Below are 72,089 nucleotides of genomic sequence, written 5' to 3'. Positions count from 1 at the left end.
TTTTTTTTGCCTGCGAGAAGTGTAAGCAGGGCTGCTGATAGAATTTCTGGGGCCCCATACAGACTACCTGACTAGTGATGTCGCGAACATAAAATTTGCCGTTCGCGAACGACGAACATTGCGAACCGCCATAGACTTTAATAGGCAGGCGAATTTTAAAACCCACAGGGACTCTTTCTGGCCACAATAGTGATGGAAAAGTTGTTTCAAGGGGACAAACACCTGGACTGTGGCATGCCAGAGGGGGATCCATGGCAAAACTCCCATGGAAAATTACGTAGTTGACACAGAGTCGGGTTTTATTCCATAAAGGGCATAAATCACCTAATAAGGGGGATAAGAGTTGGAAATGGCGCTCTGGGTAGCGCCATTTCCAACTCTTATCCCCCTTATTATACTCTAACCCCTGCTATTGTAGGGGTTGGTTGGTGGCTGCAACCCAAATTATTCTCAGAGGCTCAGGAGTTCATATCCATAGCGCTGGTTTCTCTCTCTTTGCTTAATAAATCACCTAACATTCCTAAATAGTTTGGAATAACGTGCTTTAAAACATCCAGTGTGTGTATACGATCAGGTATGATGTTGTATCGATCAGGTAGTGTAAGGGTTACGCCCGCTTCACAGAGACAGACCAAACTCCCCGTTTAACGCACCGCAAACAACCGCAAACAGACCAGAACCGACCAAAATGGGACAGGAACTGGGCTTTAAGGGTTAGGTAGGGTTAGGTTTAGTGTTAGGGGCTAGGGTTAGGGTTACGGTGAGATACTTAGGGTTAGAGTTAGTAACCCTACCCCTACGCCTCTATCCCTAACCGTCTAACCCTAAGCACTAAAAATAACCCTAACCCTAGCCCTAACCCTAACCCTAACCCTAACCCTAGCCCTAATTCTAATTTTTTTTCTGGTTCTGTACATGCTACAGAGCTGAAACTTCACAGGTACGCTTTTTAGACCCCCAGACACTGAATCACACAAAAAAGTTCTTAAAAATTGTCATTTTTTGATAGAGAGCCAATTATTGGAAAAATTAAAAAAAAAAAAAAAAATTCTTTGGATTTAGCGTCTGTGGGGTCTAAAAAGTGTACCTGTGAAGTTTCAGCTCTGTAGCATGTCCGGAACCAGAAAAAAATTACGAATTTGGGTTAGGGCTAGGGTTAATGTTAGGGTTAGGGCTAGGGTTAGGGTTAGGATTAGGGTTAGGGCTAGGGTTAGGTTTAGGGTTAGGGTTATTTTTATGGCTAGGCTTAGAGGGTTAGGGTTAAGGTTAGAGGGTTAGGGTTATGGTTAGAGGGTTAGGGTTCGGTTTAGTGTTAGCCTAACCTAGCCATGTTCCATTCCTTGTCCTCACTGACATCATTGAAGGTCTCTTCCTCCACCCAGCCAGCCACGTACAACACCAAGGGTCCCCGAAAGGTGGCAACAAGCCCCCTGGGACGCCTGCTGTGGTTGGTCTTCCACCTCCTCAAAGCCACCTTCCTCCTCTGACTTCTCTTCTTCAGACTCCTCTCTCTGCGTTGCCACAGGTCCAGCAATCGACGACAAGGCTGCTTCTGGTGGTGATGGGGACCACAATTCTTCCTCTTCATGCTCATCTACGGCCTGATCCAGCACTCTTCGCAGGGCACGCTCCAGAAAAAACGCATATGGGATGAGGTCGATGATGTTGCCTTGGGTTCGACCGACCAGGTTTGTCACCTCCGCAAAAGGACGCATGAGCCTACAGCCATTGTGCATGAGCATTTAGTAAAGCGGCCAAAAAATACCCAGCTCCGCAGAGGCTGTCCTCTTTTTTTTAAATTAAAGAAAATTAATGTTTTTTCTATGAAAAATTATCACGCTGATCGCTTTTGGTCTGTTCACAATGAAGCAACGACCTTATCATCTGGGGTGTGCCAACATTGCCAACACACTCCTAGAGGTGATCGCTTCATTGTGATACGCAAGCCCCTTCACCATAACAAGGTAACGATCACGAAGGGGAATTGACACATGTATGTGCCTTTTTTTTTTGCAGCCACAGTGTAGTGTAGCACCAGAGGCCAGAAAAATTAGGGATGTACACATGCATGAAAAACTAGGTATTGTTGCAGCCGCTGCTGCAGCAGCGGCCGGAAAAATTGAGGTTTTTCAAGGCAGAAAGTGCACCAAAACATTGCGGCTTGAACCGTAGTTGGTGGCGGAGACGTCACGTAAGTCATCCGGCATGCAGAGATTAAATACAGCAGCTTGTGGACCATTTTTAGCCCAAGGCATCTCATCAGGCCTTTTTTAGTCAAATGCATCCCCCACTGTCAGTCCCTTCGGGATCCATGCCTCATTCATCTTAATAAAGGTGAGGTAATCTAGACTTTTTTGACCTAGGCGACTTCTCTTCTCAGTGACAATACCTCCTGCTGCGCTGAAGGTCCTTTCTGACAGGACACTTGAAGCGGGGCAGGCCAGAAGTTCAATAGCAAATGGGGATAGATCAGGCCACAGGTCAAGCCTGCACACCCAGTAGTCAAGGGGTTCATCGCTCCTCAGAGTGTCGATATCTGCAGTTAAGGCAAGGTAGTCTGCTACCTGTCGGTCGAGTCGTTCTCTGAGGGTGGACCCCGAAGGGCTGTGGCGATGCGTAGGACTATAAAAGCTCTCCATCAACAAGACGTCTGTAAAGCGTCCTGTCTTTGCCGGCGTGGTTGTGGGGGTAGGAGGAGGATTACTTTCACCTCTTCCCCTGTTGGATTCCCGTTGTGCTGTGACATCACCCTTATATGCTGTGTGAAGCATACTTTTCAACTTATTTTGTAGCTGCTGCATCCTTTGCGACTGCCGGTAATTAGGTAACATATCAGAGACTTTCTGCTTATACCGGGGGTCTAGTAGCGTGGCCACCCAGTACAGGTCGTTCTCCTTCAGCCTTTTTATACGAGGGTCCCTCAACAGGCATGACAGCATGAAAGACCCCATTTGCACAAGGTTGGATGCCGAGCTACTCATGTCCAATTCCTCGTCCTCACTGATGTCAGAAGGTGTGTTCTTCCCCCCAGCCACGTACAACACCACGGGTACCAGATAGGTGACAACGAGCACCCTGGGATGCCTGCTGTGGTTGGTGTTCCTCCTCCTCAAAGCCACATTCCTCCTCTGACTCCTCTTCCTCAGACTCCTCTTCCAGTGTTGCCGCAGGTCCAGCAAGCGATGGTAAGGCTGTTTCTGGTGGTGGTGATGGTGACCACAACTCTTCCTCTTCCTCTTCATGCTCATCTACGGCCTGATCCAGCACTCTTCGCAGGGCACGTTCCAGGAAGAAAACATATGGGATTATGTCGCTGATGCCTTCGGTGCGACTGACTAGCTTTGTCATCTCCTCAAAAGGACGCATGAGCCTACAGGCATTGCGCATGAGCGTCCAGTAACGTGGCAAAAAAATACCCAGCTCCGCAGAGGCTGTCCAAATACTCGTTGACCGCTTTTTCTTGTTGGAGCAGGCGGTCGAACATTAGCAGCGTTGAATTCCAACGTGTCGGGCTGTCGCAAATCAAGCGCCTCACAGGCATGTTGTTTCGCCGCTGAATATCTGAAAAGTGCGCCATGGCCGTGTAGGAACGCCTGAAATGGCCACACACCTTCCTGGCCTGCTTGAGGATGTCCTGTAAGCCTGGGTACTGCACAAAGCGTTGTACATTCAGATTCAACACATGTGCCATGCACGGCACATGTGTCAACTTGCCCAAATTCAATGCCGCCAACAAATTGCTTCCGTTGTCACACACCACTTTGCCGATCTCCAGTTGGTGCGGGGTCAGCCACTGATCCACCTGTGCGTTCAGGGCGGACAGTAGTGCTGGTCCGGTGTGACTCTCTTCTTTCAGGCAAGTCAACCCCAAGACAGCGTGACACTGTCGTATCCGGCATGTGGAATAGCCCCTGGGGAGCTGGGGGGGTGCAGTTGGTGTGGAGCAAGACGCAACAGCAGAAGAGGACTCAGCCGAGGAGGATAGCAAAGAGGATGGAGTAGGAGGAGTAGAGGAGATGGCAGCAGGCCTGCCTGCAAGTCGTGGCGGTGTCACCAACTCCTCTGCAGCAGAGCCACGCATTCCATGATTGGCAGCCGCCAGCAGGTTTACCCAATGCGCAGTGTAAGTGATATACCTGCCCTGACCGTGCTTTGCAGACCAGCTATCAGTGGTCAGATGGACCCTTGCCCAAACACTGTGTGCCAGACATGACATGACTTCCTTTTCCACAATAGAGTACAGGTTGGGGATTGCCTTTTGTGAAAAATAATTTCGACCGGGTACCTTCCACTGCGGTGTCCCAATAGCGACAAATTTTTTGAAGGCCTCAGACTCCACCAGCTTGTATGGTAAAAGCTGGCGGGCTAAGAGTTCTGACAAGCCAGCTGTCAGACGCCGGGCAAGGGGGTGACTCTGTGAGATTGGCTTCTTACGCTCAAACATTTCCTTGACAGACACCTGACTGTGGGCAGGTGAGCAGGAACTGCTGAAGAGGCGGAGGGGTGGTTTGTTGATAGGGGGCAAGGAGGACAGCAGTGGTTGACGTGGCTGAAGATGCTGGACCAGGAGGAGGATGGTGGCTTTCAGTTTGTGTGCTGCTTTTACTCATGTGTTGATCCCATAGGCGTTTGTGATGTGAGATCATGTGCCTTCGCAAAGCAGTTGTACCTAGGTGGGTGTTGGACTTCCCACGACTCAGTTTCTTTTGGCACAGGTTACAAATGGCATCGCTGATATCAGAGGCAGACACACAAAAAAAATGCCACACTGCTGAGCTTTGCAATGACGGCATTCTGGTGGTGGCAACAGCTTGCGTTGATTGGCGTGCTGTCTGGCTGACCCCGGGTGCCGAATCTACATCATGCTGTCTGACTGCGCCACTAGCTCCTTGCGATGACCTCCCCCTGCTTCCAACTCGTCGTCTCCTCCTCCTCTCTGTCTCCCCATCTGAACTTTCCCCCTCTTCTTCTGCTCTTCTTCGAGCAGGCACCCAGGTGACATCCACGGACACATCGTCATCATCAGCCGCTTCACTTGACAACTCAGCAAAGGCAGCAGCAGCAGGTACAACATAATCATCATCACAATGTACGTCCATGTGTATAATGCTGCCTGACTGAGACATATCCCCGTTATCTACATCCTCTGGCACTAATGGTTGCACATCACTTATTTCTTCCAACTCATGTGTAAATAACTCCTCTGACAGATCAAGTGAAGCGGCTGTGGTGCTAGTGTTGGTGGTGGTGCCGGCGGGCGGGCGAGAGGTAACTTGAGAGGTGCCCGAAGCTGAGCTGGAGGAGGATGGTGCATTAGGGTTGCTGTAGACGATTGGGTGTCCTGTGTAAGCCAGTCAACTATGTCCTCAGAATTTTTTGAGTTCAGGGTCTGTGGCCTCTGAACACTGGGCATTATTCTAGGGCCAAAGGAAATCACAGCACCACGACCACGACGGCCCTTGCGGGGTGGCCTGCCTCTGCTTGTCATTTTTTTTTTAATGTGTTGTACTATGAGTGCAAGGTGCTGTGCCACCCTATAGGAGTGTTGGGCAGTGGTACAGTACACTCTGTGGACCTGACAGTCACTGGCAGCCCAGGCAACTGCAATTATAAAAAAAATATATATATTTAATTTGCAAGCTGCTGTGCCACCGTATATATCAGTGGTGGGTGGGCACACAGTGGCACTGCAGTGGGCACAGTACACTCTGTGGACCTGACAATCACTGGCAGCCCAGGCAACTGCAATTATAAAAAAATATATATATATTTAATTTGCAAGCTGCTGTGCCACCGTATATATCAGTGGTGGGTGGGCACGCAGTGGGCACAGTACACTCTGTGGACCTGACAGTCACACTGGCACCCAGGCAACTGCAATTATAAAAAATATATATATATTTTTAATTTGCAAGCTGCTGTGCCACCGTATATATCAGTGGTGGGTGGGCACGGAGTGGCACTGCAGTGGGCACAGTACACTCTGTGGACCTGACAGTCACACTGGCACCCAGGCAACTGCAATTATAAAAAAAATAAATATATTTTTAATTTGCAAGCTGCTGTGCCACCGTATATATATCAGTGGTGGGTGGGCACGCAGTGGCACAGCAGTGGGCACAGTACACTCTGTGGACCTGACAGTCACTGGCACCCAGGCAACTGCAATTATAAAAAAAATATATATATTTTTAATTTGCAAGCTGCTGTGCCACCGTATATATATCAGTGGTGGGTGGGCAAGCAGTGGCACTGCAGTGGGCACAGTACACTCTGTGGACCTGACAGTCACTGGCAGCCCAGGCAACTGCAATAATAAAATTTGCAATTGCAACAAGATTCTGTGCCACCGTATATATATCAGGGGTGGGCAGTGCACTGCAGTGGGTACAGTACACTCTGTGGACCTGACACAGCACTCACTGCAATTATGACAGAGGAAAAAAATAATATTTTTTAAAATGCAAGGTACTGTGCCTGTGCCACCCGAAATGAGTGTGGTGTGCACACAGTATAGTCTGTGGTGGGTCTGTGGCCTCTCACACACAGTGGGCAGGTAACTGCAGTGCACAATAGATATATATATATATATATATATATATATATATATATATAAAATACTCAAATAACAGGCCTCAAAAGGGCTTTTGGGGACAATATATATATATATATATATATATATATATATATATATATATATATCACAGAACAAAAAAAAATACACAAATACCAGCCCTCAAAAGGGCTTTTGGGGACAATATATATATATATATATATATATATATCACAGAACAAAAAAAATTACACAAAAACCAGCCCTCAAAAGGGCTTTTGGGGACAATAGATATATATATATATATATATATATATATATCCAAAAAAAAACTCAAATACCAGCCCTAGGAAGGGCTTTTTGGGGTGCTGTCCTTACAGCAGGAGTGTACCAAGAACACTGGCTAACAAGACCGGGAACTGTCCCTAGCTATAACAGCAGCAGCAGCACCAGCACTTTCCCTGCTCTCAATAACACAGAAATGATCTAAGATGGATGCTGCCCTTGCTTATTTATAGGAGGTGGGAGGGAGGTATGCTGATTGGCCTGGAATGTGTCTGCTGACTGTGATGTTCAGGGTCAAAGTTTGCCTCAATGATGATGTATAGGAGGCGGACCGAACATTGCATATATTCGCCCGCAGCGGCGAACGTACGAAGTTCGCCGGGAACCGTTCGCCGGCGAACCGTTCGGTACATCACTATACCTGACAGGGGCCCCCAAGAAAATATTAAAGCTACATTTCGCTAAAAATACCATAAAAATCATTATTAGCAGACAAAAATACAACATAACTCAGAGAATTCCTGCTAAATCTATACAGGCTGGGCAGTTGACGCTCCAGAATCAGAGAGACAGAGGGAGAGAAACAAAGTAACAGAGATAACAAACTTAGGAGCAGAGCTAACATTAGAGCCAGCGCTGGGAGGGGGATTCGTGAGGAACGACTGTATCTTTCTTAGCAAATAAAAGCTGGCAGCAGGGAGAGAGCTGGAGACTAGGGATGATCGAACGGTTCGGGTCGACCATCGGTTCGACGCGAACATTGGCTGTTCGAAACTCGGCCGAATTCCAAACTTTTTGCGGTAAAAGTTCGGAATTCGGCCACCAGAACCCGCCCAAAATGCAATGGGACAGGAACTGGGCTTTAAAAGCCCATGATTGGACCAGAAACGTCAGTAAAAGCCAATTGAGGGGGCAGGAGTCTGCTAGGAATGTGATTGTAGTGACTACGGGGTCCAGAGGCCAATCAGTAGTGAATACGCCCCCCAGTATATAACATAGCCCCGCCAAACCTCTAGCACTGTAATACAGGGACTGTGGAAGAGAGTGGAAGCATTTGTGTTACTCCTGCTGCTTGTAAAGCTCCAGTGTCAATTTGCAATTATTAGTGTGAGGAAAGGGATATGCAGTGTAGTTAGGGTACTATATACCACTATAGTTAGATTCAATAATCTAGTTTTTGTAGGGATACCTTTAAGTGTCAGGGTGACTGTAGTGCAGTTTAGGTGACCTGACTCTGCCATGTCAGGGTGACCGTAGTGTAGTTTAGCTGACTCTGCCTGAGGCTGCCATACCAGGGTGACCAAACTCTTCTATGTCAGGGTGACCGTAGTGTAGTTTAACTGACTCTGCCTGCCATACCAGGGTGACGAACTCTGCCATGTCAGGGCGACCCCAGTATGCAGATTTTGGGTTAGGGGTATATATATATATATATATATATATATATATATATGTGTGTGTGTGTACATATGTATATGTGCATATATACACACACACATATATATATATATATATATATATATATATATATATATATATATATACCCCTATACAGAAGTTCAGATGTCATGCCTGCCTCCAAACGCCTTCAAAAAACGCCCAAAAAAACGCCTGAAACAAAAACGCCCAGGTGTGAAAGGAGGGTAACACCATCCCTGCGCTACTGAAAGAAAATAATCTGTTTTTTTTTTCTGGTTCTGGACATGCTACAGAGCTGAAACTTCACAGGTACACTTTTTAGACCCCCAGACACTAAATCCAAAAGAAATCTCTTTTTTTTTTTCAATAATTTTTTTCAATAATTGGCTCTCTATCAAAAATGACAATTTTTAAGAACTTTTTTTTTGCCTGATTCATAGTCCCTGGGGCATGACCCAGAACCCTAGGCACTATTTGTAGGGGCATTTATTGGGTTTTAGGGCTTCAAATGGTGTTTTTTTATTCCAGAAGTTCGGGTCCCATTGATTTCAATGGGGTTCTGGAATTCGAACCAAACTTTTGGGAAATTCGGGTGTTCTGGTCGCACCAAACTTTTCAAAAGTTCGATCATCCCTACTGGAGACCAGCTTTCAGCTGCTGGAGAAAGAGTTCTGCAATTGTTGTCCATCACTAATCCTTCTCCGTGTGTGGGCCCCCCTGTTTGCTAGGGCCCCCTACAAGAGGACTGGTGCCCCCCCCCCCCCCCATGAACGGCTCTGAGTGTAAGGATCTGATTTTAACCTGGTACCAGCCAGTAGCATAGTTGGACCATGAAAGGAAGAAGCAACACAAAGAACCTATCTGTTTATTTGCTGATAGGAGGAGAGAGCAGACTGGCAGATAGATGAGATAATCACTGTGCTGCTTTGCCTTTCACTGTCCAATCACAGGCTAGGAACAGGTCCAGGACAACTTGGTCTCAGAAGAAGTGGGTTGAATGGCGCTGGCAAGGGATGAGTTCTCGATTCCGTCAGAACCCACAGATTGAGTGTTGTAGTTCATCTGAATCCTGGAATTTAACCACTTTATTGTTAGGGCCACAAGATTGTGGAATTCTCTACCACAAGAGGTAGTTTCTGCGGGAAGTATAGCTACTTTCAAAAGACTCTTGGACATACATATCAAGGATCAGAACATTAAGGGGTATGAGAAATGATTACGGCCACATACACCTACACAGGTTGAACTGGATAGACTATTGTCTTTATTCAACTTTAACTACTATGTAACTATGTAACCACCCCACGTAAATTTACTATGGCAGGGCGGCCCTTAAATGTAAAATCACTTACCTGTACATGATTCCTTTCAAAGGCTCTAGGGCACGTGCTCCCTTTCACTGTATTGGTGTCACTGGTCCCCAAAAAATTTCACTTAGTGTCAGATTTGTCTGCCGCAATGTTGCAGTCCCACTAAAAATCGCTGATCACCGCCATTACTAGTAAAAAAAATAAAATAAAAAAAAAAAGTCCATAAATATATCCCCTAGTTTGTAGACGCTATAACTTTTGCGCAAACCAATCAATATACGCAAATTGGTATTTTATTTACCAAAAATATGTAGCAGAATACATATTTGCCTAAATTGATGAAAAAATTAAATTTTTTAATTTTTTTTCGGGGAATGTTCTATAGCAGAAAGTAAATATATATATATATATATATATATATATATATAATTTTTTTTTTTTTTTTTTTCTTAAATGTTGGTCTTTTTTTGTTTATAGCGCAAAAAATAAAAATCACAGAGGTAATCAAATTCCACTAAAAGAAATCTCTATGTGTGGGAGAAAATGAAATAAATCTTATTTGGGTACAACGTCGCAGGAACGCGCAATTGTTAGTTAAAGCAACACCATGCCGTATCACAAAAAATGGCCTGGTCAGGAAGGGGGTAAAACCTAAACATTTTTTACATTAAAGTTGTTGTAAAGTCAGAAGGTTTTTTTTTTTTTTTTTAATGCATTCTAATACCTTCTGTGTGCAGCAGCTACGCTCAGCCCCCCTAATACTTACCTGAGCCCCATCTTTATCCAGTAATGTTGCAAAAGAGACTCAGCTGTCCAGGACTCTCCTCCTCATTGGCTGAGAAAGCAACCTGGCGCCATTGGCTCCCTCTGCTGTCAATAAATGTTAGTGAGCCAATGAGGAGAGAAAGGGGGCAGGCTTCGGCTGTGTCTCCTTGTCTGAATGCCCCCATAGCAAGCTGCTTATCTTGGTCTCATCATACCACAGGACATGGTTCCAGTAATCCATGTCCTTAGTCTGCTCTTCTTCAGCAAACTGTTTGCAGACTTTCTTGTGCATCATCTTTAGAAGAGGCTTCCTTCTGGGATGACAGCCATGCAGACTAATTTGATGCAGTGTGCGGCGTATGGTCTGAGCACTGACAGGCTGACCCCCCCCATCCCTTCAACCTCTACAGCAATTCTGGCAGCACTCATACATCTATTTCCCAAAGAAAACCTCTGGATATGATGCTGAGCACGTGCACTCAACTTCTTTGGTCAACCATGGCGAGGCCTGTTCTGAGTGGAACCTGTCCTGTTAAACCACTGTATGGTCTTGGCCACCATGCTGCAGCTCAATTTCAGGGACTTGGCAATCTTCTTATAGCCTAGGCCATCTTTATGTAGAGCAACAATTCTTTTTTTCAGATCCTCAGAAAGTTATTTGCCATGAGGTGCCATGTTGAACTTCCAGTGACCAGTATGAGAGAGTGAGAGCGATAACACCATATTTAACACACCTGCTCCCCATTCACACCTGAGACCTTGTAACACTAACGAGTCACCTCTTCCCCCCTTGTTCCAATGATTTAGGGATGGAGAGACATGACCTCAACTGACAGGTCTATACAGCCACTTTCATTGTGCACTGACTGTATGCGATGGTCCATGTCCCCCAATCACACTGTGTCACACAGACTTTTTGTCTGGACCAGTGGGGGGCTCTGCGCATTCTAGTCATGCACACAGGCTGTTACATATAAAGTTGCTTTCTTTTTAACAACAATCATATACATGTTTGACATCATTGGCTTTGGTTACTCCCTTTTGTTGCTTGGCATGGACGCTCTGGCTGCTGCTGGGTGGCTGACGGGCAGACTCCTGTTATCTACCCGGGAGCTGCGATGCGTGTTGTATGCCCCCCCCTTCTCCCTGGTCTCTCCGCGAGCTCGGGTGGGCGGAGCCACCACGCATCGGCGCCACGTCCTGCGCCGACGTGTGACGTCAGTTTTGGTAAGCCTGCCGTTCCTGCGGCTCCCTCGACATATGCACTGACGTGACGCTGGGCGCTCTGGGTTTGGCGGCTCTGGCGGAAGGGAGGCACACCTTTCTCTACTCCAATCCTTGGCACGGTTTTTTCCCCTTTTCATCTCTTTATCCTCTCATCTATTGTCTCACATACCACTCTTGCATCTTCACTTATATTGCTTGTTCACTCCTTTGGCACATTGGTTTAATCAGAGGTACCCACCTCCATGTCATTCTGAACTTCCTATCACTTTTATTCATTTAATTTCCTGTCTTTCTTTTTTTTTATCTGGACACTCATTCTTTGAGCTCTCTATGATTTCACTCCCTCAGCACAGCATATTTTTTTCACTGATTTCAGTATCCAATTTTCTTCAATTTTTATTTTAGTCCACCATACCGTTCACAGTCATATTTTTTATATTTTTCATATACTCTTTTTTTATAAATTATATTTCATATATATTTATTTTTTTCAAATTTTCCAGTTTTTATGTAATTTTTCACACATTACATATATTATCATTCCCATCATCACCCTTATATCTCCATAGCTATTTTCTACATATATTCCATTCCTTTCAATTTCCTACTCTTATGATGTAAATTATATTACGACTCTTCATATAATGTATACTTTTTTACTACTCATCTCTATTTACTCGATATAGATACATGATACCATCAAGAATTTTCCAGTCCCCTCTACTTCACAATTTTTCCTGTGTGTGGCTACTTCTGCTCTTGCCGCGGACCTATAGCGTCCTCAGCTCCCGGCCTCCATTACCAGTCGTTGCCACGGCTACCATGTAAGTTGGGATTATGGGGGCTATTCCTCCCTTCCCTTCCCCCTTTCAGCTTCCATCTACCATCATTTTTTGCAATACTTTACATGTATACTTTCTACTTTTAGATATGGATCATACATCTACTCTGAAGAAGTGGTGGCATTAGGCCACGAAACGCGTCAGTTTATGGATGTTATGATTTTACTCAAATACTCCTAGGGTTGTCAATTGTTATGTTGGTTCCTTTGAGGCTGTTCTGGGATTATGTACTCTTTTATACTACTCCAGCTGTGTATATACCATATGTCTTACTTTGTACAGCGTTTTTATGCTATTTGTATACTATTATGTATGTAACAAATGTGATAATTTACTCCATCAACCCTGTCATAGTCATGTCTCTCAATTAAAGTCCCAACCCCTCCATATTTTTCTATTGTAACACTAACGAGTCACATGACACCGGGGAGGGAAAATGGCTAACTGGGCCAAATTTGGACATTTTCACTTAGGGGTGTACTCATTTTGTTGCCAGCGGTTTAGACATTAATGGCTGTGTGTTGAGTTATTTTGAGGGGACAAATTTACACTGTTATACAAGCTAAGCTATACACGCACTACTTTACATTGTAGCAAAGTGTCATTTCTTCAGTGTTGTTACATAAAAAGATATAACAAAAATGTTCCAAAAATGTGAGGGGTGTACTCACTTTTGTGAGATACTGTACATACAAACACTGATATACACACACACACATTCACACAAACTTGTACACATACATATATACACATGCACACACGCCCATACATACATACATACTGTACATACACACATACCTGTACATATATGCACACATATGCAGCTGCCTTAGAGTGCCAGGATTGGGACACTCCTCTCTCTGTACATACCACCTGCCGCCATACATGCCACACTCCTTTCCTGCACATATCACCCACCGCCATACACTCCGCATTCTTCTTCTGCACACACTACCCACCGCCATACACTCTGCACTCCTCTCCTGCACATACTACCCACCGCCATAAACTCTGCACTGTTCTCCTATACATACTACCCACCGGCATACACTCCATATTCCTCTCCCTGCACATACAACCCACCACCAGACACTCCACATTCCTCTCCTGAACATACTACCCACAGCCATAAACTCTGCACTCCTCACCTGCACATACTACCCACTGCCATGCACTCCGCACTCCCCTCCTGCACACACTACCCACCGCCATACACTGTTTACCCCTCTCCGTGCACATACTACCCACCGCCATACACTCCGCACTCCTCTCCTGCACATCCCACCCACCACGATACACTCTGCACTCCTCTCCTGCACATACTACCCACTGTCATACACAGTGCCTGGACAAGCTCATCTAGCGCCCAGGGCAAAGATGCCAAACTGTGCCCCCCTTCCCTTAGGGTTAGGGTGGGGGCACCCCCATCCCTGCAATAAACCATTGCACCCAGAGCAGCCACCCCCTACTGCCCAACCCTTGACCCGGCCCTGGTCATACATTCCACACTCCTCTCCTGCACATACTACCCACCGCCATAAACTTTTCATCCCTCCCCCTGCATATACTAAACACTGCCACACACTCCGAACATTCCTCCTGCAAATACAACCCACCACCATACACTCTGCACTGCTCTCCTGTACATACTACCCACCACCATACACTCCACACTTCTCTCCCTGCACATACAACCCACTGTCATACACTCTGCACTCTCCTGCACAAACTACCCACCACCATACACTCTGCACCCCTCTCCTGCACATACTACCCACAACCAAATATTCCTCACTCCTCTCCTGCACATACTACCCACCGCCATACACTCCCTACTGCTCTCCTGTACATATTGCCCACTGTCATACACTCCACACTTCTCTCCCTGTAAATACAACCCAATGTCATGCACTCTGCACCCCTCTCCTATACATACTACCCACCGCTGTACACTCCACGCTGTACATTCTCTTTTTAACTTTACCACATTCTGAACCATGCAAGTCATCTCAGACTCTATTTAACCAAAACCATTTAAGCCACACCTGCGATTTAGCGCAATTTAAACATGCGCACTGCATTTTGATTCTACTCGATGTCTAGGGCCCACTTTTGATCTTGCACACAGGCCCACTAATTTCATGATATGTGACAGTATTCACAGTCACTGGAAGTGAGAAACAGATACTTAATGGTTTGGATTGCTTCAAATGGGACAGTAAAATTTGTCAGAAATATCTTCATATAGAAATATGAAGATTTAATCCCACTTTACACTGGGAGACTTAGACCGTTGTAGACCATTGCCATGAAGTCTGTGACTCCTAAATAATGTTTGTTTTACATGTCCCTCAATGTCAGACAGGTTTTCCCTATTGTTTGTGTATTGAGATGGAATGTGGATTGTGCCTGTCCCATTGTTAAATGTTAATGACCTCACATTGTTCTGTCCGGATGGCTAGATAATTAGTTTAGGTTAATTCTGTTTCTGTATACACTTTCATCTGCATATGATACTGTAATCAGGCAGAGGGGAGAAATTGTGTACACTGTATGGGAGTGTAAAACTCTGTTTTCATTGGATTGTGAATTTCAGGGCCTGTTCCCAACAAGGTCCACCTAGGCGGTAACCTTGTGGGGGAAAACTGTATAAAAGGGCAGCTGTACCATTAAAGTTTGAGTTATAATTCACCTTCAATCAAGAGTCCTGTCTCTCATTGGGGGAATCTGCTACAAGGGATTGCTATGTTCTTCATACTCCCTTGGATAATCACTAAGCTCTTGTAAGAGCTTGTTCTTGTGCCTGTTTTACCTCTGGGGAAAAAGAGGTTCACCCACTGGAACCTGGAGCCTTGTCATAGGTCCAGGGTGGGTAGGAGACGGCGAGACCCCAACCAAGCTGTGGCGGTTCTTGGGGTCTGAGGTGTTTATGGTGTCTGGTGAAGTGCTTGGAGCCCTCAGGAAGCACTAGGAGCATCCGCCAATAGAGGTACCCAGTCGGAGTCTCTGCTGAAGTCTTCTTCCTCCCTAAATAAAGGACTTGTCAAAAACCATCTCATGTTTTTAGTAAAACTACACTGCTTTTTTTTTTGGTGCAGTACCCCATACTCATTTACATAAGGGGGGGCTGAGATCTGGGGGCCCCCTTTCTTAAGGTAGATTTCCATATTGCACTAAGCCCCCTTCCCGCTGACCCCTACAACCACCGGCCAGGGTTGTAGGGAAGATGTGCTTGTCCACATCAACATGGGGATAAGGTGCTTTAGGGTGGGGAGGAAAGAAAATCGCTAGATTCTCCATCAACACAGACAGTGAATTCTTCCCGCTGAACTGTTGTGTTCTCCCAGCAGGGGGACTTTGGAGCCCCCAGCAATGATCGTACATATTATCCGACAGGCTGGCTTTAAACAAGTTAATCAATTAATCGAATTGGGTACATTCAGCCTGCCCATACATGGTTCAAATCTCGGCCGGCTAGAGTCAACTTTAGGCTTGTATACTAATTGCATTTGAAATAGAATTCATTTTTATTATAAATAAATACATAACTGCATTTATTGGTGTTTTAGGTAACTCTGATGGAGCTGCAGAGATCCACAGCTCAGGTGGGAGAATCTGTCCACAGGACAACTATTAGTCGTGCACTCCACAAATCTGGCCTTTATGGAAGAGTGACAAGAAGAAAGCCATTGTTAAAAAAAAAAGCCAAAAGAAGTACCGTTTGTAGTTTGCGAGAAGCCATGTGGGGGACACAGCAAACATGTGGAAGAAACATGTGCCTAAAAGCAAAATGCTCAGTGTGGGGGAAAACTAACACTGCACATCACCCTGAACACACCATCCCCACCGGGAAACATGGTGGTGGCTGCATCATGTTGTGGGGATGCTTTTCTTCAGCAGGGACAGGGAAGCTGGTCAGAGTTGATGGGAAGATGGATGGAGCCAATACAGGGCAATTTCAGAAGAAAACCTGTAAAAGACTTGGGACTGGGGTGGAGGTTTACCTTCCAGAAGGAAAACGACCCTAAACATACAGCCAGAGCTACAATAAAATGGTTTAGATCAAATCATATTCATGTGTTAGAATGGCCCAGTCAAAGTCCATACATAAAATTTCTGTTCACAGACGCTCTTCATCTAATCGGACAGAGCTTGAGCTATTTTGCAAAGAAGGATAGGCAAAAATGTCACTCTGTAGATGTGCAAAGCTGGTAGAGACATCCCCAAAAAGACTTGCAGCTGTAATTGCAGAGAAAGGTGGTTCTACAAAGTATTGACTTATGGGGGCTGAATACAAATGCACGCCACACTTTTCACATATTTATTTGTAAAAAACATTGAAAACCATTTATCATTTTCCTTCCATTTCACAATTATGTGCCACTTTGTGTTGGTCTATCACATACAATCCCAATAAAATACATTTATGTTTTTGGTTGTAACATGAAAAAATGTGGAAAATTTCAAGGGGTATGAATACTTTTTCAAGCCACTGTACCTCCTCAGTGCCCCCTTAGTACAGTAGTACAGTAGTACTAAGGACGCATTCTGGGGGTACTAAGGGGGGCACTCTGGAGAAACATGTAAGGGGGCACTGTGGAGATAATAAGGGGGCACTCTGGCAAATAATATAAGGGGCATTCTGTAGGTTCTAAGGGGGCACTCTGGCAGTACTAAGTTAGTACCGCCAGAGTGCCCCCTTAGATCCTCCAGATTGCCCCTTTTCATCCTCCTAATGCCACCTTAGTACTACTAAGCGGGGACTCTGAGGGATGTAAGGGGGCACTCTGGAAGATGTAAGAGGGCACTCTGGAAAATCTTACGGGGCACTCTGAAGGCCCTGATGTAAGGGGCACTCTGAACTGTTCTGTACACAGAATGTATACTGACCACACCCCAGAAACATCATTACCTGCTTGTGTGATTGGCTCACTAATTTTCCCAGAAGTCTATCTAAGATACAAGTCAGATTTCTGGCATCCCCTGCAACAAAAATGTCATTTTTGGTGAAATATTCCCAATAGGAAAACGTCTAAAAGGATGCAGGCCCAGCAGCTTTCCTCATTAGTGTCCAGCAGCTGCACAGCTGACAGATAATTATGAAAACACTCCCATTTGACTCACTCGGCACAGAGGCAAAGAGGAACAAATAGCGATTTCTTCAGAAAAACAAAAGGTGGGAATCTGCAACAAAGTTTGTTATAATCCTTGTAATGTACAGGGACCACCCAGAGGGATTTTTTTTTTCTCAACAAAAGTGGAGTTACGCTTTAAATTAATTCAGAGCATTTACTAGAGGATCTAAAATTGAAGGCAGAAATGATTTATAGTAGTGGGCTGTGAAACCATCAGGATCCCTGCTTTTGCCAGTTTTTAGGGTTTTGATAGCAAATGAGAGTTCTTCACGAGTGATGGGTGTCTCTAATATCTGAGAGTCTTCCTCTTTTAAAATAGGTATGCCGCTTCTCTTGAGGTATTCTTGAATAATCTGGGCTCTGGATCCACACAAGGTTGGTGGTCTGTGTGGTGGAGGAAGATTCTATAACGGAATAATATGTATGGAATTCTGCTGCTATTTGGATCGTGTCCTGTGTTAGTCTGTTGCCTGAGGTTTTGATCTTATGAATGTGGGATGAGGTCCTAATCTCTTGTAAGGCCCTGTCAAGGAATCTGCCGCTTTTGATTCCATGTTCATCAAAAACAACCCTTTTTCGAGAAAAAAATACGCTTGGCTTTTAGTTCCAATGTAGTTTGCAATTCTCTACGGGCTTCAAGAAGCACTTTTGTGGATTGGACCGCTATTGAGTATTTATGTTGAGCTTCGAGTTTGGCAATCTTTGTCGCCAGGGCGGAAATTGCTTTTTCTGAGTTTTTTTTTTTTTTTTTTTGGGGTGTGAAGCTAAGCTAAGCAGTTCCCCTCGTATTACACATTTTTGGGCTTCCTGTACTGTTAAGGGTGAAATTTCTTCAGAGTAGCTTTCCAAAAATTAGGTTTTAATTGTGTTTGTGATGCGGTTCAAGCTGGTAGTGTCTGTTTTTTGGGGTTTTCAAGCGTGCGCAAATGGATAGACACTAGTGAATGGTCAGAAAGTGTTTGAATACCTATATTAGCCTCCATTAGCAATGGTATGTCCCGCTGCTAAATAAATATGTAGTCTATCCTAGAGTACTTGTTATGCATATTTGAGTAATAAGTGGAATCAAGCCCTGAAGGATGCACAGTGCGCCAACAGTCAACTAAGGTTAATGAGCTTAATAGGACCTTGACCCATTTCAATATTTTGTAGGTAATTGAGGATATGTAGTGTTGTTTTAGGCCTGCACGGCTGCACTGCGCCCGTCTACCTCACCTCAGGGCACGCCAAGCACTCCGGTGCAGGGCTCTTACGGAAGCCTTGGGCTTCTGTAGCATTAGGACTGCGCGGCTGCGGCCTTTCACCTCAGGGCACACACCAACGCACGGCCCTTACGGAAGTCTTGCAAATTAAATGCCAGTCTTCTCTAGCATTATGACCTTTTAAGTTTGGACACAGATTCTTGGAAACACAGGAGGGTGGCCAGTAAGAGGAGAGCTGGAATCTGACGTTACTTATGTCATATCGTCAAATCCTCGCCACTCCTAAATCTGCTCCACTGCTGCCAGCACCAGGCCCATGATGCTCCTAATCTGGCCTTGGCTGCACCACTTTGACCCCAGACATGCCTAAACTAAAGGCTTCCTGGTGAAGCAGAGTAAAAAGTCCCTACTGGTGTCCTCCTGGGAGCAGGATGAGGACAAGAATGGAGCACAGGAGGCCCCTCCCTGGCATTGATGGCATATGCCGTGTCTGCGCAGAGGCCAGTACTGGCTCTGTGTATCAGCAGAGGCTCTCCTCCCTTGGCCAGACATGGCTCCCCCCTGCAAAGCCAGTTCAGCAACACAGGGTCAGTGCAGCAGACTCTGTCCACCCCAACCCGCCCAGTGAACAGAGAGTACCTGGAGCAGAGCTTCAGCCTGGGATGGGGTTCATAAAAAGTAACCCATTTTCAAGAACAAAATACACTTGGCTTTTAGTTCCAATGTAGATTGCAATTCTCTACGGGCTTCAAGAAGCTCTTTTGTGGACTGGACCGCTACTGAGCATTTATGTTGGGCTTTGAGTTTGTCAATCTTTATTGCCAGGGCGGAAATTGCTTTTTCAGCATTTTTTTTTTTTTTTTTTGGGGTGTGAAGCTAAGCTAAGCAGTTCCCCTCGTATTACACATTTTTGGGCTTCCTGTACTGTTAAGGGTGAAATTTCTTCAGAGTAGTTTTCCAAAAATTAGGTTTTAATTGTGTTTGTGATGCGGTTCAGGCTGGTAGTATCTGTTTTTTGGGGTTTTCAAGCGTGCGCAAATGGATAGACACTGGTGAATGGTCAGAAACTGTTTGAATGCCTATATTAGCCTCCATTAGCAATGGTATGTCCCGCTGCTAAATAAATATGTAGTCTATCCTAGAGTACTTGCTATGCATATTTGAGTAATAAGTGGAATCAAGCCCTGAAGGATGCACAGTGCGCCAACAGTCAACTAAGGTTAATGAGCTTAATAGGACCTTGACCCATTTCAATATTTTGTAGGTAATTGAGGATTTGCCATTAGATGTGTCCTGAGTTGGGTCTAAAGGGATGTTGAAGTCTCCTCCTTGAATCAGACAAACCAGGATAATTTGTCAATCACTTTGCAACAGAAAGAAATGTGTGCTGTGTTTGGGAAATAAACATTTGTCAATGTGATCTGCTTGTCCCTAGCTGCCCCTTGAGGAACACATATCTTCCTTCAGGGTCAGCTAGCTCTCAACAAAGCCAGCTGCTCTTCCAATCATGATTGAGACCCCATTAGCCTTCGCATGAAGATTGGTAGTGTGGTAAGCCCATGGAAAAAATTGTTTGTCAGGTTAGGTATATGTGAGGCTTTGAAATGGGTTTCCTGTAAGAAAAAAAAAGGCAGGCTTTGTCCTCGTAAGTTCTCTTAGCAGTTGTGTCCTCTTTTTCAGGGGTGTTACATAGTTACATAATAGTTGAGGTTGAATAAAGACAATAGTCCATCCAGTTCAACCTGCGTAGGTGTGTGTGGCCGTAATCATCTCACATACCCCTTAATGTTCTGATCCTTGAGATGTACGTCTAAGAGTCTTTTGAAAGCCACCATACTTCCCGCAGAAACCACCTCTTGTGGTAGAGAATTCCACAATCTTGTAGCCCTAACAGTAAAGAACCCCCTGCGTTGCCTGAGGTTAAAACGCTTCTCCTCTAATCGCATTGTATGCCCTCGAGTCCTCATGCAATTCTTTCGACTGAATAGCTTTTTTTCTATGCTGAGATCCCCATTGAGATATTTATAAATTGATATCATGTCCCCTCTCAGGCATGACATTGTGGGAGATCAAGTCGGGCTGTCTGCCTAAAGAGCCATATTGGTAGCTGCAGCAGATGAGGGCCAAAAATGACACCAAGGGTTGAGAAAAGAAGAAAAAAAAAAGGGGGAAGGGGGGAAGAGGACAGATAGGTCCCTCTGATTAAGGGTTATCAATAGTAAGTTATCTGTTTAAGACCTCGGATAAAAATTACCTTGAGGGTAAGATCTGGGCTCACTAAAGAAGTGTATTAAAAATTCAACACAATCAATATAGCCCACTATTGGGGAACTGGGAGTACTGAGCGATAATGCTATTATTGTCTAAAGTAAGCAGTAATGTTATTGATGAGTAGTCTCAATGTAATCCTACGGCTCTATTAGGGAGCAAGGAAGTGGGGCGTATTTTCCTATTTGACATCCAAAAAGCAATTCTTTAGTGACATACTAAATTTAGCAACCAATGTATTGTATAATGAAACCTGAGACAAAGGTAACAGTAACCAATATACAGTGTAAAGCAAATTGGTAGGTGTAAGCTATTATTCAATTATCAGGCTGCAAAGCTACACTTTCACTTTACTTCCAGTGAAAACTGGATATTTCAGATTTGGGTGCCCGCCAGCAGAGTAGATGAGCTGTGTCTTGCTTGGATTTAAGCTGGGCAAGTTGCCCCACTCCAGCTGTCACCGGCTTGTTTGTAAAGGAAATAATAGGCACTTCAGCAAAGGTAGCATGGATGAATCACTTACACTGTTTTTAAAAGCTGAAAGCTATGACATTACATCAAGCTGTGTGTATTTTTATTTATTCTGGGCTTTCCAAGGAGTTGGCTGAAGTTAGCACCAGCATTTCCAATGGAGGAGTAATTCATTTATGTGAGGAGTATATGCACAGATGGATGACTAGTACTGATGCAGCTGCTCTGTGCATGCCACTGCCCAGTGACCCCCCTGCAGTAAATTGTGGCTCGTTTACACTAGTGGTTGGAGGGGCAGTAAAACTCTGCGTTTAAGTCACACTTTTACCTCCAACAAACAATACCTTAGAGGCAGCAGCAAAGGGTGTACACTTGCTGCCGCCGCGGCAATGCTTTGGTTTCGCTGCCATGGTAGGAATTATAGCCAGTGCTACTTTCAGCAGGTGTAGTGCCTGCCAATTCTTAGCCGTTCAAGTGAATGCAGCCATGCAACCATAGGGATCAAGGGGAATAAGCAGGCAATGTGGAGGCAATACAATGACTTCTAAAGAGATCCAAATGTGGATTGCTCTTCAGACACCAGCACTAGTGTGAATGAGCCCTTTAAGACAGATTACCCTCTGAGACTTTGACACTAGCAGTTCTCTCTGAAGAGCAATCTGTTTTTAGATCTTTTTTCAGAGAGCATTTGCCAGGCTGTGAAGAGGCACTGTATCGCCTCCTCAGTGCCTGCTTTAACCCTACTCTAGCACAGTTGCAGAGTGGCCCAAAGCAAACCATTGCAGCTGCAACATGTATTTATGTCCAGACGCTGCCTCTGCAGCTAAAGGGGAAGTGGTTTGAGAGGAGGAAAAAGTGCAGCTCAGCTACAGGGTTTTACTGCTCCTCAACTACTATCATACCCTCCACACTGCTCTCCTGTATATGCTATCCTCTCTCATACCCTCCTCCCTCCTCTCCTGCAAATACTACCTACCGCCAAATACAGTGGCGGCTGGTGCTCCATCGGTCGGGGGGGGCCTCAGATGGACCTAGCCACTGACCCCCCATCGCTCCAGAATCCAGTCCACACCATATCCCCCCCGGGCGCCAGTTCACTTACCTTGTTCCTCCGGACTGACAGACGGCGACGGCTTCCCACTCAGTCTCCTCCATGTCCCCTCTCGGCAGCCGTCTCCTCCCTCCTCCTCTGCTAATAGAATGCCTTCTCCTTTGGCAATTTGGAAACAGGTCTCAGGACCAGCTTCCTGATTGGCCGGGAGGAGAATCAGTGTGGCAAATATTCATTCGCTATTGTCACACAATTGCTCTGCGCCCGAGCCCACCCTTTTATGAAGCCTATTAAAGCCTCTGGCTGTAATCACGTGCTTCAAAAAAAAAAAAAACATCATTGGAATCCATGCATCTGGCGCCCTCCATGTAGATTAGGGGGAGCCCTAATGGATGGGCCGCCACTGGTCAAATGCTTTGCATTAATTTCCTGCACATAATGTCACACACTTTGCACTCCTTTCCTACACATACCATCATATGCTCCACACTCCTGCATACACAGTTTACCGCTGTATATTCAACACTCCTTTCCTATACTTATCGTAATACCCTCTGTACTTAACCACTTACTGGACCCGCCAGTAGCAAGGAAAACGATTCGGTCTGCTCTCCCCTCAGGCAGGAAGTCAAGTGAGGGCAAGATGGCCCCCACTCGACTCTATGGCCTTGGAGGACCTAGCAACGATTTTAACCACTTCAGCTCCGGAAGGTTTTACCCCCTTAATGGCCAGGCCATTTTTTCCAATTCGGCACTGCGTTGCTTTAACTGACAATTGAGCAGTCGTGTGATGATGTACTCGAATACAATCAATGTCCTTTTTTCCCCATAAATAGAGCTTTCTTTTGGTGGTATTTGATCACCTCTGCGGTTTCTAGATTTTGGTCTATAAACAAAAAAAGAGTGACAATTTTGAAAAAAACACAATATTTTTTACTTTCTGCTATAAAACATTCCCAATAAAAAAATTAAAAAAATCTATTTTTTTTTATCAATTTAGCCCAATTTGTATTCAGCTCCATATTTTTGTTTAAAAAAAAAAAAAAATCCCAAAAAGCGTATTTTAATTGGTTTGCACAAAAGTTATAGCATTTACAAACTACGGTATAGATTGTTGGACTTTTTATTTATTTATTTTTTTTATTAGTAATGGCGGTGATCAGCGATTTTTAGCGGGACTGCGACATTGTGGCGGACAGATCGGACCCCTAACTGACATTTTTGACACTTTTTGGGGACAAGTGACATTAACCACTTGCCGACCGCCGCATGACTATATACTGCGGCGGTCAGCTCCTCCTGGGCAAAGTGACATATCGGTACGTCACTCGCCCACGAGCCTCTAGGGGGTAAGCGCGCGCTGCCGGAGGCACGCTCCCACCCCCGATCGTTCCCTGCCATCCCCGCACAAGTGACCTGCAGCTCGGATGCCCACCGGCCACTCGCGATCTCCCTCTGGAGAGGGAGAAAGGCAGGCAGCTGATGTAAACACAGCCGTCTGTCATTCTCCCTGATGTAACTGCAGAGATCATACGATCCTGCTATGTAGGATCGTATGTCTCTGTGGTTACATCACAAGCCACGCCCCCCAAAGTTAGAATCACGCCCCTAGGGATACATTTAACCCACTGATCACCAGTAAAGTTAACCCCTTCCCTGCCAGTGTTATTTTTACAGTAACAGTGCACTGATTACTGTAGTAATGTCACTGGTACCCCAAAAAGTGTCAAAAATGTCAGTCAAGGGTGCGATACTAGTTTAAAAAAAACAATAAAAATGACATAAATCTTTCCCGTAGTTAGTAAACGCAATAACTTTTGCGCAAACCAATCAAAATACGCTTATTGCAATTTTTTTTTTACTAAAAATATGTAGCAGAAAACAAATTGGCCTAAAATGTTAAAAAATTTTGAGTTTTACATTTGTTTGGGGAATTTCATATAAAAAAATGTGAAAAATATTGTTATTTTTTCAAAATTGTTGCTCTTTTTTTGTTTATAGCGCAAAAAGTAAAAATCACACAGGTGATCAAATACCAGTAAAAGAAAGCTCTGTTTGTGGGAAAAAAAGGACGTCAATTTCATTTGGGTACAGCTTTGCATGACCGCGCAATAGTCCGTTAAAATCACGCAGTGCCGAATCACAAAATAGGCCCTGGTCTTTGAGCAGCCAAATCTTCCGGAGCTTAAGTGGTTAATACAGTAATCAGTGCTAAATATTATACCTCTGTTACTGTATAAATGACACTGGTAGGGAAGGGGTTAATACTGGGGGTGATCAACGGGTTAAGTGTATGCCTACTTGTGCTTACTGTGTGGGGGGAGGGCTCTGTTACAGGCACAGAGAGATCAGTGTTTCAGTTTAGCTGAGACACATGATCTCACTGTGCCTGTCTGACAGGAGAGCCGCCTGCTTTGTGTACATAGGCAGGCGGCTCTCCTGTCAGTGTCTCTGAAGACCGTGGGAGACCAGGGGCGATCAAGCCCGCTCCTCCCGTGGTCTGACTCCCACAGTATCTAATCCCGCTGTGCCGAGGCCGCGTGAACATAATAACATAGATCTACGGGATTATGCACAGCCGAGCTGCCTTACCTCAGTAAATCTGCGCGGGGCGGTTGGCAAGTGGTTAAAGAGCCCATTTTTTTTCATACTTTTTTTTTTCTTTTTTAGTGTAGATGTGAGATCTGAGGTCTTTTTGACCCCAGATCTCACATCTGACCCCAGATCTCCTGTCATGCTTATTTCTATTACAAGGGATGTTTACATTCCTTGTACTAGGAATAAAAGTGATCAAAATAAAAAAAAAAAAAAACAGATAAAAAAAAAAAGATAAAATAAATAGGAAAAAAAAAATTAAAGCGCCCCATCCCCGTTAGCTAACGCATACGCAAGTCGCGCCCACATATGTAAACGGTGTTCAAACCACACGTGTGAGGTATCGCTACGATCATTGGAGTGAGAGGAATAATTCGAGCCCTAGACCTCCTCTGAAACTTCAAACTGGTAACCTGTAGAAATGTTTTAAAATGTCGTCTATGGGGATTTTTAAGTACCAATGTGTGTCGCCATTCCACGAGCATGCGCAATTTTGAAGCTTGACATGTTGGGTATCTATTTACTTGGCATAACATTATCTTTCACATTAAAGAAACAAATTGGGCTAACTTTATTGTTTTCCTATTTTTTTATGTAAAAAAAAGTGATTTTCCTTCCAAAAAAATTGCGTTTGTAAGATTGCTGCGCAAATACAGTGTAATAAAAAATATTGCAACAATCTCCATTTTATTCTCTAAGGTCTCTGCTAAAAAAAAAAAAATATATATATATATATATATATATATATATATATATAATGTTTGGGGGTTCTAAGTAATTTTCTAGCAAAAAAAAAAAAAAAACGGATTTTAACAGGTAAACAACGTCAGAAAAAGGCCCAGTCCAGAAGTGGTTAAAGAAAAGGAAAAGGTGAACGAATGAACTGTTCCCCCCTGCACATACCTCCATGGTGATGGAAGAGTTTTATTTAAAAAAATAAATTATTGTGCTGAGGTTTGTACATGTCTGTGAGACTTTTGTGGCACAGCAATATTTTATGGAAATGTGAGTGCTTTTGTTTTATTTAATGACTTCCCTTTAAGCCCCTCCCACTGTTAGTATTTTTTGGTCACACCCCCTGTTCTCCACAGCGCGCTAAGTATGCGGCATTACGACTTCGCCTTAGGGCACCCAAGGATGTCCCAGGTCTTTTACAATCCTATAGTTTATACTACAGAAAAAATGTCCCATGTACCACTAAAAAGTGTCTGAGTTTGGCTTGAAGAAAAGGGGCAACCCTACACCTGGGCTGGGTGGTGGGATTAATAATAATAGATACTGGATGGGCGGTCCTAATGGAATCCTGGTATTTGGCTTTTGTAGTGTTGTTTAAGGCCTGCACGGCTGCACTGCACCCGTCTACATCACCTCAGGGCACGCCAAGCACTCCGGTGCAGGGCTTTTACAGAAGCCTCTGGCTTTTGTAGCATTAGGACTGCGCGGCTGCGGCCTTTCACCTCAGGGCACACACCAACGCTTGGCCCTCACGGAAGTCTTGCAAATGCCAGGCTTCTCTAGCATTATGACCTTTTTAGTTTGGGCACACACTCTTGGAAACACAGGAGGGTGGCCAGTAAGAGGAGAGCTGGGATCTGACGTTACTTATGTCATATCGTCAAATCCTCGCCACTCCTAAATCTGCTCCACTGCTGCCAGCACCAGGCCCATGATGCTCCTAATCTGGCCTTGGCTGCACCACTTTGGCCCCAGACATGCCTAAACTAAAGGCTTCCTGGTGAAGCGGAGTAAAAAGTCCCTACTGGTGTCCTCCTGGGAGCGGGATGAGGACAAGAATGGAGCACAGGAGGCCCCTCCCTGGCATTGATGGCATATGCCGTGTCTGCGCAGAGGCCGGCTCTGTGTATCAGCAGAGGCTCTCCTCCCTTGGCCAGACATGGCTCCCCCCTGCAGTCCCTGGCAGCCCCTGAAAGCCAGTTCAGCAACACAGGGTCAGTGCAGCAGACTCTGTCCACCCCAACCTGGCCAGTGAACAGAGAGTACCTGGAGCAGAGCTTCAGCCTGGGATGGGGTCAGGAGGAGATAGGGAAGAGGGGGAGCCGGAGGGGGGGGGGGGCGGGGGGTTTGAGTCATTGCACCATGGGCCTCTGAGTTGTACTTGCCCCCTGGGCCAAAAGTTGCCAGTCAGCCCCTGCCCAGATCACACTACTGAAAGATTTGTCAATAAACAGAAATATTTCCAAATTCAAAGCAGGCCTACTTCTACTTCTGAATTACCCAATGAGCTGCAATGTTTCTTTGGTCAGATTAGCTGAAAGTGTTTCCTTAAGGCCCCTTTCACATTTGTGCAACCTAAAAGTCACGCAATTTTACCGCAATTTTGTTGCCGTGATTTTACCGCGATTTTGACTGGACTTGAAGCAATGCCTATGTCTTTGGACTTCAAAACGCATTAAAATCAGCCCAAAGTAGTGCAGGGACTACTTTGAAGTCATTGCAACTTGTAGTCGTACAGATATGAATGGTACTCAAAGGAAATCATGGAGTACGACTTGTCATGCAACTTTGCAGTCCCAATTTGAAGGACAAGTCGCACAAGTGTGAAAGGGGCCTAAAGAGTTACTATGTAACTATTGTTGAAGTGTTATTATGTAGGTGTTGCGCAATTTATGCAAATATTTACCAGCATAGGCCTGGGTAATGATGAGTACTGTCACTCTACTCCCACTAATTGCTGTATGAGAAACAATCATTTGTGCCAAGGTTTGCTTAAAGTGGATGACAGCAAAAAGAAAACAAAAACATGTTTAACCACTTCTGGACCGGAAGATTTTGCTCCTTAAAGAGGAAGTAAACTCTGGACAAAAAGATGAAAAAAAAAAAAAAAAAACCTGTATAGACAAAGGCATAATGAGCTAGTATGCATCGCATACTAGTTCATTATGAAATACTTACCTTAGAACAAAGCCCCCGCAGTGCCGCCCACACAGCGACAGGACGGCCAAACAGGGAATGGCTGTGCAAGATGGGGAGGGTGTCAGGACAAGTCTGGTCATTGGAGGAGAGCAGGCTGACTTACCACCAAAGCTAGTGTCCTCTGCACCCTTCACATCACCCCACCCTTTCATTGATCCCCTTTACACAACCCCCCCACAACACTGCCCCATTTTCATCAGGCCCCCACAGCATTGTCCCCCTTTACATCACCCCCTTCCCGACACTCCCCCCCCTTCACATCTCCCCCCACAGCACTGCCCTTCTTTACGTCACCCTCTACAGCACTGCCCCACTTTACATTACCCTCTACAGCACTGCCCCCCCCCCTTCACATCACCTCCCCACAGCACTGCCCCCTTTCACATCACCTCCCCATAGCACTGCTCCACTTCACATCACCTCCCCATAGCACTGCTCCACTTCACATCACCCCCGTGCTTCACATCCATGTCCTCTGCCCCCCCTTCACTCTCCTACCTTACACAGATCGGAGAGCAGGAGGCAGGACTAGCATAGACTGAGAGCAGGAGGTACAGTAGTACTGGACAAAGGGCAGGAGAGGGAGCTGCCGGGGTTAACTTTTCATATTAACCAGCTGTTGACTGGTTCTTAGGCTTACCCTGCAATATTCATGCCCTAATCAGAAAATATTACAATAGAAAGGTAGCATTCATAAAGTATATTCCTTATAAATACTGAATCACTATTAAACAGATAGACTTACAACTTTCTAGATAAACAATAAATAAACTTTTTTCCTTCAAGTCCACGCAGACCAGTCTTATTCAGCAGTCAACATCTACAGACAAAATACAGTCTTTAGACTGCATATGTTTCATTACTTTCTAGACATAGCAAAAATAATGTATATTTTGACATAGACTCAATATAATCTGCTACAGCCTTCACAAATTAAGTATATGGTATGACTCATCTTCTAAAAGGGAGACCAGAAAGACTTTTTGGCAAAAATAGACTGTAGTGAGAATTACAATAAGGAGGAACTTGTGATCCAAAACATTTAATAGTGTGGGCTTTGATGGCCAACTTGAAAAGTCCAAGTTTTTGGTCAAAATACAAACCCAAATCCAAAAAAGTTGGGACACTGTACAACTTGTGAGTAAAAAAGGAATGGACTAATTTACAAATCTCATAAACTTCTATTTTATTCACAATATAATATAGATAACATATCAAATGCTGAAAGTGAGACATTTTGAAATGTCATGCCAAATATTGGCTCATTTCGGATTTCATGAGAGCTACACATTCCAAAAAAGATGGGTTTGCAACTTATTCGGTAAATTGGCAACATGATTGGGTATAAAAAGAGCCTCTCAGAGTGGCAGTGTCTTTCAGAAGTCAAGATGGGCGGAGGATCACCAATTCCCCCAATGCTGCAGCGAAAAATAGTGGAGCAATATCAGAAGGGAGTTTCTCAGAGAAAAATTGCAAAGAGTTTGAAGTTATCATCATCTACAGTACATAATATCATCCAAAGATTCAGAGAATCTGGAACAATCTCTGTGCGTAAGGGTCAAGGCCGAAAAACCATATTGGATGCCCATGATCTTCGGGCCCTTAGACGGCACTGCATCACATACAGGAATGCTACTGTAATGGAAATCACAACATGGGCTCAGGAATACTTCCAGAAAACATTGTCGGTGAACACAATGCACCGTGCCATTCGCTGTTGCCGACTAAAACTCTATAGGCCAAAAAATAAACCATATCTAAACATGATCCAGAAGCGCAGGCGTTTTCTCTGGGCCAAGGCTCATTTAAAATGGACTGTGGCAAAGTGGAAAACTGTTCTGTGGTCAGACGAATCAAAATTTGAAGTTCTTTTTTGGAAAACTGGGACGCCATGTCATCCAGACTAAAGAGGACAAAGACAACCCAAGTTGTTATCAGCGCTCAGTTTAGAAGCCTGCATCTCTGATGGAATGGGGTTGCATGAGTGCGTGTGGCATGGGCAGCTTACACATCTGGAAAGGCACCATCAATGCTGAAAGGTATATCCAAGTTCTAGAACAACATTTGCTCCCATCCAGACGTCGTCTCTTTCAGGGAAGACCTTGCATTTTCCAACATGACAATGCCAGATCACATACTGCATCAATTACAACATCATGGCTGCGTAGAAGAAGGATCCGGGTACTGAAATGGCCAGCCTGCAGTCCAGATCTTTCACCCATAGAAAAATTTGGCGCATCATAAAGAGGAAGATGACAAAGAAGACCTAAGACATTTGAGCAACTAAAAACCTGTATTAGACAAGAATGGGACAAAATTCCTATTCCTAAATGTGGGCAACTTGTCTACTCAGTCCCCAGACGTTTGCAGACTGTTATGGAATGAAGAGGGAATGCCACACAATGGTAAACATGACCTTGTCCCATCTTTTTTGAGATGTGTTGATGCCATAAAATTTAAAATCAATTTATTTTTCCCTTAAAATTATACATTTTCTCAGTTTAAACATTTGATATGTCATCTATGTTGTATTCTGAATAAAATATTGAAATGTGAAACTTCTACATCATTGCATTCTGTTTTTATACACAATTTGTACAGTGTCCCAACTTTGTATTTCTAGGTGGGCAACTATGGCATGGGATCTGCAGCTGACAAGGGGGGGCTTGCAACAGATACTGTAATGAAATACAAATAGAGGTATGTGCAAGTACAGATGAAACATACATGGTATATGTAGCTTCCAAGAACTATTCTTCAAATTATAAACCACATGAATACTGCAAGAAGGACATAGCGGATATCACAATGGTAGTGGAACATAGTTGACTGAAGCTTAGAAAAGATTGGTTTGGCCTGTAGTGACTATGATGTCAATGATCAGTTGGAGAAAACAGCCTTGCCAAGCAAATTTTGTATCTTCTGCTCTGTCCCATTCTGATCTATAATCCGACACATCAGTAGTCCTGTGTCAACATGACTTCTCACCGTATCCTACTTTTTCCTAAAGATACAGAGCCAAATACTATGAAAACCACCAGAAGGATGACAGCCAGACATGTGGCAATGATGACTCCATTGGAGAGGCCTCTACTCAATGGTTTAGCATACTCCTCTGCACAAAGAAAACACAAAATACAGTGTAACTATGATATCATAGAAATCAAGGAAAATCATAACTATTTTTCTTTTTTTTTTAGGTTTACTATTTTAAATCAGAGAAGGAAATCTTTTACTTTTCGGCTGTTGAAAGGTAACAATGGATATAACCCTATGCTGATTGCATGTGTTGGTGTATTCCAGCAGTATTATTTAAAGTGGTTCTAAAGACTGAAGGTTTTTTACCTTCATGCATGAAGGTAAAAAAACTTCAGTGTGCAGCTCCACTGGCAGCCCCCCTAATACTCACCTGTGCCAATTCCAATCCAGCGATGTGCACGAGAGCAGTAGCTCTCCCGGGTCTCTGCCTTCTCATTGGCTGAGACAGAGCAGTGAGAGCCATTGTCAATCACAGCAACTGAGGAGGGAGCAGGGGGTGGGGAGGGGCCGAGCCACTCTCTGTGTGTCTTATAGACACATAGAAGTGGCTCGAGAGCAAGAGAAAGGGACAAATTAGACAGCACTGTGCTGTTTAACCTGGTGTAAGTGATTAGGATCTCTTTTTTATTATTTTTTTAGAGTTACAACCTCTTTAATGTAAAAAAAAAAGAAGAAGAAAGAAAAACTTGCTGGTTGCAAAGTTTATTTTAACCTCCCTAGTGGGATTCCCGAGTGTGGCTCGGGGTGAGAATTCACTGCCATTAGCATTAACCCCCGAGTCACACTCGGGGTACCACCAGGCAGCATCGCTGGATCCTGGTAGAGGTTACTTACCTTGTCCCCGGGATCCTGTGATGTGTCCCTGCAGCATACGGCAGCCAGATCTTCTGCCCGATGCTGTGAGCCCCGACTTCCGTCTCCTGCGACGTGATGCTTGCAGGGGGGTGGAACCGGCGGCAAATTCAAACAGTAAAACACACAAACACACTGATTTCATTACAAAATAAAATAAATTGACATTAGTTTGCCCCCCAGTGCCCTTTTCTGCAGTTTTATATATATATATATATATATATATATATATATATATATATATATATATATACATATATATATATATACACACACACACACACACACACACACACACATATATATATATATATATATATATATATATATATATACTTCAACTTATTTATAGTTATTTATTATATTATAATTTATGATTTTGTGTTTCAAACTTTATCATACCCGAGATGTTATAAAGAAGAATGCACAGTAAAAAAAAATCATATGTAAATAGTTGGTTTGGGCTGCTCGTCCTTAAGAATTACATGCAAAATAATGGTACCGCATTCAGCACCTAAAATCGGAAACAATCATACCACCAATCATACCACCAGGGAGGTTAAAAGGCTTCTGTGAGCTTCAGTGCTCTTGACTTGAAATATAGTCAGGCTTGGGTGATCCATATTGGCCACATTGTTGTGCAATCTCAGGGTCTATGGGGTGGATTTATTAAAAGCAAACAGACTCTGCACTCTGTTAGTGCAGCTGCTTCAGAGCTTAGTAAATGTGGTAAAGCTCTGTTGTCTTCCATCATCCAATCATATGCAAGGAAAAAAGCTATTTTTTTAGATTTTTCTTGCATGCGATTCGGTATACTTTGTAAAGTAAGGCTTTACCTTATTTTTTGAACTCTGGAGCAACTGCACTGGCAAAGTGCACAATCTATTTGCCTATAGCAGTGATGGCGATCCTTGGCACCCCAGATGTTTTGGAACTCTATTTCCCATGATGCTCAACTACACTGCAGAGTGCATGAGCATCATGGGAAAATAAGTTCCAAATCATCTGGGGTGCCAAGGTTCGCCATCACTGGCCTATAGTAAATCAACCCCAATGTGTATGTACAGACCACCCAAAAATGTAAGTGGAGCCAAAGAACAAAACATTGTGAAGAAACATAAAAAAGGGGGAAAGATAGGTAGAAATGTTCAGTAAAATTCTCAATTTAAATATTGTAAAGTGGAAGTTGTACAATTTTCTTCATGAATATCTTACTTTACACTATTCAAACACACCTGACAAACTCCAGTCCTCCTTGAAGGGCAACGTCATGCTGCTGTGATCAACATTACAGGTGTAGACATCACCATTTGTTGGGGTGATATTTAATGTGAGACAGGTGAGGTAGGTGATGTCAGGGAAAGGTAAGGTCACTCTCTCCGTCAGATTCTCTGGCACCGGCTCTCCATTCTTGTACCATGCTATGGAGATATTCTTGGGGTAGTGTCCATATGCCCTACAGTTCAGTCTGGAAGTGGAATTTGTGATGGGTGTTTGTGTCACTCTCACAATTGGTTTTTCTGCAGAAGGAAACAAATGGAAAGACAAGATACAGTGTCTAGAAATATATGGCAAGATATAAAGAGCAAGACCCAAGACATTTGAAGCAATGGTAAGATACTTTACAGTGCCTTGAAAAAGTATTCATACCCATTGAAATGTTCAACATTTTGTCATGGTACAACCAAAAACGTAAATGAAGTGTAGCGTTACTCCCCGCAGGAGTCACTTAAGTAAGATGGGTTCCGCACTCTGCCTCTTCAACCCCAAAAACCGTCTCAAACCCCACTGGCATACCTGGAAAACTTTTAGCATAATTGCAGAAGAAAATGGTCACAGGTTTTAAGTGAAATAACCCTGAGAGCAGAGGTGAATACTACTTCAGTGACTTAACTGCCAACTCTACTAGGGGTGGGCTATATGAGACCAGGAGACCAGGAGGAGGGCAGAAAAATGACCTTGATTTCTATGTCAGTTCTCTCCCTTCTTCACCCAGCATCAGAGTCCCAAATGACCAGCTTTAACACAGTACCTGACTCAGAGTTAAAGAGGGAGTAAACCCTCCTCTGCAACTTGTACCTATAGGTAAGCCTATATTAAGGCTTACCTATAGGTACTGCAAATATCTCCTAAACATGTACCGTTTAGGAGATATTTACTTTGCATGCAGTCAGTGACATCACTGGCGCATGCGCTCTGAAGGAACGGCCGCTCATGCCGTTCCTTCAGAGCCCCGCGCCGTCACCGTTGGCTCCCGCGCGCATGAGTGATGTCATTGCGGCTCCAGCCAATCAGATGGCCGGATGCTGCAAACCCGGAAGAAGGGCGACACAACATGTCACCCATGAGAGAGGTAAGTGGTCGGCACTTCGGGGCTTCGTTCTTAGGTAAGTATTTCATAATGAGCTAGTATGCGATGCATGCTAGCTCATTATGTGTTTTTCTTTCAGGTGTTAGTTTAAAAAAAAAAAATTGGAGGTTTACAACCTGTTTAACCCACGACTTAAACCTACTCATATGAGTCCCAAGTATAGACATGACACGTGTAGTACAGATACCAGCTAGCATTACCCAACCTGCTAGGCCATCCCCTCCAAACCCCACTTATGCTATAAAAGACACAACAACGTTTTGGAATAAAATGGCCATTGCAGGCTTTTATTACAAAATACAATTTCGAATAAATAACATAACATTCTTATAAAATTGAGAAATGAAAAATGGTGGTCTTTGAGGGCAACAACACAGCAACTATTAACTGCGAAAACCTTTTCTTCCACTTTGGCCCCCAGCCGCAACCCACCGGCTTGGAGACAACCTCATTATTCGCAGTGACCTCCATTTTACATATTCCGAGTTAACCCCTCGTTAACAGGAATGTACCCAGGAACCCCATACCACCAATAGGTCCCGACTATTCTTAATCAAGAATTCTCTCCTCCTCAATGACCCACCACTGCCAGGCTGCCATGACAAACACAAAAGCAAGACATAACTACAGGGTGGGCGGGTGGGATGCTTCCTCCTTCGTGTCTGCTCCCAACTGGCCTCTTCACCCCCCACAACCTTCTCCTGAACTCCCTGTGACCCCTCCCTGCCCTATAAGGCTGGCCCCCCACTCACACTACAAAAACTGTTAACCCTTTCCTGTCTCTCTATACACACTTGCCATGACGTCCCTCCACTTATTTTTTTTGCTCTGGGACTCGCTGGGCCCTTCAGACTTTAGATGACTTTAGGGTGGTGAACTTGCTGGTTTTCTTGGGTGAAATGACAGAGTACATCCAGAGAGGCCTTGGTAGATAGAAGGGGCTTGAATGGTGTGGGTAATCTTCAGTTAGATCAGGCAGATACTATCACTGCCACACACAGTGTATCAGCCACACAGATTGTCCTAAACAAGTGAGGCAGAGCAACAACAGCAGTTCAATGTTCTGGCTAAGGGAGGATTGGGCAAGTGTCCTCTCACCAATCCTACAGTTTAAGGCCCAAACCAAAGGTCCTGTAGTAGGCCTGCTCTTCTGGTAACCTGATTGGTCACCTCACCCTGGATTCTTTTCACACAGCTGATGCAGGTGCATCTGAATATGCACCTGGGATCCCCCTCTCACAGGCTAGATGTCTGGAACACAGCGGTGGGCTGACTGGGAAGATAGCACCTCTCTCTTGCATCCATCCAGTCTCTTCTCCTGCCTCATGGTGATCTGAACTGCTTAGCAGACAAGATGGATCCCTCTTTTCCTCCTCTTGCCAGAGAATCCTGAGGTGTGTAGTTCTGTCATAATATAAGTCTATGGAGCTGTTTTGGTGGGGACTACATACCCCAGAATGCTTTGCTGATTGCTGCTGAGTGGCTCTCTTCTCCTTGCCAATGAGGATGCAAGGGAGGGAGCAGAACAAACAGAGTCAGTGTCAGTGAGGAGGAGGGCAGAGAAATCCCTTGCAGGAGCTGACAGGCATTCATGTGTCAGAATGGCCCAGTCAAAGTCCAGACCTAAATCCAATTGAGAATCTTAAGAAAGACTTGAAAATTGCTATTCACAGATGCACTCGAGCTATTTTGCAAAGAAGAATGGGCAAAATGTCACTCACTAGATGTGCAAAGCTGGTAGAGACATCCCCAAAAAGACTTGCAGCTGTAATTGCAGAGAAAGTTGGTTCTACAAAGTATTGACTCAGGGGGGCTGAATACAAATGCACACCGCACTTTTCTCATATTTATTTGTAAAAAATATTGAAAACCATTTATCATTTTCCTTCCACTTTACAATTATGTGCCACTTTGTGTTGGTCTACCACATAAAATCCCAATAAAATACATTTACTTTTTTAGTTGTAACATGACAAAATGTAGAAAATTTCAAGGGGTATGAATACTTTTTCAAGACACTGTATAGTGTACTTGGGATTGTTAAAGCTTATCTAAACCTAAAAACAATAATTTAGTATATTGTTACTTACCTGTTCCTTGGTGGGTACCTTCAGTTTCCTTTTATTGGTCACCTAAAGTTAGGTCCAGATATCCGAGTCTGGACGCTTGGGCATCCATCCCTAACCCAGTAAGCTGCTTCACGTGCAGGTACATGGAAACAGAAATGGCTGCTGTCAGCCTGTCATTATTTTGTACAAGCTGAGTGGTTGCTGCTGTTCGCATACACCTGCCATTCCAGCTATAAGAATCTGTTGGTTCTTGCCACTGGAATCCGATGTCTGAAGGGAAACGCCTGTGTAATGGAGGCCTTAATCTCCAGTTTTTAAAGTGTTTGTAACCCTTCTAAAAACTGTCACTGTCAGCCCCTCTTTTATGCATCCAAAACACACAGTGCAAATATTTGTGGAAAACTATGCCTCCAAATTCAGAGATCTTCAGGCCAGTCACGTGACTCCCGGCCGCTCTCCTACTGTACAGGCAACAGCGGGAGGGGCCGAGCTCTCCTCCTGATGTCAGCCGAGGAGGTCACACGACTGTGCTGGCTGCTCAGCCCCTCCAACTGTATCCCTTAGATGGGGGAGGAGGTGCGGCCGGGAGTCATGTGACCAGCCTTAAGAGCTCTGAACAATGTATTTAGAGGCTTTGTTTTCCATAAATATTTACAGTGTTGTATGGATGCAAAAAAGCGGGGCTAGCAGTGACAATTGTTTAATATTTACTTTATTACTAAAAGCGGCAGGAAGGGGGGGGGGTGGAGAGGGCTCACATACACAGGAGCTGACAGGCAGGGAGGGAGGGGGGAAAGGACGAGGGAGAGCAGACAGGAGGCACATAAAATGAGCACGGTGTCGGGACTCAGCTGCCATGATAAACCTTCGTCAGTTTACAGGGGGGAGGGCATAGCCAGGCAGGATCAGCCAAGTATTTTAGGTGTAACAAAAGGCCAAATAACACAGCACAAGCACTATGCTGTATAACATATGGGACTGATTGATAGGCCAAACTGGAAGTGTCGCTGGAGGACGAGCCCGTGGCTCGTAAAGTGTTCTGCTTGTATATTTTTTACTAAACGTGAGTGCTTTTAGTTGCTTTTACAATAAATTTTTGGTTAATAATGTGTGATCCCATCAGCTACTATGTGAGGAGCTTGCACTGATCCCTTCCCTTCAGGTAAGTGCTAAAATACTGAATCTATTTAAAAAGTGCTGCACAATCAAATGTGGGTGAATATAACTGAGTGCTGAAATCAATAAATAAATATATACAAAAAAATATATATTATATAGGTGTCCTCATTGTGTGGATAACCATAAATATAAGTACTCTAATCAGGTATGATCTGAGGTATATTGACAGTAATGTGAAGCACTAAGCTATGTGAGAGTGCACACAGCGTGCAAAGATATCCAAACAGTTGTGCCTTGTTGATCAAAAAAACATGTATAATAAAATTAACTGGTTTAAAAATAAAAACTACATAGTAGTGATTGCGTTCCAACAACTGTGAACAATCATGAACAATAGTGTGACAAGGCTGCGACAATATGTGACAGTTTCTCAAGCGTGCATCCAAGCCCCCACTGTCAAATAAAATTCCAAACCAAGGCACTCTGCGCCACCCGATAAAATGTTCCACTGTTGCAGTACTATGAATGGATTATAGGTGGTATTCCTCTTGTGGCTCCCCCTTAGGGTATAAGCTCACCTGAGTAGGTGTGATCTCGCGTTTGGGTTTAAATCCAGCTCCAATTTCCACTGTGTATCCCTGGGTGATCTCCTTCAATTTGTGGGCTGGGATGTGAATTCTGTTACTCAGGATGAGTAGCAGAATGTATTTTGGGGTGCAATGTTTGCTACGTACATGCTATGTGTTAGAAATATCTTATGAATTGACAACAAAAAATACTTTTTCATTTTCTTTCCACATTTTCCACATTCATTCCACTTGTGGAAAAAAATGACATGTTCAAAAGACTCATTATGTCTCATAGAATATACATCAGGGTGTTTGCTTTCCAAAATGGGGTCATTTTGTGGGTAATTCCACTGTCTTGGCGCTCCAAGGCATTCAGAAATGGGATAGGTTGTCAAGAAATTATATGTGTAATTTAGGCTCCTAGAACACCTGATGGTACTACTTGGACGTTGGGCCTCTGTATGTGGCCGGGTTGTGTAAAAGTCTCCCACATGTGGTATTGCAATACTCAGGAGGAGGAGTAGAATGTATTTTGGTGTGTAATTGCAAGTATGCATATGCTGTGTGTGTGAGAAATAACTTGTTATTATGACAATTTTGTGTAAAAAAATAATAATAATAATTTTCCCAAGAATTGTGGGAAAAGATTACAACTTCAAAAAACTCACTGTGCCTATTATTAAATACCTTGGACTGTCTACTTTTCAAAAAGGGGTCATTGGGGGGTATTTGTACTTTCCTTACATTTGAGGGCCTCAAGAAATTAGATAAGCCATCAGTACATCAGTTGAGACTCTATAACTTTCATTTAGACTAAATAATATCCACTAATTTGGGTTATTTTTACCAAAGATATGTAGCAGGTAAAATTTTGGCCCAAATTTATGAACAAAAATTATTTGCAAAATTTTATAATAGAAACTATATTGCAAAAAATTTAAATGTAGTGATTAAATACCATCAAAAGAAAACTCTATTTGTGTTAAAAAAATAAGATGATAAAAACTTTGTTTTGATACAGTGTTGCATGACTGAGTAATTGTCATTCAAAGTGTGAGACCACTGAAAGCTGAAAATTGGTCTGGGCAGGAAGGGGGTGAAAGTGTCCTGTATTGAAGTGGTTAAAGAAATAGGATCCATTTTTTGGGGGGGTTACAAACACTTTAAAATAAAAAGAAATTCCTAATAAGCCGCAAGACTTCACTGCCGGTTTCACTTACTCAAGATGGTTTTTCAAGCACCCAATAGCCAATGGAAAAATGCGTTTGGGTGAGGACACTGCTGGATTCCTGAACAAGCAAGTACCAGAATATTAAAAGTCAGCAGCTACAGTATTTGTTAATGCTAACATTTATGTTTTTTCTGACTGGAGCTCCTCGTTAGGCGGTTACAGTATACGCGGGATTGCAATTCTCAACTCTGCTCCTGTCTACCTTTGTGTGTCCTGGGTCCTCCTGTTGCATTCTTCTTTAAGCAGAACTGAAGGCAATACTTTTTTGTTTTGTTTTGATTTTGAAGTAGGGGGGGCAGTATAACCCTCATCATGTATTTTTTTCCCATTTGTGTCTCATTGTGCAGATTTCCCTTTATTGCCTGTCCCAAAGCCACAACAGGAAGTGAGGGGAAATCCCCGGTAGTCACCAGAACCACATTCTTCTAATGTGTGTCCACATTAGAAGATTTCTCCTCTATTCCTGTTTACTCAAAATGTGTGATTTTCTTTTGCTTTTGGTTATAATGGACACACAGACAACACAAACAGTTTTACTTTAATACACTGCTCAACAAAAATTAAAGGAACACTTTAAAAACACATCAGATTTTAATGGGGAAAAATCTCATGCTCATACTGATATGGACTGGGTAATGTGTTAGAAATGAAAGGATGCCACATCGTTTGATGGAAATGAAAATAATCAACATACAGAGGGCTGAATTCAAAGACACCCCCGAAAAGTGAAAAAAGTATGCAGCAGGCTATTCCATTGTGCTGAAATTTCATTGCAGCAACTCAAAATGGTATTCAGTAGTGTGTATGCCCACCACTTGCTTGCATGCCTGACAACATCGGGGCATGCTCCTAATGAGGCGACGGATGGTGTCCTGGGGTATTTCTTCCCAGATCTGGACCAAGGCATCACTGAGTTCCTGAACAGGGTGTTCAGGGTGGGGTGCAACCAGGCGGCGTTGGATGACCAAAACATAATGTCCCAGAGGTGCTCTATTGGATTTAGGTCAGGCAAGTGTGGGGGCCCTTTAATGGCATCAATTACTTCATCCTCCAGGAACTGGCTGCATACTCTCGCCACATGAAGCCGGGCATTGTCGTGCACCAGGAGGAAACCAGGACCATCTTCACCAGCATAGGATCTGACAATGGTTAAAAGGATTTCATCCCGATACCTAATGGCAGTCAGGGTGCCATTGTCTAGCCTGTAGAGGTCTGTGCGTCCCACCCTGGATATGCCTCCCCAGACCATCACTGACCCACCACCAAACCGGTCATGCTGAGAGATGTTATAGGCAGTATAATGTTCCCTATGGCTTCCCCAGACCCTTCCACATCTGTCACGTGCTCAGGGTGAACCTGCTCTCATCTGTGAAAAGCACAGGGCGCCAGTGGCCTACCTGCCAATTCTGGTGTTCAATGGCAAATGCTAATCAAGCTCCTCGTGCCGGGCAGTGAGCATAGGGCCCACTAGTGGATGTCGAGCCCTCAGGCCACCCTCATGAAGTCTGTTTCTGATTGTTTGCTCCCTAACCTAATGTGTCCTTCACTTCTAACTTGTGTCTGATGGCTGCAACCAAATAATTGTGTTCTGATTTTTTGGTCAGAGACATTCACACCAGTGGCCTGCTGGAGGTCATTTTGTAGGGCTCTGGCAGTGTTCATCCTGTTCCTCCTTGCACAAAGAAGCAGATACCGGTCCTGCTGATTGGCTAAGGAACTTTTAAGGTCCTGTCCAGCTCTCCTAGAGTAACTGCCTGTCTCTTGGAATCTCCTCCATGCTCTTGAGACTGTGCTGGGAGACACAGCAAACCTTCTGGCAATGGCACTTAGTGATGTGCCACCCTTGAGGAGTTGGACTGCCTGTGCAACCTCTATAGGGTCCAGGTATCTCCTCATGCTACCAGTAGTGACACTGACCCTAGCCAAATGCAAAACTAGTGTAAAACAGTTAGAAAAGATGAGTAGGGGAAAAAAAAATGTCAGTGGCCTCCACCTGTTTTAGAGGTTGTCTCATTGTTGCCGATCTAGTGCACCTGTTGTTAGTTTCATCAACACCAAAGCAGCAGAAACGGATTAACAACCCCCTCTGCTACTTAACTGACCAGATCAATATCCCAGGAGTTTAACTGACTTGATACTATACTCTGATTAAAAAGTGTTCCTTTAATTTTTTTTAGCAGTCTATAAGAAAAATAGATCCAACGGGGACATTGGGAATCCTATAAGAATTTGCACACCAGGTGCACATTCCCCGGAACCCAGTGCAGAGATCTCACCACTAAAATCCCAGAGAGATGTAAGTAACTGCCGGTTTGTTTAACTTTCCTGCATTACTAAAAAACTGAAATATCAGTTCAGAGTGGACATGTCTTAAAGTTTTAGGTGCAAAAAATCATGGATATTTACTTCTTCCTGTTACCAACATAAACATAATAGGACAGCACAGTACCTCTTCTGTTAAACGTGCTGTTCCCCAATGAAAGCAGCTCAGTTATATGCGGAACGCAGTTTTTCATCAGAACTTTCTTGTTCTGCTCTCCTATAGTCTTGTTCCGATTAAAGAGATCAGCAAAATATTGTACCCTTGAGTCCTCCGCTATCCAGTGTGCCTTCTCCACACTGAAACTAAGGAACGGTCTTCCATCATAACGATAACTGAATACTGTGTCAATTGTCCCGTTACCATAAACAATGCATCCCAGTAACCTCTGCAGAACGTGAAACCCTGCAATCACACCAAGGAGAGAGACAAACACAAAATGAACAAACAGCATGTAACCCAAGAATAGGGCATTAAGCTCCTCTTTACATCACAAATCGCTCAGCATTAGACATCTAAAAATTAGATTCAGGTACTCCACTGTTCTTTTCTTACAGTAAATCATTACCAGCATTTGAACTAAAAAATAAAGTATATCCCTTGTCTGTATTTGCAGTTTGCTGGCTTCTTTTTCATACACGTAGCCCCTTCTAGTGTGTGCTATTAGAAGTGTAGTGCAGGTAAAACATAGTTTGGCTCTGGGATAAACCTGAGTCAATGAATCTGGGTCAGGGTTATTAGAGTTCAGGGGTGGATGATTCATCCTTGCAGCTCTCTGGTGCCCCCCTCTGTTTATAGAAAGTTGGAGAACATTCTAGAAAATAGGGGGTGGAAGTTAGGAGGGGCTGCCCAAGCATATCCCATGTCTGCATTTGCAGTTTGCTGGCTTCTTTTTCATACATGTAGCATCCTCTAGTGAAGTGGTTCTCAACTCTGGTCCTCAGGACCCACTAACAGGCCAGGTTTGCAAGATAACTGAAATACATCACAGGTGATATAATTTGCTGCTCAGTGATTGCAGTACTTTAGTCTGCATCTCCCCAAGGTAATACTTAAAATCTGCCCCGTTAGTGGGTCCTGAGGACTGGAGTTGAGAACCACTTCTCTAGTGTGTGCTACTAGAAGTGTAGTGCAGGTAAAACATAGTTTGGCTCTGGGATAAACCTGGGTCACTGAATCTGGTTCAGGGTTATTAGAGTTCAGGGGTGGATGATTCATCCTGGCAGCTCTCTGGTGCCCCCCTCTGTTTCTAGAAACTTGGAGAACGTTCTAGAAAATAGGGGGTGGAAGTTAGGAGGGGCTGCCTATGCATATCCCTTGTCTGCATTTGCAGTTTGCTGGCTTATTTTTCATGCATGTAGCATCCTCCAGTGTGTGCTACTAGAAGTGTAGTGCAGGTAAAACATAGTTTGGCTCTGGGATAAACCTGAATCACTGAATCTGGGTCAGGGTTATTTAAGTTCAGGGCTGGGGGACTCATCCTGGCAGTTCTCTGGTGCCCCCCCCCCCCCCTGTTTCTATAAAATTTGAGAATGTTCTAGTAGAAAATAGGGGATGGAGGTTAGGAGGGGCTGCCTAATCTTTATGGGCCCTCAGCCAATCCCCAGGAGTGGACCTGGCAGGGGGTTGGGAAACCCATAGACATGAGCAATGCCAGCAGGGAAGTCGGGTGGAAGACAAGTGCGGAGGGAGGCTGTCGATTGGCCCTTGAGGAACCCCCACCGGGGGGGAGGGGTTTACCTTGGGCTGTGCTGGGAAGGCTGGCCTGGAAGGATCCAAATACAGGAGGAAGTTGGAGGGATTCAAGCCGGAGAGATGGCAAGAGAGAGCAAGCAGAGACAGCGAGTAGATCAGCATGGTACAGGGACAGACAAGGGCAGAGACTGTCATCTGTAAAAGCGTTCTCTTACAGACAATGTGCCAAGTCTTCATCAATCCTTAAACTGGGGAATCTTCATGTCCATGTCAGTCAGACTCAGGAGAACTGGGGATAGGAAGGAAGACAGCAAGGTGTGGCTGGTAGCAGACAGGCGGGCTAGCATTTCCTGCAAGCAGTGGAACTGGGATCAGTGGGCACAGGGAATAAGGAGAGGTTATAGGCTGTTTCATTCCTTATTTTCTGTTTCTCAAGGGAGTGCAGGTTCCTGCCTGTAAAGAAGTGAACCAGCAGAAGCTGTGCAAAGATGGACAAGTGTTTGCAGGTGGAATGCTAAAGAGGAGTCTGTAAATAGGGAGGAAGTATGCCTGAAGTTATACTGTTGTTACTCTGGGCATCCCATAATCCCTTACCCCATCCAAGATATCATCCCCTAATAAAACAACAAAAAAAAAAAAAACAAGCCAAAGACTGGTTTCTGTGTCTGGATGAAATGCTGAGAGACTGGCTGTGCAGGAGTGGGGAACCTTTCACTTGCAGTCCCTGCTAGGGTAGTGCTACATACACTTGTATTGTGTATGTGAAACATAGAACCAAAGTAGAGTGATGCCAGAAAAAAGAGTGGCCCTTTTTTTATTCTTATGTTTTTTTATTGTTTTAATCAAGCTATGCAAAGTACACTATATAACATTAACCACTTAAGCCCCAGAAGATTTTACCCCCTTTCTGACCAGGGCCTATTTTGCGATTCGGCACTGCGTGATTTTAACGGACAATTGCGCAGTCGTGCGACGCTGTACCTAAACTAATTTAAAGTCCTTTTTTTTCCACAAACAGAGCTTTGTTTTGGTGGTATTTGATCACCTGTGCGATTTTTTGATCATGCGCTATAAACAAAAAAAGAGCGTCAATTTTGCAAAAATAACAATATTTTTCAATTTTTTTTATATGAAATTCCCCAAAAAAAAACATCTTAGGCCAATTTGTTTTAAGCTACATATTTTTGGTAAAAAAAAAAATCGCAAAAAGCGTATGGGAAAGATTTTTGTCATTTTTGTTGTTTTTTTTTTTTTTTAACGCATAATGGCGGCGATCTGCGATTTTTTTGCGGGACTGCGACATTGCGGCGGACAGATCGGACCCTTGACTGACATTATTGACACTTTTGGGGTTACCAGTGACATTACTACAGTAATCAGTGCTATACATTCGACTGTTACTGTAAAAATGACACTGAAGGGGTTAACTTTTTTTGAGAGGGAGGGGTTAAGTGTGTCCCTAGGGGCGTGATTCTTACTGTGATTGGCTGTGGCTAGTTGTGTAAGAACAGTGATCAACGAGTCTACATAGTAGAACCGTATGATCACCATTTTTACACAGGGGAGAATGACAGGCGGCTTTGTTTACATTAGCCTCCTGCCTTTCTCCCGGTGTCACGGACGATCGCGAGTGCCCGGCGGACATCGGGTCCGCCGGGCACACGCACGGGGGGGTCCGTGACCGAGCGGGAGCGCGCATTCGGCGGCGCGCGCTCGCTCCCCAGAGCCTCACAGGCTAGCGACGTAGACCTACGTCGCTTTGCCTGTGAGGGGCTGACTACCGCAGTAAATCTACTGACGGCAGTCGGCAAGTGGTTAAGAGGAAAAATAAATCCAGTTCTTTTATAACATTTATAACATATCTTTATATAGCCCCAACCTTGTTCCCACCCTCCCCCTACCTTCCCTCCTAATACCCCTATTCTATCAATTTTACCCCTATCTGGTGTTTCTTAAATTCTACATTTTATTTCCCCATATTTGTATGTAGTCTCCAGTTTCTTTAAAGTCTTTCCACATTTTCCACTTAACTAAATAGGTATCCATCCTATCTGCATCTCTGCAACACAAATATCCCATATTATAAATATACTCCATAAACATACCCAGGGGTCGTCAACCACATTTTCTCCGGTAATCTGATTAATTAAATGTTGTATCTTCAACCAGAATATACGTACCTTAGGGCATTCCCACCAGATATATACCATTGTACCATCCACCTGACAACCCCTCCAGCACAATTCCGATTTCTCTGCTTGAAATCGATGCGGAATAACCGGTGTTCACGTCTCCAGCAGTGCAGTGGACTTCTCCCAGCACGTTTTTTTTCTCCCTGATCCTCCAGTCTCACTCCAATTTCTTTTTCCCAATTCTCAGAAAATGGGGGGCTCCTCATTCCCACCAGATCAGTAAGCACTCCGTACACCCAAGACAAACCATGTCTTATCTTGTTTTGCGGGTCACATAGTTTTTCCATGGGGAGTAATCATTTTCCTTATCTGATGGGTTGTGGTAGGGATCCTACAAAATTTGATAATTGCCTATAACTTCATTCATTCAGTGACAGATTTCTCTTCGTGTTAAGTTCATCTATAGACATAATCTTTCCTTTGTGTGTTATATCTTAACCCTCCCCCCAATTTTTTATCTAACCCTGTTAAAAAAAATGTTGTGCCCTCTAAAGATAATAACGGGGAGTTGTATTTCCATCTGGCCTGCTTATAGTGTCAACGGGTCTGTGGTAGCGAGCCCTTATAGATCCCCAGCTCAGGATTCCCCAGGGCGCGGAGTCTAAGCCCCAGCCTGCTTCTTCACCCTTGCCCCTGATGGTGGGGATGGACTTGCAGCAGACTGGAACCAGGTCGCGGCCCCCAGGTAGGCCCAGCTGAGAATGTGGAGACCGCTGGCGTGTGCAGGGTAAACGGGAGACTATAAGGAGATCCAAGAGACAAGCCAAGGTCAGGACAGGCAGCAGACAAACGTAGACGGAGAAACAAAGCCGGGTCGGTACACAGGAGATCAGCTACAATAGCCAAGGGATACACGGATGGGAGCTCAGAGAACAGCGAAGTTGCTCAAGCAAGGAACAGTGCACTGAGCATTTGTATATATAGGGAAGCAAACAGGGAGGTGACCCAGGAAGTAATTGACAGGAACAGGATATAAACCACAGTGGAGCAGGCGACACCCATAGAAGCCCAAACACCACATGTGAAGGGAAGCAAGACAGAAGCACTGCAGCAAGGAGGTAAGAATATACAGACAGAACTATAGGCTAACTTGTGACATATAGAAAGCACCCCAGATCCTATACGACACCCTCGTCTTTTCGTGAGTCCCCTTGTGTATTTCCGTATACTTTGGTGGAATCCAAATATTCCTATCGAATTGTGTTTGACTTAGCATAAATTCCAACCCAACCCATCTTTTTTTTTAATCTTTTTTTGTCCAATTTATCAATCGTGAAAGTATAGTTGCTGTGTAATATCTGGTGTCCCTAATCCCCCTACTAATTTATTCCTGCTGATAGTCGCCCAATGCACTCTAGGTTTTTTCGCTTGCCAAATATATTTCATACGCTGCTGGACCTGTGAGTGTTCCCGGTTGGGTTGCCTTCCTACTGGATTTATTGAGAACTGTCTTTGCATTGTTTCAAATACAAGTTCCTTCACCGCACTTGGACTGTGTGCATAACTGCTGCCGCTCTACTCTGCACCTCACCTACAACCTGGCTTAGTGTATTGAGGAAACATGCAAAGAAGCTTATATAAGATGACTGATGATGGGAGAAACTGTGTGCCTGATAATCCTACCAGAAATAGTCCCAACGTCTGTGCTCAGGCCTACTGTACATCATAGTAAATCTGGCTATGCCGGGAGGGCTAAAATCCAATTAATCCTTTAGGCCCCATTCACACCAGGAACTGCATCTGCCTTAATTGAATTCCAGGTGCATCAGAACAAAGTCTCACAGTATGTCTTTGAGTACAAATAGAAAAATCCATGTTCTAGTAGCATGTTGAAGAAAGACCGTTGCTCTATGTGTGGATGCAATACTAAAGCCCCGTACACACGTAACGATTGTCGGCTGTAAATATTCGGCCGACGACCGATCGGCCGATTGTAGGCTTGTTAGTATGATGCTTCCGACAGTGCATTTTCGGCCAAACAGAATCTGTCGTGCAGGCATTAAAATTTTTGTTGGCCAACACCAGAACGGCCGATTGTTCGCCAGTCAGTACAGATTTCGGCCGACAGACAGCAGATTTGCAAGACTGGGCATGCTCAGAAAATAAAAAAGACAAGGAAAGTTAACCATCACATGACATCACTTCTGCAGTCGGCTGTTATTGGCCGACAAAATTCGTGTGCAGTCTTTTGCAGTTTTCAACAGACACGACAGCCCTGGACAAAAGACGGCCGATAGTTCGGCCGACGATCGGTACGTGTGTACAGGGCTTTACTCTACAGAGGTCTTCCATGACCCCTGATAGGTCAGATCTATGGCAGTCTCCAATGAAAAGCTCAGGTTCCTATTATTTTTGGTGGAGAATATTGTTTTCTCCAAGATCTGGAGAGGATAATATTTGCAATAATAATAAACAAGCTGCGCTAAGTGATCAAATTGGGTGACTAAAAATGAATTGATCACTCTAAAAAAGGTGCCCTGGTTTAGAAGTACCTACCTACCTGTGTGATAATAAATGAACTGTGCAATAAATCCACTGCAGGTGCTCAATCGGCCTCCAATATCAAATCTGCAATTAATATAAGGCTTATAAACATCAAGGCAAAGGGTGGATTTATTAGCACAGTTCATTTATTATCACACACTGTGTTACACTCTCTAAATGAGCCTTTTACATTTTTACTAGAGATTATTCACATATTCACTTATTTTCTATATATAACCGATGTATTTGATCATTACTGTGTATTCAGATATTTTATAATTTTTCTCAACTTTTTTATGTATTGCATCTATTAATGATTATCACTCAGTGCACTTTTTTCAACATCCCAGTATTTTAATTTACAGCATTGTATCACTTGGGACATTTTGGTTTACCTTTTATTTATGTGCATGTAATCAAATTTACATTTGAACACCTTTTTTAGAGTGATCAATTCCTTATTAGTCACCCAATTTGATCACTTAGTGCAGCTTGTTTATTATTATTTGTTTTTTGTGGGTATCTCACTGGAAGCTGCTGCTTTCACTGTTCACACTTTTCACTAGAGTGGTTATACTTTTTAGGATAATATTTGTATTCCACTTACAAAACCCTTCCTTCAGTGCTATAAACCAGCATTTCTCAACCTTTTTTTTCAGTCAAGGAACCCTTTAAAATTATGCACAATCTCGAGGAGCCCCATTCTAAAATGTAAAAGAAACAAATAGTTTTACATAATGGAGCATCATTGACACACATAGGACACTAAAGCCCCGTACACACACGCAGATCGTCGTCATACAAATGTTCCTCTTTTCTCCCCGGGATGTCAGTGTCTGTTGAAAAGTGCAAAGACAGCACAAGGACAGCACAAGAATTTTGTCTGCAGACTTCAGCTGACTGCAGAAGTGATGTCATGTAATGGTTAACTTTCCCTGTGTTTTTTATTTTCTGAGCATGCCCAGTCTTGCAAATCTGCGGTCTGTCGGCCGAATTCTGTACTGACAGGCGAACAATCGTCCGTTCTGGTGTCCGCAGACAAAAATTTTCATGTTTGCAAGAAAGACTTTTGTCCGCGGATTGTGCGCAGACATCTGTCGGAGGCACCATACTAACACGCATACAATCGGCAGATCTTTCGTCCGCCGACGTTTGTATGCCGACGATCGGTACGTGTGTACGGGCCTTTAAAGCTAGAAATGATGTATTTTATACGCCTTTGCACACTGGTACTGACTAGTATTCCAGTGTTTCTCCTCTCCCTTTCTCATTCAGCTAATGTGACCCCAGTGCAGATGGAGAAGGGCAACCAAGGACATCCCTTAGGTGCTCAATGTCTTCCTTATCAATTTATGACATCAGCATTTATTAGAATCCCAACAGCTGGATCACATGGTGCCCAAGGTTGTAATTCTGCACAAATTAAAACCTGTGGCTTTGTGTAGTAAAAAAAATGCAGGTGAGATCCACCTGCCAGCATGCTGACAAGTTTGGGCAATTTTTTTAAATTTTGCCAAGGCACCCCTGAAGAGCCCAGAAGGCACCACAGGGTGCCATGGCACCTTGGTTGAAAAAGGCTGCTATAAACATGTGCTTACCCTCCGTCTCGTTCAAATAATTCTTAAACATATGGAACAATCTTTGCAGGTTGTGCTGCATCATGAACTGATTGGCACTCGCATCCAGTAATGTTGAGTAGGTACTTCTAAACCAGGGCACTCTGCGCTCTATAATCTCATTGATGTTGTCATACCAGTACAATGTGATGTCATCAATGGACCTGGTTGTGTAATAGGTTGGGTGGTCATAGTTGGAGCCATCGGTGACGGTTATGAAGAAGTAATGCGAGTGCTTGTCTGTGTATGAGAGAAAAAATTGTTAGGAAAAAAAAAAATTATAAAAAAAAAAAGTATATAGCCAATATTTTTTTTTTTTATTTTGGATAGAGTAGGAAAGGGTTAAAAATCTTGCCAGTTTTTTTTTTTTTTTTTGTGATCTGTGTAGCATTGGGGACACCACAACAGGAAGTGAAGGGAAGTCTTCCAAAGTGAGGGAAACTCTCTTCTTAGACAGTTTTTCCAAGAACAGGTTATCCCATTGCAAGATTTTCTCTTACCTCTTGTTCTGGGGACAAATCAAAACATTTGGATTTCCCTCCACTTTCTTTTTCGTGAACTGCCCATCTCCAATGGAGAGACACAGACAGCAAAAAAAAAAAAAAAAAAAACTTTACAGAGGGTCTAACCCTTTCCCTGTGTATCCAAAAGAAGTAAAACTAGTAATACGCTTATTTGCAAAATGTGTTTTACAAGTATTAAACTTGATGTGAGCCCACTGACTAAAATCTCATATATATTTATCATGTTAACCACTTCAGCTCCGGAAGGTTTACCCCCCTTCATGACCAGGCCATTTTTTGCGATACAGCACTGTGTTACTTCAATTGACAATTGTGCGGGCGAACATCACTGTACCCAAATAATATGTATGTCCTTTTTTCCCCACAAATAGAGCTTTCTTTTGGTTGGTATTTGATCACCTCTGTGGTTTTTATTTTTTTGGGCTATAAACAAAAAAAGACAGACAATATTATTTTACTTTCTGCTATAAAACACATCAAATAACACAATTGTAAAAAATCTAATTTCTTCACCAAATTAGGCCAATATGTATTCTGCTACATATTTTTGGTAAAAAAAATCCCAATAAGTGTATATTGATTGGTTTGCACCAAGGGGTTAGCATCAGGGGAAATCAGAGTTAAATGTGTTCCTAGGGAGTGCTTACTAGCTGTGGAGGAGGTGCTTGTACTGTGAAAAGGCAGAGATCTATGTTCCTGCTTAGCAGGAGCACAGGATCACTACCTTCCCATCTCACAGAACAGTGATCTGCCTTGTTTACATAGGTAGACTGCCGTTCTGCTTTTCTCGGAAATGATTGGCGGGTCCCGAGTCTGCCAGGCCCTCTGATTGGCTCCCACTGTTTATGGTAGGGGGATTCTGGAGGGTGCAGTGCATATGGTGGGGGATTATGGAGGATGAAGGGTATATGGCGATTTTAGAAGGTCCTCGGTGGATGGTGCAGGTGATTCTGGAGGTTGCAGGCTGCATGATGGGGGGATTGTTGAGGGTGAAGGGTATATAAGGACTTTAGAAGATGAAGGATGTATAGGGGGGATTCTGAAGGATGCAGGGTGTGATATAGGACAAACCAGAAAGAAAACACAGAGGCTGCCATTGTGGTCACTTACAGGAGTGCTGATGGCAGGGGCAGATCCAGGGGACGGGGGGGACAATGGGGCAATTGCCCCCCCCCCCCAGAAAATAGTGAGCTGGCTAGCGGGTGAGGGGGCGGGCAGGCCGGTGAGCAGGCTGGTGGATGAGTGGGAGGGCCGGCGGGAGAGGGCGAGGGCTAGCAGGAGGGTGGACAGGGGAGTGTGCAGGGGGGCCAGTGAGCTGGCAGGCAGGCAGGTGAATGGGCAGGCAGGCCAGTGAGCGGGTGGGTGAGCAGAGAGATGACATCATCTCTCACCGCCTGCCCTGCATCCCCGCAGTCCAGCATGTGACAGAACACCACCCTCACTGTGCAGCTGTAGGCAGCAGAGAGATTACATTATCTCTCACTTCCCGCCCTCACTCTGGGACACAGCCACTGGCAAGTGACAATCCGCTCTAGGTGGCAGGTTACGTGGCAAGTAACAAGCTGCATCTGGTGGCAGGTGACGTGGCAAGTGACAAGCTGCATCTGGTGGCAGGTGACGTGGCAAGTGACAAGTTGCATGTGGTGGCAGGTGATGTGGCAAGTGACAAGCTGCATCTTGGTGCCAGGTGACCTGGCAAGTGACAAGCTGCATCTTAAGGCAGATAACGTGGAAAATGACAAATTGCATCTGAAGGCAGGTGACGTGGCAAGTGACAAGCTGCATCTGGTGGCAAGCGATATGACAAGTGACAATCCACATTTGGTGGCAAGTAACATGGCAAGTGACAAGCTGCATCTGGTGGCAGGCGACGTGGCTTAGCAGCATCTGGTGGCAGGCAATGTGGCAAGTGACAAGCTGCATCTGGTGGCAGGAAACGTGACAGGTGACAAACTGCATCTGGTGGCAGGCAACATGGCAAGTGGCAAGCTGCATCTTGTGGCAAGTAACATGGCAAGTGACAAGCTGCATCTGGTGGCAAGTAACATGGCAAGTGACAAGCTGCATCTGGTGGCAATTAACATGGCAAGTGACAAGCTGCATCTGGTGGCAGGCGACGTGGCAAGTGACAGTCTGCATCTGGTGGCAGGTGACGATGGAATGTGACACGATCAGGGCTCCCACTGACAACATCGTCAGTGGGAGACTTTCAGTTGGATTTTAGAACACAGGAGAGAGAGAAAGAGAGAGAGAGATGAGCACTGGGAGAGGAGTACAGCAGTGGAGTGTGCTTTTGAGAGGATCCAGTCGTTTGCCTTAGAGGGAGCCTGGTGCCTGATGACCACCTGTTGGAGAGCTTACTGATACCAGGAGTTTATTCATACTGCGATATATTATCATTAAGGTGAGCGGCCATTGCACTTAGTGTATGCCCACAGTCGCACTGGTCCGGTGGTTTTTGATCCTCACTCCATAAGAAGACACCCGTTTATTACTTTTGGATTTTTTTGCACTTTTGAATTGGACATTCAGCACGTTGTCACTTGTCTATACATTATATGCATATTTATTGTAATAACATACATACATTTTTTTTTCGCAACAGAATATTTTATTAATGGACACTTTTTGATGCACTATGGACACTTTATTAACACTCAGGGTTTGTTTGATATAAACCCTTTTCTTTGTCCTTTTTAATTTTGGTGAGCACGTATCCGAATCATTTCTTTTATATATATTTATATATATATATATATATATATATATATATATATATATATATATATATATATATATATATATATGTGCATTGGTTTTTATATTGTTATGCACCTTGTGCATGAATTTCTTTTTTCACTTAGCATGTTTTGCACACATATTTATTCACCGTAAGGTTTATGCACTTTAGATGTGTATATATCTATTGGGATATATGTATGTCATATCAAGATCTTTATTATTTGGTTTAATTTCACTTTTATAATTTGATGATACCCTTTTAATAGCGCCTGTCCACTACTTTACTAATATTTTCTACTTTCTGTTATAGAAACATATCCAATAAAAAATAAAAAAAATTGATTTTCCTTATAAATGTATTCTGCTACATGTCACAAGTGCTGGTAGTGATTGGGGCTGATCCTGCTAGCACCTTTTAACTATATTATTGGGGACACTAGTATAGTTCTTACCATGAACAGTATCTCTCCTGCGCTCAAAAGGTATGCAGGAAGGCAAGTGGTCTAAATGATCTTTTTAGCACAGATAAGGTGGTCTTGCTGCCCCCTCAGGACCAAGGGTATCCAAAAACACTCAAAGACAAGAGAAGGGTGCACTGACCTTGTGCATTACCACTAAAAAAGTTTATTAAAATCCAAATAGGTAGCATACATTATACTCACAAACATAAGATGTATACAGGCATGTAGGAAATAGGGACCAATCGCCTCCAGGACACTTCTATATTGCTGCATGGCGTTAAGGTGTCCCCAATAACCTGTCTTATGCGTTTCAAGGGAGAACAGTCTTCCTCAGAGCCAAAATCGGCAATCGTCAGTTTAAGTCAGGTTATTGTGGATGCCATCACGCCATCCAACAGTATAGAAGTGTCCTGGAGGCGATTGGTCCCTATTTCCTACATGCATACATCTTATGTTTGTGAGTATAATGTATGCTACCTATTTGGATTTTAATAAACTTTTTTAGTGGTAATGCCCAAGGTCGGTGCGTCCTTCTCTTGTTGTTGTAGTTCTTACTATGGCCAGGATGCGAGCCTAGACAGACACTATACTAAGTAATAGTAATGGCAGTAATAAACAACTTCTAGTGTGACTGTGATAGTGTGGTAGGCAATCAGGGACTGGCACTAACTGACACTGGCTGGGGGGGACACTGACTCTGACTGAGGGCTGGATCACACCATTCGTGCATGAAAACATCAGTTTACATCATTTTCCATCTGTTTTCATGTGCCTTTCAGTGTGTTTTTATCCACGTTGACATCAGTATTCATGTGCGTCAGTTATGTGCACCACAGTGTTGATGTCACGTCAGTTTTTTATCAGTGCAGAAAACTGCATATAGGTTGCAGACTGCTGCACAGAAAAAATCTGCACGTGATACCAGTGTTGATGTCACGTGATACCAGTGTCTTTGTTTTTTCATTTGAATTTGTCTGTCTATGGTTTTTATGATGCATATTTCTGTTTGGGGATCTTTTAGAACATGCAAACTTAATAAATTGAAAACATTTTAAGAATATATTAGTCGATTTTTGCCTTAGTAGGAGAACAAGTTGCCCTTCATAATCCCACAAAATAGAGAAATACTTTTTGTAGATTTAATCAGGGTGATGGCAACTACAGTACACCCTTGGTTTGAGGAGCTTTTTCTTTAGTCTAACCTCATCCCTAGTTACTATCACATAAGAAGGAATTGTGCTTCCTTATTGGGGTGATGATGTTAGAGGGGGCAGAGATTTTAATTTTGTCACACAAGGCCATAAATGCAGGATCCTAAGCAGAGATGTATAGTAACTAAGTAGAACTACTTCACTACTGTACTTAAGTACCGAAAGGCGGTATCTGTACTTTCCTAGAGTAGAATTTTTTTTCTCCTACTTCCACTTTTACTTCACTACATCTTTTTGATGATTTCAATACTTCTACTCCGATATTTTTTTTTGTGCTGTATAGTTACTCGTTACAATTTTAAAAATTACCACTGCCAGAACAGTAGATGGCAGGTTTCATGAAGCTCAAAAAAATGTGTATAATGTCATGTGTACTTTTGACTTTTGACTTCTTTCTTTAATAACTTTAACTTTAATAAACTTTTGACTTCTTTCTTTAATAACTACATAACACAGTACTTGTACTTTTACTTTCAGTACTTGAGTAGCAATTTTTTTTTTAAAAACTACTGGTACTTTTACTTTCAGTACTTGAGTAGCAAATTTTTTTAAAAAAACTACTTGCAATACTTAAGTACAAAAAAAGTTGAATACTTTAGTACTTCTACTCAAGTCACTTTTTGATCAAGCACTTCCACTTCTACTCAAGTCACTTTTTGATCGAGCACTTGTACTTTTACTCAAATATGGTTTTTGAGTACTTTATACAACTCTGATCCTAATTCTACCCCAGATCTGACTGGAAGTCATTAATGCGGGGTAAAAAGTTGGTGTTCTCTTGGAATGAGAGCTTTCTGTAAAGTGGGGTCAGTGGTCCTTTGGACAATTTTATTTGCTTGCTAGATGTAGCACCCTCCTGCCAGGCTGCTAGGTTTTTAGGTTAGGCAAATTTAGTTTTACTCTCCTGTAACCAGCAGAGCTCTGTGTGTAATTGTTTCTCTGTGCTCTACAGGCTGCTAGTCTGCCCCCCCACCCCCCTGGATTCTGGAGCTTTCCAGAACATAGTGGGTAGAAGGGTCAGGTAGGAAGCCTAAATTGTTATGCAGCCCCAGCCTATCCCTGGAGAGGTGTGTCCAGGCAGTGGCTGCATGGTGTATATATAGTTTGGAGCCCAGAGCCCAGGGTTCTTGTCCAGGAGGAGAAGTTTCCAGCCAAGGAGGGCTGCTTACCCTCCTGGCTGTATTGCTTAAGGTCCATCTTGCTCATCATGATCCCAGACATTGCTGAGAGGGTCTGCTCAACCACAAACCCCAAATAAGGGTGCCACTGAAGACCTTCCTTTGGAGTACACAGGGAGAGACTGTCTTCTGGAATTAGAGTTGCATTCTATACTGGAAGGACACTGTGAGGACTGACCCACAGGGGGTGATAATTTCAGTGACTGTTTTTTATCGCCCCTACTGCTCAAAGTACAGGGCTTGCTTGGCCTAGGACAGTGGTCCTCAACCCTGGCCTACAGGGCCCACTAACAGGCCAGGTTTGCAAGATAACTGAAATACATCCCAGGTGATATAATTTGCTGCTCAGTGATTGCAGTACTCTAATCTGCATCTCCCCAAGGTAATACTTAAAATCTGGCCTGTTAGTGGGCCCTAAGGACCGGAGTTGAGGACCACTGGCCTAGGACATTGCTATAGGTGCTCCAGTGCTGTCCACTTAATGCCCCATTGCTTAAGGCAACCTTTTTCAACCAGGGTGCCTTATGGGTTCTTCAGGGGTGCCTTGGCAAAATGCCTAAAATTTGCCTCAAATAGCCCAAAAAATGTGTACAAACCAGTGGATGGGAAAAGCATGCTTCTCTATTACACAAAGTCACAGGTTTTCATTGTGCAACATTACATCCTTTGGCACTTTGTAGGCCAGCTGCCAGCGTTCCAACAACTGCTGATGTCATTGGTTGATAAGGAGGACATTGGGCTACTCCACAGCATCCTTTTTGACCTCCCTGCCCCCATCTGTCAGCAATGGGGTCACGTTAGCTGCATGGGGAAGATAAATTGAGGAAGAAGAAATGCTGGAATACTAGATATTAGGAGTGTTCAAAAGTGTATTTGCTTTAAAAGAGTAAATCACCTCTAATGTTGGGTGTCCTAAGTGTGGGGATGCTGCTGCAATGTAAAACTAATAGTTCAGATTTCTACATTTTAGAAAGGGGTGACTTGAGACTGTGCAGAATTTTTACTTGCAATAATTTTTATTGGAATAGTCAACAAGAACAGGTAACAATACAAAAGTGAAACAAAAAAGCGACATAATATCCATTGTTAAATGCAAAATAAATGGTCCACACAGGAGAGGAACAAAAGAAAAAAACAAAGAAAAAAAAGTAGCGAGACATGGGTCCCCAAATGTCATATGTATATGGCATAATAATTAGGGAACAAATATAGGAAAAATGAAAGGAGAATTGGTTGCCCACTCTTGTATGTTGAGTCCCTTGAGCAGTATTTGGTGCATGTAAAACAGAACTTATAGAGGGAAACCCCTAAAATTGGATAACAAAGCCCAATTCAAGGACCTGTAGTAAGATAGGATATCGGTAGTTCAAGGAATCCAGTAGAGATGGAGAAAGAAGCCTAAGAAGAAAAGAAGAGGTGTGAAACAAGGAGAGGGGAGAGGACAGGTACCGGAGTAGGAAGTAAGCGGATACATAACATCATATTACAATGGTATATGGAGATATGAACACCAAGGTTCCCAGATTATCTCAAATTCTTCCTGTTTTGCTAGGAAGATACTGTCAAGCTTTTTCTGAGCCATGATCCAGGAGATTTCGCGTGTCGTCGCCATTAAGGAGACCGAGGGTAGTTTCCATGCACGCGCCAAAGTTATTTTAGCGCCCAGCAGTATGAAATGTATCAATTTCAGGAGAGATTTTGGGCCCTTCACCGGACTGCTGTGTAGCAAAGTGATTTCCGGTGTTTTAGGTATTGCTAGACCAGTAACCCTGCACATCAATCTGAATACTTTATTCCAAAACCCCCTGATACGTGGGCATTCCCACCAAATGTGGACGAGGGTGCCCTGGTGCAGGGCTGCTGTTAGAAATCGCGGGGCCCCATACAGACTACTTGGCAGGGCCCCCCCAATATTAAAGATATATTTAGCTAAAATTACAACAAAATCACTATTATCAGACACAAATATAACATAACTCGCATAATTCCTGCTAAATCTAAAAAAAAAAAAAACTATATTAAATAAAAAAGAAGATGAGATGAGAAAAATATACAGGCTGGGCAGTTGGAGCTCAGTGATCAGAGAGACAGAGAGAGAGAAACAAAGTTACAATTTACAAATAAACTCCTGAGCAGAGATAAGTGCTGGGAGGGGGGGCCCACACAGGGAGGGGGATTAGTGAGGGACGACTGTCTCTTTCTCAACAGATAAAAGCTGATAGCAGGGAGAGGGACAGATCAGATTCAGGTGCTGGAGGAAGATTTCTGTATTTGTTGTCCATCACTAATCCCCCTCTCTGTGTGGGCCCCCCCTGTGTGCTCGGGCCCCCTACAAGAGGGCTGGTGGTCCCCCCCTATCAGCGGCACTGCCCTGGTGTCCACAATTGCGGAAGACTGTGCAGAATTTTAAAGGTGCCTTGAAAGAAAAAAGGTTGAGAGACACTGGCTTAAAGAGGTTGTACACCCTACCTATAGACTTTTGCCTATAGGCAAGTCTATAATAAGGCTTACCTGTTGGTACTGTAAATATCTCCTAAACTTGCACCATTTTAGAGATATTTACTTTTCATGCAGCCAATGACGTCATCGGCACTTGCGCTCTGAAGGAACGGCCATCCGTGCCATTCCTTCAGAGCCCTGTGCTGTGAACAGCAGGAGTGATGCCATTGCGCCTCCGGTCAATCAGATGGTCGGAGGACCCAAACCAGAAAGAAGGACGGCTGAAAATGTCTGCTGTGTTACGGTGAGCAGGTGGCACTAGTGGGGGGCTTCGTTCTAAGGTAAGTATTTCATAATGAGCTAGTATGTGATGCTTACTAGCTCATTATGCCTTTGTCTTTCAGGTTTTTTTTTTTTTCTGAGGTTTACAACCTCTTTAAGGCACTGTTCAGCAGAGCTACTACAGGAACGAGTGTCCTGATTGTTCCAGTTAGTAATGTTAAGTATCCCACAGTTCCCATGACCCTACTAGAGTTGCTACAGCAATAAATTATAAAAAGGCAACCCTTATGGAGTGCATTTTCTGAGTCAGTGTGTGTGAAGATGCTATTTGCAGAGGTGGGGGACTTGAGTCACATGACTTGACTTAAGTCAGACTTAAGTCACCAGTTTGAGGACTTGAGACTTGCTTGACTAAAATTAATAAAAGACTCGACTTGACGTTGACTTGGTATTCATGACTTGAGACTTGACTTTGACTTGAGACATATGACTCAAAATGTCTTTACTTTTTTAAGTTATTAAATATTTGCATTTTCTCAAGATGTGTTAAAGCAAAATGAATGTGCTGTTATGTTTCTGACACCACCGTCACTTAAAACACCTCAGTGTGTTCTGATTTTTAGGACACTGGCTGTTTAGCAATGGAAATACTTAACATGTTTTTAGTGACTGTGGTGTTAAAACATGACCGGACAAAGGATTTTGAGCTGTTTGGGCATTCAAAGTGTTTCTTTAACCACTTTAGCCCCGGAGGATTTGGCTGCTCAATGACCAGGCCCTATTTTGCGATTCGACACTGGGTGACTTTAAGGGACAATTACGCGGTCCTGCAACGCTGCATCCATACAAAATTGATGTCCTTTTTTTTCCCCACAAACAGAGCTTTCTTTTGGTGGCATTTGATCACCTGTGCGATTTTTATTTTTTGCGCTATAAACAAGTGGATGTGGTGTACCTAGATTTTGCTAAGGCGTTTGATACAGTTCCCCATAAGCGCTTAATTTATAAATTAAGGTCTGCAGGTATCGACAGCAGGGTTTGCTCTTGGATACGGAACTGGCTAAAAGGGCGTGTCCAAAGGGTGGTAATAAACAGCGCGTACTCAGACTGGTCTGAGGTAGTAAGCGGGGTCCCCCAAGGCTCAGTCCTTGGACCAACCTTGTTCAATTTATTCATAAACAGCATTGAGGACGTGATCAGTAGTTCAATATCAGTTTTTGCAGATGACACAAAATTAGGCAGGACAATAACAGCACAGCATGAAGCAGATATCCTACAGAATGACCTGGACAAAATAACGGAGTGGGCAAAGACATGGCAAATGAGGTTTAACATGGAGAAATGTAAGGTTTTACACTTGGGGACTAGAAACATAAAAGCACAATACACGGTAGGAGGGGAACCCTTGGGAGAATCAAAAATGGAGAAGGATCTGGGAGTCTTGGTTGATGATAGATTAGGCAACAGCATGCAATGTCAAGCGGCAGCTGCCAAGGCTAGCAGAATATTAGCATGCATAAAGAAAGGGATGTATTCCAGAGATAAGACTATAATCCTTCCACTTTATAAAACTCTGGTCCGACCTCATCTGGAGTATTCTGTCCAGTTCTGGTCGCCAGTCCTCAGGAGGGATGTGTTGGAGCTGGAGAGAGTCCAGAGAAGGGCAACTAAACTAATTAGGGGATTGGAGGACCTTGATTATGAGGAGCGTCTGCAATCGCTTGATTTATTCTCCCTGGAGAAGAGACGCCTGAGGGGGGACATGATAGCAATTTTTAAATATCTAAATGGGGATCTAGGCTTAGAAAAAAAGCTGTTCAGTCGAAGGGATTGCATGAGAACTAGGGGGCATACAATGCGATTAGAGGAGAAGCGTTTTAACCTCAGGCAACGTGGGGGGTTCTTTACTGTTAGGGCTACAAGATTGTGGAATTCTCTACCACATGAGGTGGTTTCTGCGGGAAGTATGGTGGCTTTCAAAAGACTCTTAGACGTACATCTCAAGGATCAGAACATTCAGGGGTATGCAAGATGATTACAGCCACACACACCTACACAGGTTGAACTGGATGGACTTTTGTCTTTATTCAACCTCACCAACTATGTAACAAAAAAAGAGCGACAATTCTGAAAAAATAACAATATTTTTCACATTTTTTTTATATGAAATTCTCAAAAAAAATGTAAAAATCAAATTTTTTTAACATCTTAGGCCAATTTGTTTTCTGCTAGATATTTTTGGTAAAAAAAAAATCGCAATAAACGTATTTTGATTGGTTTGCACAAAAGTTATTGCGTTTACTAGCTACGGGAAAGATTTATGTCATTTTTATAGTTTTTTCTTTTTACTAGTAATGGCGACGGTCTGCAATTTTTTTTTTTTTTTTGCGGGACTGCGACATTGCGGCGGACAGCTCGGACCCCTGACTGACATTTTTGACACTTTTGGGGGTACCAGTGACATTACTACAGTAATCAGTGCTAAAAATATGCACTGTTACTGTAAAAATGACACTGGCAGGGAAGGGGTTAACATTACTGGTGATCAAGGGGTTAAGTGTGTCCCTAGGGGCGTGATTCTAACTGTCAGGGGGCGTGGCTTGTGAAGTAATCACAGAGACATGCGATCCTATACAGCAGGATCACATAGCCTCTGTGAATACTTCAGTGAGAATGACAGACGGTTGTGTTTACATCAGCCGTCTGTCTTTCTCCCTCTGCTGCAGGAGATTGTGAGTGACCGGCGGCCATCGGAGCCGCCGGTCACATTCCCTGGCTCCCCAGGGAACGAGCGGGGGCAGGCGCGCGCTCGCCCCCTAGAGTCTTCTGAGCAGGGACTTGATTTGACTTGCTTGCTTTTCACCACAGTAACTTGGGACTTGCTTGAGACTTGAAGGTTAAGACTTGCTTGTGACTTGCACATGTGTGACTTACTCCCATGTCTGGCTATTTGTCTGGCTGTTGCATTAGCAGTAATAGAACCTGTTAAAAGCTTGCCCCCCCCCCCCCCCCCCCGTAATCGAGAGTAGTGCTACACAAAGTTTATCAGTTTAGCTACCAGAGTAGATTGCATCCCTTGCCTTTAAGCCTCTAGTCCTACCATTATATTCCCTGTCAAACTTCCAATGAAAATGTTTAGATATTTCCACCTCTTGGATTACTGTTGTCACAAAAGCATTTTTTTTGTGTGTAAGACAAAGGGAACTTTTATGATAAAACCAAGTGCATTGAAGTATAAATGTCCATGGCAAGGAATCGATGTGAAAAAAAAAAAAAAACAGAATCTTCTTGTGAGTCTACATTTTAAATAAATGAAAAGCTAAGATTGTCCAGCAGACAAAAACTGCATTTGTTTAAAGTCACTGATGTCTGTATAACTACAATTACATATAAATGTTGGTTGTAAGTATTAGGCGACGTCAGTCAGGACAGAAATTGTCAGTCAACCTTACTTAACACCAGATTATGTTCCTTGGCTTAAAGCAGAACTAACCCTAAAGTGTATCCAACACCGAAAAAAAAAAAAAAAATAAAACTATATATCGTAGCCTACCAGTCCTTAAGCGTGGGGGCTGCATTAATTTTTATTTTTTCTGAATTGATTTTCATTATTTTAACCCGACGATCCTTCTGTTACCACAATTCCCATCCTAGGGTGACAATGCTCACACATCCTACTGTATCTGTGGAGGAGCAGCGTTATCACCCTAGGCTGATCTCCTGACTTGGACTACAAACACCTCCTTCTCTCATCTCCATTACATAGGGAGTTATATTTTTACAAAAGGTAGATCTGAAGACTTCTATTTCTGGCAGGAACCAAAGTTATATTTTCTGTAAAATACACAAATATGCAATTACCACATCAATGGATTGGTGAGCCGAATTAATTGTATAAAATAAAAATATTATTGCTAAAAATATGCACTGTTACTGTACTAATGACAATGGCAGGGAAGGGGTTAACACTAGGGGCGATCAAAGGGTTAAATGTGTCCCTAGGGGGTGCTTTCTAACTGTGGAGGGGATGGGCTTATGGAATGAACACGGACCTGTGTTCCTAAATAGGAGGAATACAGGAGCCTTGCTGACAGAACAGTGGTCTGCTGTGTTTACAATGGCAGACCGCCGTTCTGTCTTCACGGGGAGCGATCGCGGGTGCCCGGCGGCAATCGTGGTCACCAGCCCTGCAGATCAGCTTCCCAACCGGGTGCGTCATTTTGCGGGAACCTGCTGACCTGCCGCCGTATATATTTGGCGGCTGGTCAGCAAGTGGTCAAAGTAGTTGTAAAGGCAGAAGATTTTTTTATCTTAAAGTATAACTACAGGCAAAACTTTTTTTGGATGGAGAGGAGAGGGGTTAGAACGCTTGTCAGCTGTCTGTGCCTCAATAGGATGTTTCACCATCTCTATTTGTCCTGTTTACCATTATCATTGAAAGTCAAAGTAAAAACAATTCCCCAAATTTTGGGTTGCCCCCAGAAAAGTAATAGGGGGGGGGGATCTTTCAATGGGGACACTAGTTCTGGTGACCTGGGGTTCTCCAAGGAATTCCCTTAATTTGCAGGAATTTCCGCTAACTTTCTGTTTGGTTATGGGACAGGAAGTGATGGAAAATCTCAGCAATAGGACAAAGATGGCGATTAAAAAAAATCATACAGGGGTTATAACCCGACCTTGCTTTATCCAAAATGAAAAAAAAAAAATAAAGTTTTGCCTACAGTTCTACTTTAATGCATTCTATGCATTAAGATAAAAAGCCTTCTATGTGCAGCAGCCCCCCTAATACTTACCAGAGCCCATCTAGATCTAGCGATGTTGCAGGAGTGAGATAGCAGCACAGTGCCATTGGCTCCCACTGCTGTCAACCAAAGCCAGTGAGCCAATGAGGAGAGGGGGTGGGGTGGGACCATGGCTCCATGTCTGAATGGACACAGAGCTGCAGCTCGGCTCGGGTGTCCCCATAGCAAGCTGCTTGCTGTGGGGGCACTCAACAGGAGGGAGGGGCCAGGAGAGCTGAAGAGGGACCCAAAAAGAGGAGGATCCGGGCTGCTCTGTGTAAAAAAGTATAACATGTTTGTTATTTTTAACAAAAAAAAAAAAACTGAGACTTTAGTATCATTTTAGGTTCCTATATATTTGTTATTAAATTTTTAAGTAATCACATTTTGTAAAAGGATGCATTAAAGCAGAGGTAAAGAAACCATGATGGAGAAGGGGAATAACCCTAACCACTTCCCTCCTTACCCAGTCCCTACCCTTTTCTTCTCCATTCTGTTGAATTCCACCCTATGTAATCTCCACTATACTAATTTACTATTTTACTGTTTTATTCTCTGTCTATTTAGGTTTTCCAGGGATTACAAATAATATAATCTTTCAAATTCATTCACATAATGTATTTCGTCATATCAGCCTTGTAATCCATAACCATGATTCCTTTGGGACCCCAGACAGAAAACCAGGCTGGACAACCAATTTAAGTCAGCCAGGTGAAAATGTTGTACAGAAGCCAAATATAGGGTCCTTTCACACAGGCGTTCTCTCCGGTGTACTCCACTTTGCAAAGTGGGGGATCGAATCTGCTAATCCCCGCTGAGCAGGCAGATGACAGGTCTGTCTCTGGTCACTGTGCTGAGACAGACCTGTCAGAGTCCCGCTCTCCTCTATGGGGAGATTGGATGAAAACGGACATCCGATCCTCCAGACGGATGGAAAATAGGGTTACCATCCATCTGGAATTTACGGACCGGATTGGATCGAATAGCAGCGCGTGTCAGTGAACATGTCACCACTGACATCCGCTGCTCTATAGGGGTAAATAGAGCGTCCGATCAGGCGGACCTGATCAGAAAGCCAGTGTGAAAGGAGCCATTGATGCCTTGATGTTGATATCTAACAAATGTATAATAATATTAATGTCTTTCAAATCAAGAAAAGTATATTACCTTATACCTCATACTTTCTGTATCCTGTTCCCTTGAATTCTGTATTTTGAAAACCTTATTATAATAAACTTTAACTTAAAGAGGAAGTAAACCCTCCTCTGCAACTTTTACCTATAGGTAAGCCTATGATAAGGCTTACCTATAGGTACTGTAAATATCTCCTAAACTTGTGACATCACTGGCGCATGCGCTCTGAAGGAACGGCTGCTGGTGCTGTTCCTTCAGAGCCCTGTGCCGTGACCGTCGGCTCCCGCCCGCATGTACCGGAGGGATGTAATCGCGGGTCCAGCCAATCAGATGGCCAGATGCTGCGATCCCGGAAGACGGGCGACTGAACATGTCGCCCGTCATACAGGTAAGCGGGTGGCACGGCGGGGGCTCGTTCTAAGGTAAGTATTTCATAATGAGCTAGTATGTGATGCATACTAGCTCATTATGTGTTTCTCTTTCAGGTTGGGAAAAAAAAAATATTTAATGAGTTTACAACCTCTTTAAGTATAACTAAAGACAAAACCTTTTGTTTTTGTATAGGATGTAGATGAATTAGAACACCAGTTTTTATTGCTGTCTGTGCCCCCATTAGGGAGATTCACCTTCTATTTGTCCTGTTTACTATTATCACCTAAAAGTGAATGAAAATGCCAAATCTTATCACCAGGACAGTAGTAGCAGATATTAGTACTGGTGACAACCAGAGATTCCTTCAACTGGAGGGATTTCTTTACATTTCCAGTTTAGCTATGGGACAGGAAGTGAAAGGAAATCTCCCCAATGCGACACAGAAGGCAAAAAAAAATGTAGTTTACTAAAGCATCATGTATTATGTATCATGACCTGATGCCTATTTGTTTTTTACTTATTTTTGGAAGGTTTTTTTTTTCACTTTTTCTCATCTTTTTTTGCACCTCAGTGCTGCTGATCTTTTTAAAACACTTCGGAGTTAATTTACTAAAACTACATGCTGCAAAATCTGGTGCAGCTCTGCATAGAAACCAGTCAGCTTCTAGGATTTTGTTTGTCAATTGAACATGTTGAAGTTAGAAGCTGACTGACTACCATGCACAGCGGCACCAGATTTTGAGTGCACCAATTTTAGTAAATCCCCCCCTTCTTGTCTACATGCACGCAATCAAGCAGCAGTTGCACGTCATTGTTTCCTGCTGGTGATCATCTGCACAATGACTTTCTCCATAGTTTCCAGTGAAATCACATGTGAAGTGTGACAATGCTGGACAGAGGCAGACAGGTTCCTGAACAAGGGCCGTCATTGCAAGATCCATAGGTACTCTTATGGAAAGATGGCACCAGTGCAGGGTTAAAATGCCGGGAGGGCTTTCATGGACGTTCTCGCGGCGCCTGCGGGGTGCCGGGCCCAGGGGGCACACAGGCAGCGTGCTCTGTGATCGCCGAGTCCTTGGGACTCGGCTGATCACAGAGCAGGGTAAAGGGCCAATCACAGCGGGCTCTTTACCATGTGATCAGCTGTCAGCCAAGAAAAAAGTGAAGAAAAGAAGAAAGCTGGTAAGCAGCTTCTGTTAGAGGGACTTCGGTCCCCTTAGTGCCCACCAGTGCTGCTAATCAGTGTCCCCCAGTGCTGCTAATCATTGCCCAACAGTGCCATCTATCAGTGCCCATCAGTTCCGCCTATCAGTGTCACCTCTCCATGCTGCCTATCAGTGCCACCTATCAGTGCCCATCAGTGTCATCCATCAGTGTCATCCATCAGTGCATCCTTAACAGTGCCTCCTGATCAGTGCTCACCAGTGACACCTCATCAGTGCCCATTAGTGAAACCTATCAGTGCTGCCTCACTAGTGCCCATCAGTGCAGCCTATCAGTGCCCATCATTGCAGCCTATCAGTGCCATTGGTGCTGCCTCACTAGTGCCCATCAGTGCAGCCTATCAGTGCCCATCAGTGTTTGCAAAAATTTATAACAAAATCTGAAAAACATTTTGTTTTTGTTCTTTTCAAAAATGTTTTTGTTCGCTTAGCAAAAAATAAAAATTAAATACAACCAAAAGAAAGCTCTATTTGTGTGGAAAAAAAATGGGTACAGTGTTGCATGACCGCGCAATTGTCATTCAAAGTGCGAAAGCGCTAAAAAGATGAAAATTGACCTGGGCAGGAAGAAGGTGTAAGGGCCCAATAAGCAAGTGATTTATTGAAGCTGCACTATTAGCGCCCTTGCACATAGCCATAATTAGCAGCTCGTGGCCATACAGTGTAAAATATGGCTGTAGTTGTTATACCCAGGAGTCACAGCTGCAGCATATTTTTGCCTATAGGAATGTATTACAGAAAGCGCTGTGGGCATGTTTTCATAACTGTACGCTATAAATTGCAGCTTCGTGCAAGAGCTCTTATGGAGGTTGAACATTACTTTTTGAAATTCCATTAACATGTTAAAGTATTGGGAAAGCCAAAACTTTTTTTTTCTTAGGCTTTAGTAGAATAGGAAATTATACTTCTTTTTTGTGTCCAATTACTAATTTTGAAATATTAGATTTTAAATTATTTGGAAATTAAAAATGAAAAAGGTTTTGGTTTGACATACACTTTAATCATACAAGATTTTATTTTTGGGGTTCACATCTACTTTAAGGACTCTAATAATTATAATAATCATTATTTACAGGTGACAACCAGCATTACAATTTAAAGTGATCATCTTACCTGTGTAAGCGGTAACAGCAAATAAGAGAAGAATCAGTGATGAAGATAGTAGTAAGTATTTCTTCATCATACAGATGTTGCTTCCTGCTCTACCTGCTGTGTGTCTCCTTCGTTCTGCGGAATAGTTGGGTTAGCCTCAGGCTGGATTGGAAGTGATATAGCTCTAACAAGCCAGCTCTTTTGAACAGATGTAGGTGTGTCGCCAGCTTCTAGACACTGCCAAGTAAAATATTCTTACTAAATAGAAAGTTAATATACGGCGCTCTGGATTATCCCCAGTGGGCTCAGAAGAGATGCCATTGTCTACAGAGTATTAATTACATTCTTGAGTAATAAAGAACACAAGCCTGTACTTCATCCATGACAAACTAAAATGAAATACACCTGCCAAGCACTTCTGCAGTTGCATACCTAATATTCCCAATAAACCCTGTGCAAATTGCACAATGCCATACAGAGATGTCTAGTGTGCATAAGGTTAAAGTGTATGTATAGATTCAAGTTTGCTTTTTCTTCTTTTTGTTTAATTAGATTGTTTTTACTGTACACTTTCTGGCATGTATTTACACCTGTTATTGGCACTTTACAATTATTACAAAATGGAACCTCAATAATTGGCATATCTTAATCATACAGGACAGGACACTGAGTATTCATAGCCACTAGTTTATGGGCTTGTACCTTCAGGTGATTGGACACTGGCAAAGCTTTAGAGGACACGACCCCTGGGTGCCTCTATAACCCTTGTCCTCTTCTGAGTCCTTCGATTTTTTGCTAGTGTCCTACACTGATGGACCTCTTCTCTTATGAAGGAATCACTCTTAGCTAGTGTTGGGCAAACTGTTAGACCCATGCATGAGTTCGGGCTGAACATTTGCCTGTTTGGCTGTCTGTCGAACACCCGAATGTGCAGGTTGTTCGCCCCGCCGAACACTCTGCACTGCATTGCGCACTACATGTGATTAGGCTAAATGTTGCCCAATTAGGGCACAGTGTAAGCTAGTTGTTAAGGAATGGCGATGGGAAGGTGGCCGCGGCGTCCTTAACAACTGATGAGTCATCAGCTGTCAATGGGTTTCCCTGCTGACAGCTGAAGAAAAAAAATAAAAGTGGCAGTTACCAGGTTCTTTGGCTCTGGTATATATTTTAGGAAAACCTCATGCCAAAATTAAATAAAAAACAATGTCCCCCCCCCCCCCCGCAAAAAAAAAAAATATTTTCCTGTGAACCTGCTGCTATATACTGCCAGTATGCTCTGCAGTCCAGGTACCTGTGAGGGGGTAAGATTGGAGTTTATTGGGAGGGCCGAGTCCACCTCCTTGGTGTCAGCGAGCAGGTCTAAAAGGGTATCAGCCTCCTCAGGCTCTGGCCTGCTGCAGACTGGCAGGGCATAGGCCGTGTGCTCATGATGGGGTTTAATCATGTTCACATGGAAGGCCTTCTGCCGTCTACTCCCCTCTCCCAGCCTGACTAGGTAAGTGACATTATTCAGATGCTAGGTGATGGTGTACGGGCCTTCCCATGCTGCTTGGAGTTTGTTCTGCTGCAGGGGAAGCAGAACATACACCTGCTGACCAACGTTGAATGTCCGTTCCCTAGCCTTATGGTCATACCAATGTTTCTGCTTGGTCTGGGCCTGGGTCATGTTTTCCCGTACAATTCCCACCAGCGTCTCCATTTTGTCTCGGAATTTTAGGACGTAATCCACAACAGAGATTTCTGGGTCAGCAATTTTGCCCTCCCAGGTCTCACGGATTAGGTCCAGGGGCCCTCTTACCCTCCGCCCATACAGAAGTTCAAACGGCGAAAAGCTTGTGGACTCCTGGGGCACCTCTCTGTAAGCAAACAGCAGATGAGGCAGATATCGTTCCCAGTCCTTCCCTTGTGACTCCACAAAGGTGCGCAACATTTGTTTTAGGGTCCCATTGAAACGCTCACACAAGCCATTGGTTTGGGGATTATAAGGACTGGCCATGATATGCGCCATCTGTATTTTCTGACAGAGAGCTTGAATCAAGTCAGACACAAACTGAGGGCCTTGATCGCTAATGAGCTTGGCTGGAAACCCCACTCTGGTGAAGATCCCCAGCAGAGCATCAGCGACCTTATCTGCTCCGAGGAAGGAGAGAGCCACAGCCTCTGGATAACGCCTCTGGCATAATCGACAACTGTCAGTATATAACGTTTGCCTGAACTGCTAGGAATGGCTAGGGGCCCAATGATATCCACTGCCACCCTCTTAGAAGGTTCGTCAATCACAGGCAAAGGTTGTAGTGGGGCCCTGTGTACCTCTCCTGCCTTGCCAACTCGCTGGCAGACAGCACAGGACCGACAGTAGTCAGCTATGTCAGCGAACATGGTAGGCCAATAAAAGGTATGTATTAACCTTCCCCTTGTCTTAGTGGTCCCCAAGTGCCCTGCTAGGGGGATCTCATGAGCCACTTTCAGCAATTGTCCCTTAATTGACTGGGTACAACAAGCTGCCTTCTACCTAGGTTACACTTGTCTTTTCCTGCAGGAAAACCCTCTCTGTACAGTTTCCCTTTGAGCCAGTAGACCTTCTGTTTGTCATTCTCTGCAGGGGGGCAATCAGCTACACTCCTCAGCTGCTCTAGTGTTTGGTCTGTCTGCAGTGCTGTTTCAAAGGCGGAACCACAAGTCCCAGCCAGCAGTCCTGTGGCAAACATGGACAGCTGCTGAGGCTCAACAGAAGTGGAGTCCACTGGGTCAGAACAAGGAGAGGGCACAGCGACCTCCTCCTGCTGTTCTGCGACCAGGGCCTGCATCTCCGCCGCCTTTGCCACACTGCAAGTGACCACCAGTACTGGCAAAACATCATTATCATTATCATTATTAGCAACATCATTTTCATCATCATTAATATCATCATCATCATCAACATTACTAAAGCATACCCATGGTAACTGCACAGGCACGGGAGCCTCCTTTCCTTCTTCAAAAGATGGAGGACCAGGTAATTCAATGCTACCCCTCCCCCTCCCTCTGTCCATCCATAGGTTGCCCAGACATTAACCCAACATCTGCACACAGTACCTTGTTAAGTCCAGAGAGCTCCGTGGAGGCATCAAGGGTGCTCTTAGCAGGGGTGTAATAAGAAACAAGGGTACCTAAATCGGCACCCAACAAAACAGCTGTGGGGATTTTCTCAGAGACTCCCGCCTCCCTCATCCCACTTCCTGCGACCCAATCAATGAACACATAGGCGCGGGGTATGCGGGAACGGGTGCCCCCAACTCCGGTGAGGGTAAGAAACTTCACTGGGTTGATGTCAGTTCTGGTCTGACCTTAGTGACTTCAGCTCCGGTGTCACAAAACCCAGTTACAGTCCGGTTGCCTACGATGACTTGCTGCAAATTGGCGTTGTTTTCCTGAGGTTTCCCACTGATGAACAGCACGGCAGAAGGGTTGCTGTCTGGTTGGCCAGATGATATCGTCTTCTTCTGCTCAGGGCACTGCGACCTGAGATGACCGGTTTTTCCACAGGCGTAACATCTGCGGTTGTCAATCAGGAATGCCTTGGCACCAGGAACCGCAGGGGCTGGTTGCTGGGGAACTTGATTCACAGGTGCAGGAGGGGTTGCCATGTGCGATTTCCCTCCTTTCGCACCATACAGAGGAGCCTTGCGATGGTCAGATACCCGAGTGTGGATGTAGGTATCTGCCAGTTCTGCTGCTTCTTGGGCAGATGCTGGCTTCTGTTCCAGCACAAACTGTCTGACGTCTGTAGGACAGATGTGCAAAAGTTGATCTCCAATCATGAGATCCTCCAGGGACTCAAACGTAATGGCTTTCAAGCCCTCAGTCCAATGCCAGAATGTGGTGCGTAAGCGGCTTACCACATCCCCAGGCCCCTTGAGCAGGGACCTAAATCGCTTCCGGTACACTTTCGGGGTTAACTGGTACTTCTTGATAATGGCAGCCTTTATGGCCTCATAATCAGCATCTTGTTCTGTTGGCAATCCGACGTAAGCGTCCAGGGCCTTGCCTCGCAGCCCTGGCGTCAGGTACCGGGCCCACTGTGCTTGGGGCAGCTGGTACTGACGGCAAGTCTTTTCAAACGACAGTAGATACACATCAATGTCACTGAACACAAGCAGAGAGGTGTTCCTGTGCTCTAGGGATCCGAGGTTCTGAGACTGTCGCTGCGGCGGGAGCTTAGCCATCTCCAGGTTGTGCCAACGTTCAGCTTCCCTCTCCATAGCCTCTCTCTCAGCCTGGCATTCCGCAGCCTCTCTCGCAGCCCGGCGTTCCTCTCTCTCAGGCTGGCTTTCCTGTCTCTCTCTCTCAGCCTGGCATTCCAGAAACTCCAGGTACGCCGTAGGATCCACAGCCTTGATATGATGTAGTGTTTCCTGCATTTGAGGAGAGTCTATGCTGTTTGCAAGCAAGATGGGGCTGGTCTGCTCATGCTGTGAGGAGAGGAGAGATTGGCGCAATCAGATGATCAGAACTGTAAACAGTTTCTATGTATATAGCTAGGTATGGCAAGGTGGGCTTCAGTGTACAAAGTCCGGTGTGGCTTGCTGAACACTTCGATGGCTGCCTCCAGTAAAGGGTGAAGTAACCCTGTATGACCCAAAACAAGAAGAGAAAAGACCGGGCGCCGATCTAAGTGTAGCAATAAAACATTTAATAGCAATAGCAAGAGTACTACTCACAGGAGTATGTTAAAAACAGGCATCTCAATAGTGGGTGTGCAGAGTTCGTCCGGGGGGTCCTCCACAAGTCCTGTTGCAGCACCAGTTCCAACAGCATGTTTGCAAGCAGAAAAGATAGAACAGAAAGCAAAGATAGGAGGGAGCTGTAGAAATTAGATTGCTGTATGTCTCTTTTCAAAAAAAAATAATAATATGCACCAGCTTGTCTCTTAAGGACTGCTTTCCACAACCATTACAATCCTTCAGTGCAGAGCTAATTCCTAACAGTGCACTGAATGCTCTTAAATGCAAGACTATCCCACGTACGCTGCCAGCCAACATGTGACTGTGGCGGGT

At 44.0% G+C, this 72,089-nt stretch overlaps 1 protein-coding gene across 1 annotated transcript; it reads right to left on the bottom strand.

Annotated features, from left to right (window-relative positions):
- Nucleotides 1-30,985: 30,985 nt before the first annotated feature.
- Nucleotides 30,986-67,263, bottom strand: LOC309559718 (major histocompatibility complex class I-related gene protein-like). The gene is made up of 5 exons (XM_082263134.1): nt 67,075-67,263; nt 49,597-49,854; nt 41,757-42,032; nt 33,184-33,468; nt 30,986-31,172 (listed from the first exon to the last, which is right to left on the bottom strand). The coding sequence occupies exons 1-5, from the start codon at nt 67,142-67,144 to the stop codon at nt 31,042-31,044; spliced, it is 1,020 nt and encodes a 339-aa protein (XP_082119260.1). The 5' UTR covers nt 67,145-67,263; the 3' UTR covers nt 30,986-31,041.
- Between the last annotated feature and the right edge of the window lie 4,826 nt (nt 67,264-72,089).

This window comes from Pelophylax lessonae, assembly GCF_965119305.1.
Source record: "Pelophylax lessonae genome assembly, chromosome: 7".
NCBI lineage: Eukaryota > Metazoa > Chordata > Amphibia > Anura > Ranidae > Pelophylax > Pelophylax lessonae.
This window is presented reverse-complemented; position numbering and strand designations above follow the sequence as displayed.

Coding starts and splice junctions, on each gene's coding strand:
- LOC309559718 (XM_082263134.1), bottom strand. CDS start 67,144: ATGATGAAGAAATACTTACTACTATCTTCATCACTGATTCTTCTCTTA. Junction 49,855..67,074: donor TGCTGTTACCGCTTACACAG/GTAAGATGATCA, acceptor TCTCATACACAG/ACAAGCACTCGCATTACTTC. Junction 31,173..33,183: donor GGAGGACTGGAGTTTGTCAG/GTGTGTTTGAAT, acceptor TTCTTTGTGCAG/AGGAGTATGCTAAACCATTG.